Source organism: Spermophilus citellus (assembly GCF_964194105.1).
Source record: "Spermophilus citellus genome assembly, chromosome: 18".
NCBI lineage: Eukaryota > Metazoa > Chordata > Mammalia > Rodentia > Sciuridae > Spermophilus > Spermophilus citellus.
The window spans coordinates 19,018,247-19,089,333 of record NC_138200.1 but is presented as its reverse complement, the minus strand read 5'-3'; the positions used below and the strand labels follow the sequence as shown (position 1 = coordinate 19,089,333).

Genomic DNA, 71,087 nt, shown 5'->3' with positions numbered 1-71,087 from the left:
GAAGCTCTCATGTCCTGCAGTTGGAGGACAGAGACCGCAGGAGACCTCCCAACAGCTGAGTTCTAAAGGAAGTTAAACTCTCCACTTAAGTAGATCTGCTGTGCCAAGGTCATGCTCTGTTTGGGAACGAATGGCACTCTGACATTGGGGAGGAGGCATAGGAGTTGATAAGCCCCCAAACAAGTCTTCCAATTGCCTTGATTCTTCTGAGTCTGCAGAAGTGTCTCATTCTTTTCTATTAAGGATTAATGTTCTTTTTTCCCCAGAAATGCAGAGATCTCTGTCCTTCAAAATGCTATATACACCCCCTTTAGGATCTGGCCCCACTTTTCCTCTGGCTAGCAGGACAATAATTAGGGGTTCAGTCTCAACCTAACTGGGCTGGCCAGAGGCTGGGCTTAATAAAGGGAGGAAGGAACCATAGCCCAAAGGAGCTTCAGGACCTGCAGCTCACGCTTGCAAGGAGCCAGGAGAGCCCATGGGGACTGGATTCTAAAGGTGCTCAGTCCGTGGGAGATGGGGCACATAAGGTTGGGATATGTTGGAGATTTTATCAATATGGGACGCTTTCCTGAGACGCAGGATTCAATATCTGGCAAGGGCCAAGGGAGGTGATGCAAAAACACTGACAAGACGGTTTCTAAGGATATGGAAGAAGAAAGGGCCCCTAAGGCAGAAGGAACTAAATGTGGTCCTGACCCAGGTCTGCCTCCTAGAGCCATGGATTCACTCAGTGGTCATTTCCCTAGTGTGTAATTGGAATTGACATATTGGTGGTTGTCATAATGCCCACACAGACTCCCTGGATGGCACGGTGAGACATTTGTAGAAGAGTAGGCAAAGGAGTAGTCTCTGAAATGACCATCTGACCCCTGTCAAGATAGTAAATAGAAAACATTATTGAATTATTGAGGGGATGGCAGATATCGGTGCTACCCATTAAGGCATAAAGGACACAAGGGTGGGGTCCTTGTGGTATCTCCATTGAATTGACCAGTTCGGCCCCTGTTAAAACCAGTCAGAACCTGGAGAAGGATGGTGAATTGCTGCAGACAGCTAAATGGTCAAAAGTACAGCTGCTGAGCCAAACGTGGCATCCTGGCCTGCACACTTTATGATCAGAGCGCAAGATATTTGGCCGTCCTCATCCGAGAACAGCTTGTATTCTATTGGAAAAGATAAGAGTATACATTTATAGTCTTTGCCCAGCAATATGTTAACTTTCCAGCCCTCTGCCTAATTATAGTCCCCCAAAAGTCAGGATTGACATTAACTGTGTCCTGCAAAACACTGAATTCATCTGCCATATCAATGACACATGCTAATCAGAAGGGATGAGCAGGGAGTGGCTAGTACATGGGAGGCCTTGCCAAGACCCATGCACACGTGAAGTGTCAGGGCCTGGTACATCAGGAAAAAATTTAAGAGCTCTATCAGTTTGGGATATGCCCAGACATCCAAAATGAAGAATAAATAATAGCATGCTCCACCTCCCAACTCAAAGAGGAAGCACAATGATTGTAGGTTCTGAAGGCATCATCCACAGGCAGGAATAATGCAAACCACACTCCAGGAAACAGAAAGAGCAGCCACTTTGGGCCAGTCCAGAGTAGGGCCGGAATGCCAGAGGTCCTGGCCCTAGGACCCAGAGGACCCTATGGTCTTAGAGGTACCAGTATCGGTAAAGATATCCCCGAAGGGAGATTTGCAACACAGCCTCTTAAAGTTCTGTCACAAGGCTATTTTATGTGGAAAAGTACAAACCTTCTGAAAAGCCACTCCTGGCATGCTCTGGGCCTGGTATCAATCTGACCAGAGGACCCCAAGTGAAATGAAGTCATAACTACCCCCCCACCACCAAAGATCTGAGTCCCATCAGACTTACCATATCTGATGGTCAAGTGGGCACCGCAGCATCCATCATAAGATAGAAGTGACACAGGAGCCGGAGCCTGGACTCCCCTGCCTGACACTGTTGCCCTAAGGCCTCTGCCTCCACCCAGCGTGATGGCCACATGATGGGGAGTGTGACTGTCTAGTGGAAGAGGAAAACCAGAGCTGGTTCACCCCACCAAAACCCACTGCTTGTGGCCGCCATACCTGGGCTCACTTACACCACAGCTAGGTGTCTGAGGACCAGTGCACTGGAGTCAAAGTCCTCAGGTGGCACAGGCCAGTGGTTACTAAGGCCCTGTGGCACCTCTTTGGAATCCCCACCTTCAAGGTCCTCGCTTGCCTCAAAGGTCGCTAACATGCCTTCAGGGGCATTCTCCTGGGGTCCTGCATGCCTTCTGTTCAGATTGATCTCTTTGGCCAAGGGTCCCTAGCCACACCCTTAGCAGAGTCCCCCTCACTTGCTGTTTCGTTCTCTCCAAGGCCAGGCTAAAAGTCTCCCAAGTCAATCCATTTCAATTCCCCTTTAATTGATTTCATCTTTAAATCATTTCTTTCGCTCATGTCCCATAAGCCACCACAAGCTTGAACACGTGGCTGCTTAACTATTTCTCCGGCCGGATATTCTAGTTTATTGTCCTTCCACAAAGTCTCAGGACATGGACACAATCCCATTAAGTTTGCTGCCCTTGGATTTCAAGGATACAGCGTAGCCACCGGTTTCCTACACCCTGTGTCCCATTTTCTCCTGAGACCTCATCAGAATGGCTTTGCACGGGTCATAACCATTCAAGTAATTTCTAAGAAGATTCAGGTGATTCCTACATGTCTCCTCTCCTTCTGATTCTCTCTCCAGAATGGACCTTAACACTGTTCATGGCAATCTAGATTTTTCTTAGCTTGATCCTCCAAATTCTTCTGGTCTCTACCCAGGACCTAGTTTCAAAGACATTTCCACATTTTCAGGTATTTATGACAGCAACAGCCTCATTTCTGGGGACCAGTTTTCTGTCATGGTCTATTTTGTGTTCTGTAACAAAGCAGCTGAGGCTGGAAAAAGTCTCATAGACTTATAAACAACAGGTATTTCTTAAGGTTTGGGAAGATAAAAGTTTTGGAAGCTAGAAGTTCAAGATATGCCATCCACATTGTTATAGTCAACTTGTGCACAGCTATGACCAGAACAATTGTAGAGGAGGAAAACTTTATCTGAGGCTCACAGTTTCAGAGGTTTTAGTCCATAGAAGGCCAGCTCCGTTCCTCAGGGCTTGCAGTGAGGCTGAACATCATGGCAGGAGAGGGTGGTGGACACAGAAGGATCAGGAAGCAGAGACAGACTCCACCTTCTAGATACAAAATATATACCTCATAGCCACGTCCCCCAATGAACCACTTCCTCCATCCACACGCCACCTGCCTCCAGTGACCACTCAGTTAATCCCATTGGGTTAAGGCTATAACCTGAACATTTCTCCCCTGAATCTCTTGCATTGTCTCACATGTGAGCTTTTGGGGGACTCTTCACATCCAAACCATGACACACGTCATGTAAAAGCCTTCTTATTGGGTCATCCTATCGTAGAAGGCAAAAAATAGAAGAGCAAGAGAGGGAAAGAGGGAGTGTAGGGACTGGAAGAATATTAATCCATGAATGTAGAATGAAGGTAGAGCCCTCCTGACTTAATCAACTCTCTCTCCCCTCTCTCTCTCTCTCTCTCTCTCTCTCTCTCTCTCTCTCTCTCTCTCTCTCTCTCTCTCTTTTAATACCAGAGATTAAATTCAGCGGTGCTTAACCACTGAGCCACACCCCCAGCCCTTCTTTATTTTTATTTTTTGAGATAGGGTCTTGCTAAGTTGCTGAAGCTGGCCTCGAACTTGCAATGCTCCTACCTCAGCCTCCCAAGGGCCACCATGCCCCAGCCCTAATCAACTCTAGAAGCCCCACCTCTCAACCCTGTCACATTGGGGATTGGGTTTCCAACACATGAACTTTGAGGAACACATTGAAACCATAGCAATCCCTTTCATTCTGGAAGGAGCAGTGTTTCAATTTTGTCAGGAATAAACACATATTCTAGGTATGGGATTGCCTTCCTTGCCCACAGGGCCTGAGCTACACTGCTGGCCAAGGGTTTTATAGAGCATTTGGTCCAATGGCACAGGATCCCACAGAACATTGGGTCAGATGAATGGACTTATTTTACAGCAAAGGAGGAGTGTGGATGGGCATATAGCCATAAGTCACATTGGTCATGTTGTGTACTATTTCCTCCTGAATCTGCCAGTCTGATAAAGGAATGCAAGGACCTGTTTAAAGCACTGCTAAAGTATCGATTCAGAGGTGATATTTTGCAACGAGAGGGTACCATTTCCCAGAGCAAAAGGTACATGTTAAATGAACAATAGTTTGGATATGGCTCTATCCATGTATGATCGGCAGAATAATGAACCTCTTCCTCAAAGTTGCCCACATCCTATTTCTCAGAACCTGTGAATAGGTTACTTTACATGGCAAAAGAGACCCTCTCCGCAAGATGCGATGAAGTTTAGGATTTTGAGATGGGGAGACTATCCTGAATTATCTAAGTAGACCCAATGTGATCACAAGGGTCCTAAGCACCAGAGTCGGGGTCAGAGTGAGTGGTGCAGTGGGAGAAACGTTCAGACCTGGTTGACTTTGAAAATGGAGAAATCCAGCAGCCAGCCTATAAAAGCTGGAAAAGGCAAGGAAATGGATTCTCCAAAGGAATGCAGCCCTGCCTGCACCTTAATTTTAGTCCAGTAAGACTCATTTTTGACTTGGGATCTCCTGAACTTCAGTAGATGTATGTTGTATTAATTCACTAAGCTGGTGCAGTTTGTTACAGCAGCATTAGGAAACTAATACACTATGTCATGGATGAGTGGGGTCTGGGAACTAAGGAATAGAAGCATGAGTTTCCTGTTCACCATCACTTCTACTACCTGTGAATTCATGCTTCCCACATACACAACTCTGGGCTCTAAGGACTTAGAGCTCCTGGTTCCCTTGTGAGGAATGCTCTGCTGAGGCACACAGAGAGGGTCCCATTGAGCTGAAAACTTTGCTTGCTGCCTGGGCACTTCATGCTCCTCTTGCTAAGGATCCAGAAAGTAGGAAGAGTCACCCTCTTAGCAGGAAGAATGGACTCGCATCAGCAGGACAAGATAGCATTTTTGTTACATAGGAAAGCAGGGAGAAATCTATTTGGCACCTGTTTAATCCACACTCTGGTGTTTCTTGGCACTCCCTCACCTATTTTTTAAAATACTTTTTGTTTCTTATATTTAGCATGACAGAAGAATTCATTTTGACACATCATACATAAATGGAGTATAACTTCTCATTCATCTGGTTGTACGTGATGTAGAGTCACACAGGTCATGCAATCATATATACACATAAGGTAATAATGTCCAATTCATTCTGCTATCATTCCTACCCCAATACCCCCTCCCCTCTCTTCACTCTTCTCTGACTAGTCCAAATTACCTCTATTCTCCCCCACATCCCTTATTGTGAATTAGCATCCACATGTCAGAGAAAACATTTGGCCTTTGGTTCTTAGGGATTGGCTTATTTTGCTTAGCATAATATTCTCCAGTTCCATTCATTTATCAGCCAATGCCATAATTTCATTCTTCTTTAAGGCTGAGTAATATTCCCTTGTGTATATATATACCACAGTTTCTTTATCCATTCATCTGTTGAAGGGCACCTAGGTTGGTTCCATAGTTTAGCTATTGTCCCCCACCCATTTTTGACAGTGAACAGATAAGTGCAATACAGTAACTTTGGCCTAAGAAGGTCATGTTGACCAGGATCTCAGGCCTCTTGGGCATAAGTACTTGGTTACTGTACCAGGTAAGTCACTGAGATCAGGAGAGCTGTTAGCCACGAGTAGATGGGATCCAGAATCCATAACACAGGAGAAAGAAGTTGAGTATCAGTTGCAGCCTCAAGGTCAATAGCAGCAGTGGGGGTCGTAGTGAACCTATTAACCTTCCTCTTCCAAATTCCCCCAGAGAGAGGGACACCAGAATTCTAGGAGAGCTGCACAGTCAACCCTCTGCAATCTGTCACTTTTGTGTCCATGGATTCAAAGAATTGCAGATCAAAAATACTTAAAAAAGAAGTCAGGCATGGTGGCACACACCTGTAATTACAGCAACTCAGGAAGTTGAGACAGGAGAACTGCAAGTTCAAGGACAGTCTTACAATTTAGCAAGGCCCTAAGCAATTTGGTGAGACGCTGTCTCAAAATAAAAAATGAAAAGGGCTGGAGGTGTAGCTCAGTTGTTAAGCACCCCTGGGTTGAAGTTCCAGTATCAAAAAAAAAAAAAAAAGAGAAAAAATTTATGTCCATCCTGAAAATATATAAATTTTCTTCCTTGTTATTGCCTAAATAATACAGTAGGACAATTGTATTGTATTTGTTATTATAAATAATCTACAGATGATTTATTAGATTATATAATTATATATATTATACATAACATTTGCATTGTATCAGGTATTATATGTAATCTAGAGATGATGTAAAGTATTCAGGAGGATGTGCATAGGTTATATGCAATTACTATGACATTTTATTTGAGGAACCTGAGCATCTGTGGATTTTGTATCCACAGAGGGTCCTGGCACCAATCTTCCATGGTTACTTAAGAGATAACTGGTTTTTGTTTTATTTTGTTGTTTGGGGGTAGGGGGTTGTTTGTTTGTTTGTTATTATACTGAGGATTAAACCCAACGGTGCTTTTACCACTGAGCTACATCTCTAGCCCTTTTTATTTTATTTTATTTTATTTTGAGACAGTGTCCCACTAAGTTGCTTAGACCCTCATCAAATTGCCAAGGCTTGCCTCAAACTTGCAATCCTCCTGCCTCAGCCTCCCAAGACAACTGATTCTGAAATGGATCCTACTCATGCAAAAGGTGAGCTGTGCTGGACCCCTGATACAGCAGCCAAGTCCCTCTTTAGTGAGGAAGAGCAAATTCCCCAGCTTTGGGGATTATTGCCTGCAAAAAGCCTTAGCCAGCATCTTGCTTCAGAAAAAGCCCCCAGGAAAGAGAGATGCCTTGCCCAAGGTCAAACCCCATCTCCAATGACACTTGCAACAATCAAGGGGGGGGGCATACAAGACCCTGCTCACTCACCCTAAATGGGGGGTAACTCCTTGCAAAGTTGGCCTCTGCTGATGTTGGGAAAGACCTCAACTCTTTCCGCCTCTCCTTCCTTGCCCTCCCTTTCATATGGATACAAAAAGCACAGCTTTCTAGCCCTTCAGGGATTGAGGCAGCAGACCAGAGAGGTGGGCCGGCCAGTGCGCACATCCCACTTAGGATAATGTTATTTTTATCATGGGAACAAGAGAAGCCTTTGCAAGGTTTTAAGAGCAAGCAGCTCCATAATCTTTTGAAAAGATCCCTCTGGCTGTCATGGGGAAAACAGATTGTAAGGATGAGACTGAAAAGCAGCAAGACCAGAAAGAGTTGCTTCCCGTACCCAGAAGAGGGACGACGACCGCCGGACCAGCATGAAAGTGATGGTGGAGAATCGTGGGCCGGTCAGAGGAATAACTTGCCGGACTTTGGTGATGGACTGGAGATGGGAGATGTGGGAAGGAGGAAGGGCAACTCTCAGTTTCTAGCAGGCACAACTGAGTGGTGGGTGACAGGGGGACACTGGGGGGAGACCAGGTTGGGAAGCAGGCAGGATCAGGATTCTCAGCTGTGACCTGCTGAGTCTGGGAGCCTCAGATATTCCAGGATATGGGCGATAGGCTCTGCAGGTGGGAGGAGATGAGCATGAGATTCTGAAGGGAGAAAGTGGAAGGAGAAGAGAGGAGACAGGGAAAGGGAGAGAAGGGAAAGAAAAGGAAGGGGAGGGAGCCTGAGAATGACCAGGCTGCAATGATAAGGACTGCAAAGGGGATTGAAAGCAGGGGGCTTAGCTGAGAGGCAAAGAAACTGTGAGTCCTCTGTGGATGCCAAGTGCAATAGTCAGTATAGGCCAGGTTGTGCTGTGGGGAAAAAAAATCCCTAAAGTTTCAAACGCCTAAAATGACAAAAGTTTCTTTCTCCCTCACTCTCTACATTGAGTTTAGATTAGCAGAGAGTCTGCTTGTCAGGGTCTCTTTGGAACCTAGGTTGATGGAGGCTCCATCTTGAGCTAGCTTCTTAATAGCCCTGAAAGAGAAGGGAACCTGAGAATGGAAGGTTTCTGCCTCCTGTTTTGCTGGCAAAGTGATTTACTGGGCCTCATCTAATTTCAAAGGAGGCAGGGAAAACAATGTTGCCACAGAGCCCCTGAGGAAGAGAAAGGAGAGTTCTTGGGCTGCACTAATCACTAACACCCTGAGGAAAGAGCACCAAGAGGAGGGAGTGGCCGTTTGAGCTCTATGCTGCCCAGAAGCTAGTCATCTGAGGGCTGAGAAATGTCCTTTGACTTGAATGATAGAAAGGTCCTTAATGACCTGAGAAAGAGGTGTGGGGGTGGGGGGAGTGCGGGTGCAGGGAACAAAGGTAAGACAGACTGGGATGGATTCTGGAGGGCCTGGGAGCTGGATAGGAGACCTGAAGTGGACACCACTGTTTCCACTCTGTCAGCTGGGGGTGCAGCGGGAGTCAGGGAGGAGGCTGGATACCAGGGAAGGTCAGAGTTAGGTGTGTGTTCTTTCCTGGGAGGTAACTTCAAGGTGCATAAGGGCCAATAGAAAGGGCCCTTGAAAGGGAGAGGTTGAGGATGAGAGGAAGAAGGGACGGTCTCAGTGTGAGAGGAAAGTCTGCATGTGCTCATGTACCTGGGATGTTGTCATTTCCTGCCTAACTGCCCAAATCATACTACCACGGCCTTCGTGGGCCTCTTCTTCCTTAGGGCAGCGTCCACCAGCATGGTGGCCTCGGGTAGGTTCGTGGGCCGCGGGGAAAGAGCCTGGGTGCGCAGGCTGGAGTGAGTACCAGAACACATCAGGCTCCATGTGGGGCAAGGAGCCAGGTGTGGGGACAGAGGGAGGCCAGAGACAGCTGTTCCCAAGCCACCACATTCCAGCACACCACTGGAAGGAATCCACAAATTCCAGGCTGAACTGGGCCTTCCAGGTCATTAGGAAGGTGTATTTGTTAAGGTGTGGTGGTGGTTGGGGGGGGGGGCGGGTAACTGATTGTGATATAATGGAGTTAGCTCCATTTATACTTTTTCAATATTTAGACCTCTGAGATATGGATCTCCATTTATCCTCTTTTTCTGGACCCCCAAAAACGTTAGTGCTGGGCTGAGATATGAAATAAATTCACACTTAATTTTATGATATTTATAGTATACTCGGTTACATAGACTTTGTTATATAATTATAAGTCATAGAAGAATATGTATAACATCCCAGTCTGATTGGTGTATGTATGTGTATTCACACACACACACACACACACACACACACACAATACAGTTTATATTTTTTCGGCTGTTGCCCTGTGATACAGAAACAAAATTTCAGTGGCATACAAGAAAGAGGCATTTATTTCTCCTGCACCTGCAGGTGGCTCTCCTAGTCCCACCCCACAGGTCTCATTCTGAGGCTCTGCCTGGGGGGGCCTGCAGCTGCTGCCTGGGGCATGTTTTCTGGGGCAGCAGAAGACAGGCAGACTCAGTGCTGGCACGAACTCAAGTCGGCTGGAGCCATGATCTGCTAAGTTCCCTTCGGTGAAGCCCAATATCAGGGTGGGAAGCTCGCTCTGCCCACCCGAAAGCCAAGCTGTGGCAAGAGTGGAGATGTCTCTAGGTACGACAGGGCAGGGAAATCAATAATTTACCCTCTCACATGTACCAAACTGAGGTTCCCTAGGAAGAGGAAATGAGATTGCCAGAGAGTGGTGGGATTCATTTGTAATTAGTTCTAATTACTAAAAGGATCAATGTTTTAATTTTTTACAACTTATTTGTATTCTGATATTCCTTCCGTAACAAAGCAAAAAGAAAAGGCTCTCGATTTTCCCCCACTGCCAGTGAAAATCCTCCATGCAAAATTTTTACTAGTTGGTTTCATCTGGAAGCCTGGCTAGCCATTTGAAAAAATAGATTCATTTTCAGATCCAGACCTTTTTAGATGCAAAAGTTAATTCTAAAAGGCTAAGAAGGGCTCTAAATGTAAAATTAGAACCGTCACAATTTGCAGGGAGATAATATTCTGAAATGTATCAAGATGCGTTTTCTTTTTGTACTTCCTTCAGTGACCTTCCAGTTTTTCAGCCAGAGGCTTGCATCACCTAGAGGTGGAGGAGGAGGGAGGCAGCCAGGGAGGATAGCAGGAGAGGAGGGAGGAGGGGAGAAAGCAGGGGAGGGAGGAGGAGAGGTGGGGGGAGGGAGGAGAGAGAGGACAGGGAAGAGGAGGGGGAGGAGAGGCAGAGAGAGTCTGGAAGGGAGGAAGACTGGATGGGGGAGGGGGGGCTGGCTGAGGGAGGGGACTTAGGGCAGGAGCTAGAGGCCCCCCTGTGGATCAAAGGAGTGACACAAGAGGGTGTCTACCCTGCCTGGTGATGTGCAAAAAGCAAGTGACAATCACAGGATTCCAGAAGAGACACACTTCCGTGCCATTTATGTCCAAGTTCCAAACAGACACAGCTGTTGTCATTGTTCATGACATTCCCGTTGCCAAAAGTAGACAAAAGTGCGTAGAAGTGATACAACTTAAACTGGGGAAGGAGAGAGGGGTTTAAACTGCTCTGTATCATTTTGTTTGTTTTTTAAAGAGAGAGATGAAGCAGGCTTTTCAAATGGTGAGGTTTGTTACATCGGGATGTCTTAGATTATTTTCTATAGTTTGAAATGCAGAATGGGGGAAAGAGAGGCTATGGATAGGTATGAATAGTTTGATCTCATATTTTAAATGTGTGAATGTGAGTGCACTCAGGGTGCCTTTGGGACTGTGCTTCTGTGTGTCTGTGATTATCTGTGGATGGCTGGATGCAGTGGGGCATGCTTGTAACTGCAGTGATTGGGAGGCTGAGGCAGGAGGATCGCAGGTTTGAGGTCAGCCTCAACAACTCAGTGAGACCCTGTCTCAAAATAAAAAATAAAAAGTAGCTCAGGGTAGAGCACCCCTGACTTCAATCCCTCAGTCACACACACACACACACACACACACACACACACACACACAATCTGTATTGTGTAGCACTCTTTTGTGTATACATTTGCAGGTGAGCAGGTGGGCATCTGCTGTGCCTCTGTCTCTGTTACTATGTGTATCTGTGTCTATCTATAGTTGTGATTGTGTCTTTGAGCATGTGCATTCATGTGTGTGTATCTGTCTGAGTCTGCAATTGTGTGGGTGCACACTTGTGTGGACATGAATAGGAAAATGGCTGGTGATTACATCAAATCACTGGGACCGTTCCCTTTGGGAGGGGCGAAACAGGAATTTTTCCCTTCATTTTATTGAGGTTTATTACTTTTTTGCAATGACCTTGTATTCTTTATTTTTTATTAACTTGCATTAATTGTACATATTAACAGTGTTCCGCTTGCTATTTCAATCCATGCATACAGTGTATACGGATCAAATCCCTCCTCCCTTTAGCCTCCCCCTCTCCTTCCAATATTTTAAAAGACCGTAAAGTGTTTCTAGGCATGAAAAATAAAAAGAATTTCCCAGCTGACCCTCTGGGCTCTCTGGGCTCCTCCCTTGAGCTGAATTGCCCTTTGCCTCTGGGGGCCCTGAGGGCAGAGGAGCCTGGGGACACTTCCCAGGTTTGCCCAGGGGCACAGCCCAAAGGAAACAGGACATTTTTCAAAAGTCTTATATTTTATCTTTAAATGTTAGGCAAATTTTACGCCTTCCCCCTTAAGGTATACAAGTTCATCTGAATTATACAGTCACGAGGTATTAAGCCCGGACTCTTGGAGTCAAGGAGCAGTTCCTGAGTTCCCCTGTGTGTCTCCTGTGGGTGGGCTCCAGGCCAGCAGCACCCGGGGAGGGAGAGGGTACAACCTAGGCCTATCCAGAACTCTTTGAAGGGTCAGTTGAAAGAGGAGACTAGCCAACAAAAAGAGAAAGAGGAAGTTTCCACCATCATTTTCAAAATAATTCACACTTGCTGAGCGATTACCCTGGGCCTCGCTGCATCCCTTGCATATGTCCACACACAATTCCCCGGGCATTCCCACCAGCTAGGTCCTCTCACTGTTCCCACATCACACAGCAGGACACTGAGATTCTGAGCCAGAAAGGCCAAGACCACCTAGTTGGACTCACACTCCCAAGTTCATGCCCCATTTTCAGACAGTCTCCTAGTGGACGGGCCCAAGGGGAAGGAACTGCCTGGGACAAGAAAGAGGGTCAGTGTGCCAGGCTTTGGTCCCAGGAAGGCGCCCAGGGGCAGGGCTGACTCATCAAAGGCTACTTTCCTTACTGTATAAACTCTTTTCATGAGAAAAACTCTTGGACTCTCGCAAAAGCAATCTGCTGAGCCCTGTGACCTGTGAGCCCTGGTGGTCACTTAGAGCCACAGTGGTAGCCTCGCGATATTTAGAGGCAAGACTCAAGTGTTTAAGGCTGCTCCCGCAGGAGTCTGGACAGGGCCTATATTGACTGAGAAAACTTGAGGAGCCCAAAGAGGGCCTCACTGGCCTCTCTCCACTGCAACAGCCTCATCTGACCAGCAATCTCAGTAAATGCTACTGTCCCTGGGCTGCTCTGGGGCTTCTTCCCAATGTCAGGCACTGCCTGCGTGGCCACCATTTCCCTGTTTCCCCGTAGTTGCTGTTGACAAGGAACAGCCTCATTCCCCCATGCCCCAAGGGGCTGCTGGAGGATCTCAGTTCTGTGCTGAAGCAGCTCAGGAGAGTGGAATGAACCCTGAGGAGGAACCCAGGTGGAGGGCCTGGGGGCAGTGGCCTGGCTTGGCTTCCTGGAAGTAGCCACCCTCTGCCAGACCACCCCCATATTTGGGCCTTGCATCTCCTGAGGGTTTGGGTGAAAGACAGTTGAGGACATAGCTACCTTAAATTTTCCTGGAGGTACCTGTTAAGAGTTTGGGGGGCCTCTCTCCACTGTTCTTCTTTCCTTCTAGCTCAGGGTCAACAGCTTATAAAATTTTGGGGTGCGTCTTGAACACAAAAATCTGCCTCTCTGAAGCAGAGCTCCACTTGGCTCGGTATCCATTTCTCTTCCAAGGTGTGGGGCAGTAACCCCAGACTCCCCACCCCACCCCTAACCACAGGGAACCTGATTGGCTGAAGCCAATCCCTTTCCTAGCGGTAGGATTGCTAGGTGGCAGGTTGACTCGGTTTGGGCTAATAGGAGGCACTCAGGAGGGTTGTGGGAGCCGTTGGGGTGACTTCCTTGTTTTCCACCGGTGTTTAGGAAGGTCTGAAGCTTTGAGTTCCATTAATCTGGAGACCAGGGAAGAGCTGACATGAGGATAGCCCAATGTGCTGGAGATGGCAAGTGGAGAGACCCAGGTCCTTGATAACACTGCAGAGCCACCCAGTCAATTCCAGGCTCCCTCCACCCACTTGCTGTTGTAGGAGAGAATCAAGTGCTCATCAGGGAAGCTACTCTGATACAGCTTTTGCTATTTGCTTCTAAATTCACATAGACCCTTTTGAGGATTAGGTAAAAAAAAAAATGCTGAAATATATCTTGTAAAGTGGCTTAAGCTCAGAGCAATTGGGGGTGGGGATATTTGTGGCTCCTCAGAGGCCCATCCACAAACCACCAAAGCACTAAGATTCCTGGGCAGGAGGTCTCAGGCTGGTCTCATGGTTCTTACTCTGAGCTGGTTCCCAGGGAGGGCAAAGTTAGTTTGGTTCTGAGCAGCATGCCTGGGCTGCAGGCAGAGGAAAGGAGGGAGGGGTGGCCTGCAGCACCTGGAGATGGCCCCTGCCTTCCGATCCATTAGAAACGATAAAGCCTGTGCCTGAGCATGGTGTCTGCAACTGGGCAGAGCCCAGAGAGTCCTGGGGGGTCTTGCATTATTCTCTTCAATGACAGGCAGAGGAAATCTGGTTTGGGGAGGCACTAGTGTCTTACATTCCCTCTTTGAGGGCTCAACCAGGTGGGAAGGGTGAGGGGGATTCCCGAGAGGCCAAGTGAACATCAGATTCTGAGCTCTGGGCTGGCCTGGCTCAATTCTAACCTGGACATGGGCCATCTCTGAGTCATGGGCACAGACCCAGGAGGGTCTGGCTTTCACCCCAGGAAGCCTGAGGGGAGTAGAGAGAAGACAGCCTTGCCTAGTACCCCAGCTCTTCCCTCCTTGCAAGACCCAGCTGCCGGGTCCCTCTGCCTATTACTCCATTGGTCTGGTCACAGCCTTCCTGAGATTAGGTTAGACAGACTATGATCTCACTTGGGATTCATTTTACCTGCCTCATTAAGGTCCTAATTTTTAAACAGTCTGCAAACAACAATAACAAAACACAAAATCACACTGGAAACCAACCTGAAACATCTGGAAACCCGAGGTCCTGCTCTGGGTTCTGTGTGCCACACATGGTTTTATACCTGGCAGACGACTTGCCTGACCTGTGATGTACAGAGGAATGTCAAAGTGGGCACAGGTTTGAGTCTGCTTTTTGCACTATAAACTTCAATGGCTTAAGTGCTAGTTAAATCTTAATGATAAAGCAAGTTCTGATTGGACTCACATCCAATTTTGTTTCCTGGACCGCAGTAATCAAAGTAGATGTATTCCACAAGATGTGCAATATGTTTTCAGTCCTAATTATACATTTTCAATTAAAAAATGCATCACCATTGTATTATATACCACAGACCATTAAGTGCCTATCACAGGGCCATGTCCACATATCAATGTAAGGGATGGTTGACATTTAGCCGGGAACTTTTAAAACACTTGAGAATAAATTATGACCCAAACTTACTCTTCTTAACGACATGTATAAAGTTCAGCTCTTTAATAAAAGGGCTCAGGAATATAAAAACAAAGTCCCCAGCAGTATTAAAGAAAGAAAGGTCCTTCAAAATGGTCAGTTTTTGTTTCGATTAAATTGTGCATTTTTAATATAGTTGGTATAAAGTGAAACTCTTTAAAAAAACATGTAGGAATTTAAAATAAAGTGGAACATCCTATTTTCAGGGTCAGCAGTACAACAGTGAGATCTGTCTCTTAAACAATGACACTTAGTATCTCTGTACTTCTATGAATACTTTTGAAGTGTCATATTAAAACCAATCTCGTGGCCTTGAGGCAAAGGGAAGCAATTAGTCTTGGAGTTGTGAATAAATAAAAATCCATTTATACACCCGTCCTTGACATGTACCTTGCAAATCTTAGAAACTTCATCTAGTGGGAAAAGAAATGTTAAATCATGAATACCAATACTAATCACATTGCCATGTGGCTTCCTAAAACAGTTGAGTTTATACCAATCTTTTAAGTATTAATTTATATGTATATATTCATCCACATTGAACACAAAACAAAGGCATACCAGCAACGACCTAGAAGAGAAAAGAGGACTGAGGGGTCCTGGGGGCCACGGGGGCCATCACAAGCAGGTTTTCAGTGGGTCCTGGTTCCTCAAGCGAGCCCGGTGCATTTTTCGTCATTCTTCTCTCCTCAACGGAATAGGAAGTTTCTGTCCTTGAAGCTGGGAGCATCCCCACAGGATCTCCTCCATTGAGGAGTGACCCCACCTGGGGTTTGGGGAGAACCTCAGGAAGTCACAGTACTTGTAACTTCCTATTTGGGTCCGTTCCTTCAATGCGAGGTGGAGGTTGCTTTGCTGTTCTTAGGTTCTGTACAGCGTTGGACAGATCGGAGCAGTGGGCCACAGAGCTGAGCGGACCACTCAGGGTGGGCCAGGCCTGGCCAGGCTACCCAGCGCCAAGAGTGGTGTTGTTTAGCCAAAGATGGGAATTAGAAGCCCAGGGGCTCCAGAGCATGGGGAGCAGAGTGGGCAGCCCTGGGCCGCATTGCACGGATCCCTGACCTACTTCCAGGGCCCCTTTCTGTTCTCCGAGCAGCTTAAAATCCATAAATTAAGGAAATTAACTGATGGGGCCTGCGGCATCTTTGTAAGCTATTTAAATCTATAAATTTACAACATCTTCTGCATATATCAAGTAATTGAACTAACTGCAGGGATGTAACTTTAATGAGAAAATTTCCCCCTTCTCCAGTAGTTCGAGATCTAAAATAAATAAATAAATAAAACAAACCCTCCCTTAGGAGGAAAGTTTCTGCTTATTCCCGCGTGGAGAAGTTACAGAAACGCGGTCCGGACGCTCCTTCTGCACGCAAGGTCCCTTAGTCTGGCGAGGCAGGCCCCCAGTTCATCATCCTCCCACAGCTCTCCCCGCGACCCCCGGGACTGCAGCCGCTAGAGGGCGCCGAGGTCCGGCCGGAGCTCGTGGAGGGGCCCCCGGCGCTCTCCCGACCGGAGCGCACCCGCCCTCCAGCCTGAGCCCGGTTCCGGCCCGGACGTCCCGGGAGCCAGGCGGGGGCGCAGTATGGGTCGGGCACAACGGCAGCGCTCGGTTTCCTAAGAGCTAGGAAATGGTCGTAGAGGAAGGACGGGAGGGGCGCAAGGGGAAGAAGAAGAGGAGGCGGTGGGAGAGAAGGCGAAGGAAGGGGCAGTGGACACCAGGACCCGATAGTGGGGTCATGGGCGCAGGCCCTGGCGCCGCAGGGAGCATTGGCCGTCACCGTCTCCATCGCGCCGCGCGCGTAAAGGAAATGGCGCGTCTAGCCGGCGGCTGCCGGCCGGGTGCCCCCCGCGCGCCCCTCCCCCGCGGTGGCCGCCCGCGTGTCCGCAAACGTCACTGGCGGCGCTGCTCCCCGGGAGAGGGGCAGCAGGGGCAGAGACCCGGGGAAGGAGGCCGGGAAGGGGGAGGGGCGGCCCTGGCCCCCGGCTCCGTTCCAGCCCCGGCCGACTCGCAGCCCAGTTTCTTCCCAAGTCCCGCCCCTAGCCCCGGGCGCCGCGGCGGCGGCTGCTCTCCTCTTTGTAACCGAGGAGTCAAGAAATGTGAGAAACGTGCCCTGTGTTACTTATTTGGGAGCCGAAAATTTATGCCCAGCTGAAAGCGCCCGGGGAAATATTACATCAGATGAAATGACAATGATTAAAATCAGCTTCTCCCCCGCCCCCTCCCCAAGCCCGGAGGAGGCCCGGGCGCCGCGTGGCCGGCCGGCGGGGGGCGGGGGGCTGGGCCGCGGAGGGCGCGGGGGCCTGGGCGCACCGCTCCCGGGAGGGTCCTGGCGGAGGCCCCGGCGGAAAGGCAACGGCTCGGGGAGAGGCGGGTGGGGATCGCTGGGCGAAAGGAGGGGAAACAGCGCATTTTTGTCGCCGAGCGCGGCAGGCGCGGGCGCGCGGAGCTAATTGCGACTCTAATCCTCTGCCCCGAGGCGCAACCGAGCCCCGAGCCAGGAGTCGCCGCGCGCGCCCGCTCGCGCTCGCCGCTCAGGGTAATTTGGAGCCAGATCGCTGCCCTCTGCGTCCCGGCTGGGCCGCGACAAGGCGCGGGCTACGGGCTGGGGTGGGGGGCTGATTTTCTCTCCAGCAATCGGGGGAGGCCGCTGGAGAGAGAGGAGGGAGGAGAGGAGGTGGGAGCGGCGGGAGGGCAGCCGGAGAGCGGCGCGAAGAGGAGGCGGCGGCGGCCGCGAAGAGGGGAGGAGGCGAGGGGAGGGCGGGGAGGGGAGGCCCCGGCGCGGCGCGCCGCGAGGGGCCGCGCGAAGCGGGGGCCGGGGCGGGAGGGGTGGGTGGGGGGAGGGTTGGGGGCGAGAGAGAAAGTAACTCCAGGACGAGACCGGAGCGACCCGCGCAGCGAGCATAGGCGGCGAGGCTGCGCCGGGCGCCCGAAACCGGCGGCTGCGGGGGGCGGGGGCTGCGTCCGAGCCCAATCCGCCGCTCCGGCTCTGAGGTAAGCCCAGCGCGGGAGGCCACCGCCTCAGCGCCGTGCACCCCTGTCCCCAAAGTGGGTGCGATACCGAGAAAGTCTCCCGGGCAGGGTCCGGACGTGGGCGGGGGTAGCTGCTTTGTCCCTCTGCTGGGCGGCGGGGGCTGGCGGCGCGGGGGCGCCCAGCACAAAGGCCTGGCGCGAGGGGGGGTTGCCCACGTGGGCTGGTCCTGGCCGCGGGTGGACCCTCCCCACGCGGGCGGGATCCGAGCTTCCTGCCGCACGGTGTGTATGTGTGTGTGTGTGTGTGTGCGTGTGCGTGCGCGCGTGTGCGCGCTTGCAGGTCCTCACACTCTGGTCCCAGAGCAGGGCCGAATGCCCTGCAGAACCGGCGACTTTCCGGGGTCAGAAACCGGCTCTTGCAGCTGGGGCTTCGAGAGGCACAGGCCCTAGCTTGGCGCTCAAATCAGAGAAAGAAAAAGTCTCTAACGGGACGTATGTGCGTCCTCTGACGCCCACCCCGGGAGTCCGAAACCAGGCGGGAGGGGTTAGTGCGCTGGTGGTCGTTCCAGGCGCGCGGGGTGTGGGACCCGGCCAGGGCCGCGCTGAGACCCGACCGCTACCTCCAGGTCCTTTCTGCCCACCAGCACCTTCCTGACCTGGACGCGCAGGCTGGGCACACACCCGCAAACATCCCCACACTCCCGCCTCCGTAGCAGCGCCTTTCTGTCTTCCCGAAGACCCCGACTGCAGAAAGATAAAGCTTCAAGTTTTCACTCCATGTCTCAAATGTGCATGAAGGAATTTAACTGCACGAGTGAATAACAGCATTAGTTTCAATTAATTTTTTTTAATCCCAGCAACAATAAACTTTGAGAACAAAAGCGCTTTTACGTCCTTAATTAGGCGAGCTTCCCATCTGTGGTCTCGAAGTGTCTGCCTCTTGATTTAACTTTGTCCCCGCCCCCGCTGCACACCCCTCCCTTCCCAGCTTAGCCCTTCGGGTGCCGAGGCCACCCCGCCCCGTGGCGCCGGGAGCTTTAGCCCAGCCGGCTCCCGTCGCCCCGAAGTTCATACTGGCCGGTTGGGCGGCTGGGCTGGCGAGCACCAGGTGGTCCGCCAGCCTTCCATCCGGTCTACCCACTGGACAATTCTGTAGGCCACTGGCACTAGCGCCCGGGGCCAGCGCCCAGGGCGTGGAGCTGAAGGGAGCTTGCGAGGCGCCTTCTGTTTACCTTTTATGGTTAAAATAACAGCTTAGCAAAGAAGCGACTTCACGAAGAAGCGATTTAGTGAAATCGTCTCAAGCTGCCGCAGCTCAGCCAGTTTAATCACCCCCAGAGAGCTGAACAACTGCGAGCACAATGGGACACAAAATCATTTTGTGTGTAAATGAGCGTGGCATTCTGCTCACTTCCCTCTGCTCGGGCGGGCGGGGCTCAGCTGCGGGCGGGCGGGCGCGGGACCCGGGTCTCCCACCGCAGCTTGGAGAAGGGGGCCCATACTGGGCCAGTTTGCAAACCTGCGGGCCCTCTCGTGCATTGCTGCTGAGCTCCCTGCAACAGGCTGTTCGGCCTTGAGTCTTAGGACAGCGGGTAGAACTGGGACTGAGTCGTGGTTTTGATGCTGGTGTTGGTGGAGTGAACTTGTGTCTCTTAACTGCAACCACTTTTATGCTTCTAACCTCAGCAGTGGTCTCGGGAAAAGGGTCGTTGTCCAGCACAGATGCGTTTGTCCGAGGGAGCACTGGAGATTCCGGTCAAGGCGTAACGCCTGGGGCTTCCAATGGTGAGTTTCTCATTTGCCCTGAACATCAGATTGTGCTTTTGATGGGAAAAAGGCTGCGTGAGAACAGGATGGAGCAGTTCAGGTGATGGGTGCTTAGTGTTACCTGTCACTTTTGAGTTGTGTCTTGGTGGTAGGGAAATGTTGTGCAGTCCGCTTGGATAGAATTTCAGTTGGAATTCCTTCCCCTTCAGTTTATCCTCAGCGTGTCTTCCCTTCTGACTCCTCCCCCAGCAGAGCCTCCTAGGGCAGGATAATTCATTCCTGAGGTCTGTTTTGGTTTCTCAGAACTTCCTTGAGATAAGTGACCTGGTTTTCTTTTTTAAGCTTTCAGGAACTCAGGAATGCCAAAAGTAGCAGATGGGGCAGCCAGCTTCCCAGTGAGGGTATAACCCTCTACCCCCACCCCAAACAGTTTCAGGTCAGGGAATTTGCCAGGGCACTCAGGGCAGAACTAATCACAGGAGAGCAACCTTACTTAAATTTGCAGAATGTGATTCTCATTGGACCTTGGTCCATGTTTTAAAATTCAGTGTTGAGTTTCAAGGCACACATTTAGAAGCCAGAGTTTAACAGGGAAAAACAGCCCCTTGGGTCCCCAGGATTTCATTTGGTTTCTCTCTAAGGGTTAAACCTGTGAAAGAGAAGTGCAGGTTAGGTGTGTGGAAGCTCTGTGTGTGTGTGTGTGTGTGTGTGTGTGTGTATTTTGTGTGTGTGTGTGTGTCTGTCTGTTCACCATGCAAAGCTCCCTTCTCCCCCTTTGAGACAGCCCCAAGTCAGTGGAAGGAGCTGCAGAAACCTGCCCTTCTCCACCTCTCCTGCATGGAGCCTGCAAAGAGCCCTGGGGGTGGCTTCTTGGGACTGAGGGACAATCTTATTTCAGGTGGCTATGGCACAGAGAAAAGTGGCTTAGTAGCTCTGGGGAGGAGGCAGAAAAAGGGTCCATTTGCTGATTGCTGTCTGGCCAGTTCTCTAATGCCTCAGGGGCATGTGATCCTGAGGGGGTCTGGAATACATTAGGCATAGACAACACCATAGTGGGGGGCTGCTGAGAAACTGGGAGGTGCAGATTAGCAAACAAAGACAGGTTTTCTCTGCTATTGGGAGCCATAGGGGAGAGGTGGCTTCCCAAGCGACTTTCCCTTATCCTTGTATCCTGGCTTCGGTTAAAAGAGGCTTCCCTGGGTCCAGCCAGTTGCAAACTGTATCTTAACACAGTGGAGAGAGCTCCTGGGCACTCTGGCCCACGGAGGGTGGGGGATCCTTCCTGTGCTGCCGTCCACAAGGTTCCCTGCGGATGCAAGAGGAGACACGCTTGGTAACATGGCTCTAAACCAAAATACCAGGAAAATCAGATTTGTTCTGAAACATTTCGGGGCAATAATGGTGAGCATATGTTTCAGTACTGTCATTAGCTGAATTAGCAGACATGAAGCTGCCCAGAAAACACATGTGTAAGTGTGTGTGAGTGTGTGTGTGTGCGTGTGTGTGTGTGTAATCTGCTATGCCCAGAAGGCCTGCTTATGGGTGTGAAGAGAGGATAGTGGCAGGTGGAATATGGGGGGCCGCCTGGCATGTGTGGGGTCCCAGAGAGCATGCAGAAAGGATGACGCTAAGCATCTCTGACTCCAGGGGAGATTGGGTGCCCATGACTCTGGTTTTGTCGCCGCTTCCCACAGATACTCTGGGCAGCCATGGAAGCCTAGATGCCTCACCGGAAGGAGCGGCCGAGTGGGTCCTCGCAGCACGCACACGGCAGTACTGGCACCGCGGTGAGCCTGTAGGGAAGGCTGGGTCCATTCTGGTGGCCCCCACTTTGCCTTTTTTCCAGGGTGCCTGCTCACTGACTGCCCTTCCCCGGGGCCCTGGCACTCCAGAGATGGCTGTTGACTGGCTGTACAATTATTTATTTTTTGAAACAAAAATGCTCTTAATTTGATGTGAAATTTACTACATGTATAAAACTCAACGCCTTAGGTGCTGAGGAAGTCACTAATTTAGAGGTGTCTCGTTACTGAGACAAACTTGCAAAAACCCCTGAATCCCAATTCACAAATTGGTGATTCGTTTGTCAAGGGATATTTCACATCTAACACATAAGCCCGCGACCTTTAATTAGAATTTTGCAGTTTGTTTTATGCCCCTGGAGGCTGACACCTTGAAAAATTTTTTTTTTCTTGATTTCTTATTGCTAATAAGCATCTTTTCCCTCTGGTACTTTGAAGAAAATGATGCAAATACACTTAATTACAGTGGTGGCCGTAATTTGTCAGCGGAATATGTGATCAGGCACAAGCAGAAGTGATCTGATTAGATCTGTGATCACACTTGCAATAAAGGGAGTACATGGCTGTGTCATTTAGAAACTCTTGGTTTTCACCTTATTTCTGTCTCTAGGAGGGAGGAAATATGTCCCGGCTGTCTCTCACCCGGTCGCCTGTGTCTCCCCTGGCTGCCCAGGGGATCCCACTGCCAGCTCAGCTTACCAAGTCCAACGCACCTGTGCACATCGATGTGGGCGGCCATATGTACACCAGCAGCCTGGCCACACTGACCAAGTACCCTGACTCCAGGTAAGAGAGAACCCCTCAAAATGCCAGGCAAGTAGTGATAAGAGGTGGCATTTGTAGCTTGTAATGGCAAAGCCCTGTCTACCCTGCCGGCCCCCTACAGGGCTCTTCAGGGTGCACTGCCTCGTGCAGACACGGGGAGGAGGGTTCGGAAGACATAGTCTGCTTGTCGAAGACTGCTTTGAACTGGAGTTTGTGACCCTGTACTGGTAGCATTGGTTGTGTGAGGTTGCCTGACCTAGTAACAGAGACTTGACTTATTCAGAGCCTACCTCAGCTGAGCCTGACCAGCAGCTGGCTGGGGAGTCTTATGCACCTTCAGGATCCTCTTGAGTGGGACTGAGGTCTCCCTCATTTGTGAGCAAGGGATGCTAAGTACATCTTGGGGTCCTGTGTGCGTGGAGGTATTTGATCCGATTTCTCATTTTGGCCTTTGGGAAAGTGCATAAGGAGGAAGAGCTGCAGCCACTGTTGGACCCTGAGGGCTAGTAGCTAGCATCAGGCTTCCCTTGGAGCTGGATGTCACAGTGACTGACTAGGAATTCTAGGACATTCAGGAATATTTAAGGCAATGACTGATCATGGACCTCACAGCCCCATGGTGGATAAAGTGACCAGGCCTCTGGGTGCGGGGGTGGGGGGGCTTGCAGTCTCCTCCCATACTGCTTTGGTACAGCCTCCTATGCTGCTGACGCTCGGGTTGTCCTGACTCTACCTAAGGGAGGCACAGGGTATCTCTGACTCCCCTGCTCTTGCCTCTTGGGTGTTTCCCTCCCTGGGTGGACCTGGTTTCCCCATTGGCACAGCAGCCGGGCCCACCAGAGGTGGGCTGCATCTCTGTGAACATCCCCTGGAGGTGACATGTCATGCTGCTTGCTGTTTGCTCCTGGAACGGTGGCAGCCACAGTTCTCTGGGGCTGCCGAGGGCTGAGCAGTGGGAGGGCCACGGCTTCGGGGCATCACCCTGATTTTATACATTTAAAATAAGAAGAAGAGTTAATTAATTCCCTAGATATCGAGGGATCATCTCTGGGGAGCTGGGGTGTCAGGCTGCCTCATCACGGGTGTGGTTGCTTAGAGCAGGGAGGATTACAGGGTGTGGAGTGGCTGCTTTGGGAGCTTATTGAGGGCCAGGTGGAATAGCCCCTTAAGGAGGGCAGAAATGCCCCCTTGAGGGAACACTGGAGATGAATGCTGTGTCCAGTTCAGAATTTGGGGAGTATGGGGAACAGATGGTGGTTGGGGCTTCATGCCCTCAGCCTGGCAGAGACTAGGCATGGGGCCCTTATGGACTTGGGGCTTTGGGAGACCAGGAGCCATGAGGCCAGGTCAGTGGCACAGGCCTACGTGCTGACTTGCAGAGCCCTGTCTTGGGTAGGAGATGGATTCTGCTTATTTAATTTGAGTTTTGCCTTCTGCGGCATTCCCGAGTTGTATGAAATAGATCATTCCTTAATCAGCTGACGATGTTTGTGAGTGAAATTCATAAAATCTTTGCCTATAACCCTCTCGGAAGAGTGTTTCCAGAAGTCAGATGTTTGCCTTTCTGGAGCAATCATAGTCCAGACCTTGGGGAGAGGTCTCTCCACTGCTGCCTGGGAACAGGGAGGGCAGGGGTGGTCTTCCCTTCCCACATGCACAGTGTGGTTCATCCTTCCTCTCTGACTGGGGAGCCGAGGCTCCTGTGGCCCCATGATCTGGCCTGTGCGACTCTTGATTGGCAGGATGTGCCCAGAGGGGGTAGCAGTCAGCGTTCTTTCCCAGGACTGGGGTCAAGATGAGTGTGTTGTCCTGCCCGGATGGCTTCTGGTTTGAAGTAGAGCTGATCCCCAGGACTGAAGCTTTGGCCTAGAGGCCAGGGGCTTTTGAGACCTGCAGGATAGCCAGGGAACTGGCGTGAGGCCTCTGTCTGGCGAGGATATGTGTACCAGCTCTGTAAATTTAATTTTACAACTTAAAACTTGTTTTTCAACAATTTTGGAATGAAGATCTATCCCTTCTCCAGTATCATTGATGGTTACCTGCACCTGGAGAATTAAAAGTGCTAATTCTTAATGGGAGTTTCTGGATATCAGAAATGTCATGCCCTGGGCAGAGCTGTGAGAACGAGGGTTCCCTGTGCCCACAGCACTGTGCTCAGGATTCTGGTTCTGATGGGTCAGGGTGGCCTGGGTGTCGGAGGGCCTGGTGTTGGGTGTCTCCCCTGGTCCTCCCAGGAGCAGTCATTGGTCCTTACCCAGAGACACAGCTGCCTGGGGCTGGGTAGACTTCCTAGGTCTGCTTCTCCCCTGTGTCCTGTCTGCTGGTGTCCATCTGACTGTGGAGAACTACAAATGGAGTTGGCCAGGAGCTTTGGGACAAATGAAACCTTGTGCTGAAACGTCCAGGAACTTGGAGCCAAAGCTTTTTTAAAAAGGGAATAAAAAAGCAAATGAAGATAGTATGATGCTTTCCTCTGTGCACTAGGGGCGGGGGGTGGGACAGTCTTCTTTTCTGCCCCAGAGGGTCCCAGCTGCCGCCGTGTGAACTTACCAGCTTTCTCCGTGGAAGACTTCGCAAGTTGGCTCCCACACCCTGCAGCCTCCCTCAGGGTGGCCTGGGGCTGGTTTCCATAGGGACACATGGAGCCACCAACAGAACCAGGAGCTCATGGTGGGAGCTCACTCTTAAGACCCTGCGAGTGGCAGAGGGTTCTTTCATGGTGATGGTCCTGACCCTCCCTCAGCCTGTGTGCATCCTTGGTAGGCTCGGATGCCCAGGGCATGAAAGGTCTTTGTGCTATGAGATGCGCTGCTGCCGGTTGGTCCCGGAATAGACGCTGAAGTGTGGAAAGATCTAGAACCAGCCAGCCCTCAAATAAGGCAGGTTGAGAACTTCCCAGCCTTGGATCAATACACCAACATAGAACCTAGCCAGCCCCGGAACATGGGTGGATTAGGAGTCCTCTAGACCAACAGGACGATCTACAGCCTCAGCCAGCCCTGATGTCAGAGGGATTTGGATCTCAGCCAGGCCCAGCACATTGCTTGCTGTATCCAGCAGCTGAGCTCAGCCGTGAGGGTGTGGAACATTCCCAGGGAGACCGAGGCTTTGGATTTGCTGACTCACCTGTAGATGTGGCTCTTACCTCTTCCTGCTCATGCCTTTTGTGGACCTTCAGCTGTCTGCAGACCACTGTCCATGCACCTGGCAGCCTGGCTGAGCCACAAGTCTCCAGGGATGCTAGTGGCCCTCAACTCTGACAACTCAATGTCCAAGCTCCAGGCCACTGGGCACTTTGAATGCTGCAATGAGTTGTGAAACTCACAAGGTTTTCCAGCATGGGCTGTGCCCCCCAGGACCACTATCACAGGTTTTGGGCTTGGTAGCCTTTGCAGCCCTGAGAAGAGTATTATCTGGGTGGCTGAAGCTCTGGTTCCACAGGCTCAGCCCTCCATAGCCCTCTCTGTGGCCTCTGACCCACTCACGCCCATCCATGAGGTGGTCTTGCTCTTTTATGCTTCCCCACTGGGGCAGAGGCTGACCATATACCTACAATGAGAGCAGGAAACTGCATAGCTATCCTGTATGTGTATGGAACCTCTTGGCTGACACCAGGCCACTACAGCATACTGTGGTATGGATGGGAGGCCCTGAGAGGTGCTTGAGGGCTCCAAGCTGCTCAGCTTTTGTCTAGCTAGTATTCCTGGCAGTGATAGGCAGGGCCTTGGGAGAGGTTGTGAATGGACAGCGAAGTGGGCTGTTGTGGGGACAGAGGAACATCCCTGGAGAAGTATAGGCTGGCACAGGTCCCAGCTGTACAAGCGAGGCTGGTAGTCGCAGGTTGAGCCACCCTTCTCCAGACTTGCAGACAAGCTGATGCTGCGGCAGGATCTAGAGGGGCCTGACTATGTGGCCTCATTGCGGGGAGATGCTGCTAGCCTCCCTTCTCTTCCTGAGCCAAGTTCTTGGCTGCCCCAATCATCCTTGGGCTCCCGAGTTTCCATAGCTGGGGTCTGCTGGGTAGTCAGCCAGAGCAGAACCTGTTGCCCTGGGCACTGGGGAGGCACCAGCTCTAGCTCTGAGACTGGTTCTTCCTCCCTGGAGTGGACAGGGACAGTCATCAGGGGTTCCCCAAAGCCTATTACATGTCCTGTTTGTTAGAGCCACCACTGTTACAAGGACAGGGTGCCAGCACCTGGTGGATCTCACCCCTGCCAGGTGTGCACACGCTCTGGCGTATATGAATGCCCATGCTGTGTCATGGACACATGCTTACATGCTATGGTATATGTGGGGGCCGGGGTACACGTGCACACACGCTGTCCCTTCCACCTGCTTCTGTTTCCTCCGTGGCTTCCTAAGCAAGAAGCTATGGGGCATTTGTGATTTTGTGTTTCAGAGTGACTTGTGTTGGTTGGTGTATGTCTTGGCCTGTGTGTTGGGTCAGCCTGAGATTTGTGTGTTGCAAGGGGAGCGACTGTGTGAGCCCATGCCCGTTGCCTGAGTGTGCTGTGTCTGATGCTCATTGATCTGTGTTGGATGAGGAGGGTATGGATCCCTAGTGACTGTGTTGGCTGGCTTCCATGTGTTCACCAGGTTTGTGGCTGTTGGCTGGGGTATCAGGTGGTCAGTGTGCATTCTCTGGGTGGGTCTGTCTGGCGAGTACAGAGAGTACCAGCTCTGTGACCACTTGATTGGTGTCTCTTGCTGTAGTTTTCCAAGTCTGTAACGTGTGTCAGAGGGCTAATGTGTACAGATGGGTGTTTCCTTTTCGGGCTGTGGCTTATGGGTGTAGGTGAAACTTGTGGCATGTTTCTGTAGCTGTCCCATTGTCCTGTATGATGGTGGCCTGGATGCTCCAGGTATGTGCAGATGGCTGTCAGGCCTGGCATGGCCCCATATGGTCCCTCACCCCTCCCAACAGGGTGGGCCCTGAGGAGTGGGGGCAGGGTAGGGGGATTTAGCCCCTTCCTTCCCACATCCCGCTTCATCTCTTGCTTCCAGAATAAGCCGCCTCTTCAATGGCACTGAACCCATTGTTCTGGACAGTTTGAAGCAACATTATTTCATCGACCGGGATGGGGAGATTTTCCGCTATGTCCTGAGCTTCCTGAGGACATCAAAACTGCTGCTCCCGGATGACTTCAAGGTAAGTCCACAGCCAGTGGTTCCCCTTGTGTGGCCTGTGCTGTGGCATTACACAGGGGACGCTGTGACTTAATAAATGGACCCCATGGTTGTCATGACAACCATAAAAAGTTAAACGATGAAGCCAAGGGCTAAATCAGTTTTTCTAAACTAATTTTGTTTTCTCACATTTTTAGCTTATTTATCGGGGTGTAACAACAATTAAGCTGTGGCACTTACCCCAGTTTAATGTTTGTTGCATTTAAGGACTGCTACGTGCTGGAGTTACAGGAGTTAGAGGTTCATAAATCTATACCTTGTTGGCAGTTCCCAGAGGGAAAACCCTAATGAGCCAAACAGACAACTGTTGCCACCAAGTCTCAGGATGAACCTGTCCAGGTTCACCGTATCCTCCCCGAGCCCTTCCAAAGCACCAGGAATCATGGGAGGAAGGAAACTCAGACGTGATCCACCCCAGCTCATGTTAGCAAAAATCCTTCTTTCCTTTATTTCCTTCCTTTATCTACCCAGAGAATGCTTAGCCTTGGGTCTCTTTTGTCCTTTACCCATTTCAGTTACTGAATGACAGTGACTGAACTTGAACTGAAAATATGGTGACACATAAGGAATCCACAAGCCCTACCCATGAGCTTCCAGTCCAGTGGAAAGATAGACATTGAACTTGAATCTCATAGAGCAAAATGCCTCAGAGAACAGTATTGTGCAAGCAAATGGGGAACCTGACCCAGGTGGGTTTCATGGGTGGTGAAGGAGGAACCAGGTAGCCAGATGTGAGGGCCTTGGTGAGGGGCTGGAAGAGGCAAAGGGCTTGATACATTCCAGCAGTGGAGGCAGGGGTCAAGCCTGGAGCCTTGTGAACTAGGAAAGGAAGGGCAGGAAGGGCTGTCTGATGGCAGGGTCTTGGTGAGTGGCTTAGCATTTGGCACTTCCCCTGCATACAGTGGAGGGGTTGTGAGTAGGAAAAGGGCAAGCAGTTCACCAGCTGGAAAGATCACACTGGTTCTCGAGTAAAGTTCAGGGAGGGAGTGGGGTGGGAACAGGAGGCCACTTATGGATGAGGCCACTTCCCCAGAGAGATTTGCTGAAGGCCTGGGACCAGGGTAGAGGTAGGATAAGGTAGAGCAAGGGGGAGACTAACATGTAGGAAAAGGCTGACATAGACCTGGGGTTGCGTTGGCTTAGCGCTGAGCACCTCCAACACTGTGCTGGGTGTCTCCCAGCTTGTGGCTCGAGTCCTGAGTTGATGAATACAAACTCAAGCATTGAACAGGTTGAGGACAGGTATTGCCTCGTTCCTTTGGGAAGAGCTGGTAGAGGTTCAGCTGGAGACATTTCGGGCTATGAGGAAAGGTGAGGTCTTTTAACCTACGGATGTCACATTTAACTCCAAGAGAGCAGAGGCCCAGGATGGAGCCCTGAGGAGTCTTTGTGAAGAGGCCGGAAGGGCCCCTAACCCATGGCAGGCTCAAAGGAAGGGTGAAGACTTGGGATTCCCTTGGGGCAGTTCCAAAGGCCATGGGATGGGCCCTGTTTTTCGGGTTGGGCTTCCTTGCCTTTCCCCCAGGGGTCCTCAAGCTTGCCAGTCACCTGTACCCTGAACCCAACGAGTAGTGTGAATCCTGGGCCCAGGCCACTCGGGGCTGGGGTTGATATGGGTGCACAGGGACAATATCAGAGAAGTAATTTGTGTGAGTTCGCCCAGCCGGGGAGCTAGTGGCCTGGTGGCGGCTGGGCTTCGCCTTTCCAGCCACCTCATCGTACTCTGTGCCTGCTTGGGCAGGGGCAGAGCCAGGCACTTGTTAAAGACTTTTCCTCCTTTAATTCTCACTTGCCTTCTCTTAGCTGGGTGTTTATACCCATTTTAATGATGGGGAAACTGAAGCTCAGAGAAGGTCAGTAACGGAGACGGATAGGTCTTGGGGCTGCAGGCGATGAAGCTGAAAATCCAACCCATACAGGTCTTCCTGGAAATGACCTTTTGACCTCCCTACTGGAAGGTGGTTTCCTCCAGAGTGGGTTGAGGGAGGGGTACCCTGTGTCTAGCCTGATGTCTTCTCTGGATGGGATTCTAAGAAGGCAGCAGGTCTTCAGGCAAAGACATAGGCTCCTACTCTTGAGTGTGAGTGTAGTCTCCAGGTCTTTTCATGAGGCTTCTCTGCCCTACGGGGATGAAGTTGCCCACTGCTAAGGCCAGAAGTTGCCCAGGGGGGGTCTGGCACAGGTGCCCACTAGTCCGCAGCTAGAGTCCCTGTGCCTATGCAGAGCATCTGACCCTCATTTGCCCTTCTGTACGATAAGGACGACCATCCCAATCCACACTGAGCTATTGAGTCACAGTTCCTGCAGAGCTGTAAGAGGAAGACCCCTGGGTTTGGAAAGGACTGACCGCCTCCCCCTACCCTGTGTGCACCTGTCCGACCCCTGTGCGCATGTCCACAGGACTTCAGCCTGCTGTATGAAGAGGCCCGGTACTACCAGCTGCAGCCCATGGTGCGTGAGCTGGAGCGCTGGCAGCAGGAACAAGAGCAGCGTCGCCGGAGCCGGGCCTGCGACTGCCTGGTGGTGCGTGTCACGCCTGACCTGGGGGAGCGCATCGCGCTCAGCGGAGAGAAGGCTCTCATCGAAGAGGTCTTCCCTGAGACTGGGGACGTCATGTGCAACTCGGTCAACGCCGGCTGGAACCAGGACCCCACGCATGTCATCCGCTTCCCGCTCAACGGCTACTGCCGGCTCAACTCCGTGCAGGTGAGGGCTGAGGCGACCCAACCCACCTCCCACTGCCTCCTGAAGCCCTGGGGCGGCAGAGCGAGACCGAGGAGGGGCGGTCCCTGAAATGGCGAAGCCCTCTGTGCCATCTTACAGAAAAGGCAACAATGTGTCGATGCATAATTTATAACCCGCTCATAATTAAATGATGGCGCCTGGGGGATGGACTTAAAAAAAAATTGATCTCTACTTTTTTTTTCCCCCAAAAAAAGATGTTCTATAAAAATGGCCCAGAGTATTTTCAACCAAGTGTGCAGTCATTTGACACCCAGAGTCTGACTTTGGATTCAAATAAAACCCAAGCACCAGGAGAGGTGGGACAGAGGTGGAGTCCCTTCCTCATCCTGCTCACCTGGGAACCACACTGGCACCCAGCAGCTGCCCAGAGCATTTCTGGACTGGCTTTTCCCAGATGGGTGTAAGGATTGAGAAACCCCAGTGGAGTGGGGGGGGTCTGTTTTCTGGATCCTAGGGCAGACTTGCATTTTGGGGTGAGGGCAGAATAGGCTCTGTGGGAAAAGATCCTCCCAGGCACACACTCTGCAAGTTGCCATCAGAACTTGATAGTTACAGGACACAGATGTCAGTGACTAAAACCCACCCTCACAGAGGCAGACACCCACGTGAACATGGAGGCCTGCAGAGAGACACACACCGAGAGGACTGCCCTCTCTTTCTTTTCACCCAGAGCTCCTTTGAGCTGATGAGCCCCCAGGCCTCAAACCATCTGGGACTCACAGCTCCAGGAAGCAGGTGGCTGCCCAGAGGCTGGGGGCAGGGGCTGTCCATTATTGGGGCAGGAGAGGGTGCCTGGGGCCATGTGCGTGTGAGGAAAGGGGCAGATTACACCCAAGAGAAGGGAAGGGTCCAAAGGATCTTTTTTTCTTCTCTAAAGCAAGGCTATACACCTCAGAGAGCAGCAGAGAGCCTGCGTAGAGCAGCCCACCCAGGTAGGATCACACAAGGGTTCCCTGGGTCCAGCTGTGTCTGTCCCTCCTGTTGTGGCACCCAGCTGATAGTACAGTTGGGACCTTGTCAGGGAGTAAGACAGATCTTAGCAGGAGAAGGTAGCCTGCTCTGGCAGATACCTGACTGCCCGCCAGCCCAGGTGAACTCTTGTAGCTGGGTACTACTGACTCCTATTTCTTCCCTGATAGGTCCTGGAGAGGCTGTTCCAGAGGGGTTTCAGCGTGGCTGCGTCCTGCGGGGGTGGTGTGGACTCTTCCCAGTTCAGCGAGTATGTGCTTTGCCGGGAGGAGCGGCGACCGCAGCCCACCCCCACTGCCGTCCGGATAAAGCAGGAGCCCCTGGACTAGGCGCTGCCTCAGTGCTCATCTGAGGCCTCTCAACCCTGGGTCACCCCCAGAGACCTGGAAACAGTTCTGGGGAGTCCTGCCTTTGTGTGCTTAGCAGTGGGCATGAGACTGGGGGTGGGGCTGGAGGGCTTCCGCCCAGGGAGCACCAGGGCCCCAGGTGTCATGGTAACAGAAATGTGGGATGCTGGAGGCGTGTCCACTGAAGGAGTGTTGGTGTGACCTAGAGATGCTGTGGCTGGAACTCCAGTGTCCACTCTCCGAGCCCCTGGGCTCCCCAGCCCGGTACAGTGTCCTCTGAGGCTCAGGGACCTGCCGACGCAGGGTTAGCAGAGGCATCCTCAGCCACTCCGGAGCAGCCGATCATCCTTCTCCACTCACGGCAGACTCTCACAGGTCTCCTGGCTTCAGAGATGGCTTATTTTTCTACAGTATTTAAAAATGGAAGTAACTGTCACTGCACAAGTCAAAGAGGCCGACAAGGACCAAGCCTTCTTTATCTGGTGCTCAGTTCTCAGTTGAACGTGCAGCAAGCCTGCATGGTGGATGAGCTGCAGGGTGCTCAGGCCCAGCTGGGGCTCTGGGGACAGATGCGGCAAGGACAGTGCTACAGAAGCAGAGCCCCCAAGGGGCAGGCTGTTGGAAGGAGGGCTATGGGGGCTGGGTGGCTCTTGACCTATCTTAGACTGTCTCCTTTGCTGCTGTACTTGGTAGGTCACCTGACCTACTCATGCCCAGGGGCTTCCCATCCCATCTGCATGTACTTACCTGGGTCCCTAGAGAAGTCTCTCACTATCCAGACCAGCCATGGGGCTGCACCTTACCTCAGGAATGGGCCTCATTACAAAGAAGCCCATCTGTCAGCAGCATCCTCTGGGTCCCCAGCTCAGGGAGCCACCCCCAGCTCCAGTTTTTCCACACTAATATGCACACTTGAGTTTTCATTAAACTCGTTATGCTAGCCTGCCTGTGAGACCTGGACACAGGTATATCTAGTGCTCTTGACCCCAGGTTCCAGTGAGGACTGGCCTTGAGAGGGCCCAACCTGCTGCCTCCCATACAGGCCCAAAGATGGACATCCCCGGCCTTGTCACACTTCCCCATGTGCTGGCTCCTCCCAAGGGGAGAAACTGCAGAGAACTGGTGGGTGGGGTGCCCCCATTGGCACTACCCTGTGTATAATGCCTGTAGACTTGTATATGACTCCTTTAATATTGTAAAGATGCTGATGTACAATTGTCGTGTTTGTGTAAACACATTACGTTCTAGTTCATGCCATAAATGATGCTATCAAGCAAAAGACTGAGGCTCCATCCTGTGCAGAAGCAGCAGCCGGGTTCCCACATTTGATGTTGTGCAGGGAGGTTTGGGGGTGGAATTCCTCCCTCAGGTCCTTTAGTTCAAATCCAGGAATAACCAGCAGCGGTAGCTGGGGGAGGGGCAGGGGCCTGAGCCGGGTGTTATTTATTGCATTTGGGTATTTCTTCGCTGCTTCTGCCTGTCCCCTCTGGGCAATACAGATTCTGAATTCCGATTCACAGCCCCTAACCAGATGGAAACACGGAAAGGCAGGCAGAAGGTTTCTGGGAGCTTTTGAACCTAGTCTTAAATGTTTCGGATTTTCTCTCTCACTGTCTTTTGGTTGGAGGTGATATTCTCTTTAGAATTCCATACAATCACATAAGAAGGTGGCAGGCCGTGGCTTAGGCCAGCCAGGGGGACAAAACCATGCAGCTAACATGAGGACTACAGATTGCCTAAGCAAACTGGATCTGAATAGCCAAGGGGAGGAGCCTGAATATGTCCCACAGGCCCCCAATTTTAATGAAGCTTTTTTGTATTTTTCTTCAAAGCCCCTATGTTCTAACCCGTGAGGACCTTTTTACATGCCTGATAAAGTCCACCAGACTTGACCTGCCTGGGAGTACAGGAGCAGAGGTCGGCAGCTTCCTGTCGGAATCCCACTGTACAATCTAATTTGCTGGACAAACTTGCTAGGCTTCTCCTCTGCTTAGCAACACGCCTACTGTTGGCACATCTGCATTTTGGCTCACATCTGAGGAGGAGAAAGTGTTGTGTTTATTAGGGAAGGAAGTCTTGTGAAAACAGCTCAATTCAGTGTGTGTTCATGGATTTTTCTGGCACAATAGCATGAGTACTGAGGGGTTGAGATTCTTTAACATTCTCAAACATTCTGTGCATTTAAAATAATAAGGGGGAGGAGAGTAACTCTCATATTAAAATGTTACTCTGTATTTCTTTACCAGTTAAGTAAAATGGAAAGGTATGAGTTTATGAAACTTTATTATTTTATATGATGCTAGGAATTTAACCCAAGGCCTCATGCAAGTACTCTACCACTGATCTGCACCCCCAGCCCATGAAGTATGATTTAACATCAACTGGGGAGTTTCTGAATTTGTAGGAAAATACTATGTTCCCAGAGTACTGCTATCATTCTAATATGCTTCCTCTCCATAAACAGTAAGTACAAATTATCCATTCTTTTAGGCATTTCTACTCTTCCTGGAATGAATAGATTAAAATTTTGAAGAAATACCAGCAGTATCAATGTTAACTTCTTCTCTTCCACAAACCTCACTCATGAATTATTCTTGAACGTAAGCAACTGGACAGGACTGTGCCAATGCTGTTTCCCACCAAGCTAATGCCAGCACAGAGAATCAGGCAAAGCCATAACAGGCAGCTTCTACCACTGTCCCCTCACGTGGGCTCAAATATAGGTCACAACACTAATAATATCTTTTTTAAAGTGTGTGTGTGTTTTTTTTTTTTAAACCTACTACTTGACTGTGTTCCTTAGACTAAATAAAGGATATTTTATAAATTACACACAGCTCTAGTGCTTTGTTTTCAGTCTACCAAGGAAGCCACAAGAAGGTATTGTAACTTGGGTGATTACTTGGAACTTGATTGGCCGCTAAACAGGGCCTTGAGTATCTATACTAAGTGCAAATCCCAAAGCTTCCTGTTCGGAGCATCCTGCTGAGGATTGGACCCTTTGCAGCTGCCTGGGCCCTCAACACCTAGCACACACCCTGCCACAGCCCTGGGAGTGAGAGCATTCAGGCAGTGACCTCCTCCACCTCTTCCAGACCCCCAGCCCTGGGCTCCAGCTTCCACCAATGCCAACCACTGGGTGTGCTGAGCCTTTTGCACTAGGTTGGTTTCATTCATGTGTATGTATGAATAGAGCCACTAATGCATTTGGAAAGATGGGAGACAGTGTGTATGTGAGAACTGGGGGAAACTGTCCACTAAGCCTCTGTCCAGGAGAAGACTTGAAGTTGACTGAGCCCAGCAGAGTCTGTCCCCTGACTAAGAGGCAGACCTTTGTTCCCTGGAGAATGCTGTCTACCAAGATGGCCCCATCCTGACAGGCCCTGTTCTCCCCCTTGACTCCACAGACAGCAAAACAGTTACACTGGACCAGGAGGATAATCTAGGACACAATATTGGAGCGTCTAAGTAGGTGACAAGGTAGAATATATAAAAATGGGAGCTGACAGAGGATTTTCAGTTGAAGGCAGGCACTTACTTCAAAACAATAAAGAGCTCTGGACAGAGCTAGAGGGACAACCAACGGCCAGAGAGGGCAGCTTGAACCTCATATCTCGGCTGATATGGTATTCTGTGAAATGTGATATGGCCATGTGATGCCATAAATTTAGTTGATTTTATTTTTTTGTACTGGGAATTAAACCCAGAGGTGCCTAACCACTGAACCATATTCTCAGCCATTTATTGATTGATTGATTGATTGATTGATTGATAGATACAGGGTCTTGCTAAGTTGCTTAGGACCTTGCTAAATTGCTGAGGCTGACTTTGAATTTACAATCTGTAACCAAGTCACTGGGATTACAAATGTGTGTCACCACTCCCAGCCCGTTTCAGTTGATTTTAAGAGACAGGCAAAGGTCACAAAGCTCAAGGCAGCCCCATAAAGTGGTCTTGTCTCATGTGTGATGAGGGCACAGATGGCCCTCTTTCTACTTCCCCAAAACCCACCCAAAAGAGGTGGCTCCTTGTAGAAAGAGCACTTGGGGCCTCTGCAGACATCTCATCTCTAGTGGAGGCTTTGATTTGAGATTATCTATCCTCAAAGACTCTGGGTTACTAGATAGGGTAAAATCTTACTGTATTCATTGCCGCAAGTTGTCAGACTATCCACAAATGGATGTCCTTAAAATTAATTAAGAATAGAGGAATGATTTTCATGCATATTTGTCAAAAGGAGCTCCTGCCTTGTTAGTGTGAGAATTCACATTAGACCAAAACAAGGTTTGTTGTCAGTATCCATGGAAACCTATAAAGGAGTCACAAAGATAAAGCTCTAATGCCCACATAAAGCCCAAGACAGTTTCCCTGCTTTTTTTTCATAACCTCACCCTGATCTGAGGAAGATGGTCAAGGGCAGTTGCTTAGAGAAAACTAACTATACAGTAACAACAGTAATTTAGATAAAACCACTCAATTCACTAACTGGGGCCCAAAGTCAGAGAAGCATTCTCTTCAGAATTTCTTTTTCGTAGGAGCTCATTCCTGGCACATTCTTGGCAGTTCTGATTATGTCTAGACCTTAGGAGGTAGCCCTGCAAGGAAGGAGACAAAGAAAAAGGTGTTGGTGGCAGCTGAGAGCAACTTCCTGCCAGGAACAAGATTTGAGCTGATATTCTCTTAAGTTCAGGGAGGGACCCCTCAGCCCCAGGGAAGCCCACACCCCCAATCTTAGGCTAATTCTTGGATCTGGCTTGGGAACTCTGAATTGCAGCTCAATTCCCACAAGCCTCAAAACTGAGCAAGTGGGGCTCCTGCCTGACCCACGGTAAGCTCTTCACACCTCAGAGTCCAGAAAGGCACTCTTGAAGGTGGGTGTCCAGGCATGGCTGATGATTGGTAGTTTCTTTTCCACCAGAAAGAAGTCGGCTGTGTTTTTATCCATGCCACACCTACCCCTAGCAGTAGAAGGATGTGTTAGATAGAATTGATGCTATTTGGGTGGTAAGTCAAACCACCATGACCGGGAAAGCGGGTAGAGGTGGCTGCTGGTTTCAGACTTTGGTTATTAAAATGGTCCCTGCTTCCCTACAAAGATCTTTATCTCCCTAACCACTGGAGGAGAAAAATCGTTTGTGTAACCAACCTATGCCAGCCACTGCAGGGGCTTGGATGATGACATATCCTATGGGCTAAGAGAAGGCATTATTTTTATCCACAAGAAATGTTTACTTTTAATTGTTTATTGGAGGATCTGTAGGTATCCAGAACAAAAACTATATATAGTTTCCCATTTTGTCATGACACCAAACACAGATTTACTCCCAAATGCCTGAATTTTCATGTAGAACCAACTACCTCTCAAACCTCGTAGTCAAAGAAGCTTCTCTAAAATTCTAATGAGAGACCCAGAAAATGAGGCAGCCACACTCCTCGGGAAAAACACATAAGGAGAAGGGCCAGAGGTCAGCTGCATTTGGATTTTTGTCTTTATTTCCATTACTCAGAACAGCCAGTCATGACAGCCATCCTTGGCTCCCAGGCAGTGAGGGACAATGCTCTTCCTTGACCCAGAGGCATGGCAGAGGAATAACAGCTGGGTCATCAGAGCCTGACTCCTGGGACCCTCCTCACACGGAAACCACAAACCAGGATAAAGTCTTTGGGAGCTGCAAGGATGAGCCAGCTGCGCTGGAGCAGCAAGTAGACCACCCTGCCCCTGGGAGGACCCAGGCGTGGGCATCCCTGGCTGGATGGGCCGGAGATGCTCCACCAGCCACAGCTGGAGCGTCTGCGGGCCAAGCGTGCGGCTCGACGCCCGTGTCTAGAATGTCACCAGAGCTTCCTCCTCTGTGTCCTGGACGGGATCCAGGGCTCCCGAAGAAGCTGCGGTTGGGTGCGCACAGACTGCCAGGGCAGGGCTGGGCTGCTGCTAGCGCGGCGGACGCGGGCCACGCCCTCTTGGACGCGACCACGCCTCCATCTCCCGGGGCCCACGGAGCCACGCCCGGCCCTGCAGCCAAACAGCAGGAAGGCAGATTTGTACGAGTAAGTACAAGGTCCTGGAATTCTCTCCCGGTTGCCACACACTATAGGGAGAATAATTGGGGGGAGATTGTGCAACTGCCCGAGAAGCCGGGGCGTACAGCGAGGGCTCTCAAGTTCTCATCCCAGGCGTCCCAGGAACCTTGGGACAGAGCCGGGCGCCACCTTCGAGTGACACCCATGCCTAGCTCCATCAGGGAAGCAGTATGGCTCTGCGGAGAGTGGGAGAGCCCGGGTCCAGGCTGGGTGGACGGGAAAGAGGGTTGAGAAGGGACCACGCCTTCAGCCCCAGGCAGCTGCAAGCAGCCGCGGTGGCAGCAGCCCCGTCTGGCAGTGCCTAATGAAGCACCCGGCAGTACCCAAAGCCCCGGGGCTGGACGCACACCAGGTCTCTCCCCCTGAGGGAGAGGGGGAACCTGGGGAAGCTCCACCCAGAGACTGACAAGCCCTACCCCACCCCGTGGGGCCGAGCCTGGGCAGCTGGGCTGCATGCTCAGCCCCAAAGAACCCCCATGGGTGAGTCCATCCCGGGGGGCCTAGTGAGTCACTTCCCCAGGCCCGGAGGCTTTCGTGGAAGGTGCCTCCCTCTTCGGCAAAGCATCCTTTGTTCTACTGCTGGCTTCACTTCACAACCTCTCCCTCCTCTGCTTTGCAAACTCAGGTCCGGAGGGGGTTAAGGGCACCAGCTGTAAGCAGCACCGAGTGGGCACATGCATACCGCCTCCAGAGTGCTCTGGCACTGCAGAGTCTGAAACTGGCTCTCTTGCTTCCTCTGTCCCCTGCCTTTCAGGGCCCTGGCTCTCCCACTTCCCCAGATGTCTGGGGGAAGCCCCACCTCCCCACACAGGTGGTGGGTGTGCACCTCCTGGGGAGTGCTGATCCTGGACGTGCACCAGGAGGGAGGGTGGTTTGGATGTGCTCACCCTGGCCGGCACCGCCTGGAGCTGCTGGACTGGCCTCAACACTAATCTTGCATCAGGGAGAAGTTTCCAGCAATCACCACTCACTCTCCCTCCCTTAGGCCTCCCCCAGTTCCCAGGCCCTGGTGGAGAAACCTTGTGAAAGCCCAGCCCAGGAAGGGAATTCATCAAGCCACCTCCAGACACAGCCTCTCCTTTGGCTTCACTCTTGGCCTTCCAGCTGTCACGTGGGCAGCTCAGCGTGGGCAAAGTCCAGGAGCTGACGTCACTTGTGTGGTGAGCACTGGCCTTGTAGACCCCTGCACTCTTGTTTTGAAGAAATAGAAGAGAAGGAAGGAAGGAAGGAAGGAAGGAAGGAAGGGAGGAAGGAAGGGAGGGAGGGAGGGAGGGAGGGAGGGAGGGAAAGAAAGAAAAACTTGTATGCATAAAGAGATTCTCAAATTTTATTTTCACTAGACCCCAAAAGGCAGGGGGCAGTGTCCCAGGAAAGATGAACTCCATTATGGAGCATCATTTGACAACATATATTTACCTTCCCATAAATATTTCTTGAATGTCTACAATCTACTGTCACTTGTAAGACCTGTGGCTCAAAAGAGGGCTTGCTGGGGACTAGGCTCTGAGCCACGTGTATCACTTATATCAAGTCATCAAGTCCTTATACTGATCTCCAGCCCCTCCCCACCCATGGGGAAAGAGCAATTAATATTCTCTTACACAGAAAAGGAAGGTGTAAATTCCCTCCCAAAGGAGGGGCAGAAGAACAGCCCCAACAGGCTCCAGAGCTTATGCTCCTGCCATTCAAAACAAAGGCCAGTGCATGGGTTTTTTATGTGGCTGTGACAAATAACCACAGACTCGGTGGCTTAAAACAATTCTAAATTTGAGACAATACATTTTTCATCTTACATGTCTGTAGGTTAGAAGTCTGAAAGGGGTCTCACAGGACCAAAATCAGAGTTAACAGAGCTGTGTGCCTTTCTGGTGACCCCAGGGGAAAACCTGTCTTCTGTTTCCACCTTTGAGAGGCTGCCTCTATTCCTTGGCTTGTGGTCCCTTCTTCCAGCCTCAAAGCCAGCAGTGTGGCATCTCTGGTTTGTCTCTTCTGGAGTCATCATTACATTGGGCTCACTTGGATCATCGGATGATCTTCCTATCATAAGGTCAACTGATTAACCTTAATTCCCCTGTGCCACATAACCTAATATGTTCACAGATTCCCAGGTTTAGGATAAAAAGGGCATAGATGGGGGAATTTTTCTGTGTGGTAGCAACTTTACTCAAAAAGTCTTGATTGAATATATTTGTGTTTCAGGCACTAGTCTAGGTACTGCTGGGGATTTAAAAAAAAAAAATCTCTGACCATGTACAGCTTATACCTTATTGAGGGAGATGGAAAATACAATAAAGAAATGAGTGAAATATCTGGCCTAGGTGGTGATAAGTGCTAAAATGAAAAATAAAGCAGGGAAGAAGGACAGGAGTACGTGTAAATTGTTATTTTGGACTGTGTGCTGGACATCTACCCTCGTGCCCAGCTCTGTGCCTGGAGCTGACTTCAGAAGCAGCATGAGGGGCTCCCTTATCCTCTGGCTTCCTGTTGGCTGATGGGAAGCACCTTTAGAAGTCTGAAGTGTAGAAGGGAAGTGAGGTTAGCCTCTTTCATCCCCTTCCCAAGGCCTCAGCCCCTCTAGGAGGCTTTTACCTGCACAGCCCACCTGGCTCTGAGAACACCTCTCTTTCTTCACCCCTTTAGGCCTCAGAATGGTAACTCTGGCTGGATGTACTAGCCCTGAGGGGCACTCATTACCCCTTCTGCCCACACCTTTGTAAATAGTATGTTATTAAAATCTCCTTGGATTGTCCAAATTGGAGGTTACCATCTTCTTACCAAGAAGGCCTCCTAGTAACAGTTAGATAAAGCCCCAAAGAAGATGAGGCAAGAGGCATGCAGGTGCCTGGAAAGAGCATTTGGGGCAGAGGTAGCAGCCCTCAGGTAAAAGGACCCATGATATGTTTGAGAGACAGCGTGAAGCAGGTTTATGTGGCTGGAGTGATCGAGGAGCGGGGGAGTGACAGAGATGAGGTCACGGGGTGGCTGGGCTAGGGGAAGTCAGATAATAGAGAGCCTTTGCAGAAGATGCAGCCAGTGCCCCACTAGTCCTTCAGTATCCCCCTTTAGACAGCCGCAGACCCCAGGGCTTCCTACTGTCCCTGCAAAACCTGGCCTGAGAGTCTTTTGAGCAGGTGTCACAGACCCCGGCACATGGGGCAGGCCAAGGAGTTAATGGCGCTGGGAGTAGCTGTCAATCAACATGGAGTTGGTGAATAGATACCCAGTGTCTTGCCTCTTGCATTTGACAATTGCAAGACATGCTCAAGTCAATCTCTCAGACATGCCCAGTGGGGCTGAGCTCCAGTTGCCCACAGGGTAACACCCTTGTGGACATGTTTCCTTCATTCCTCTGTCTCATTTCTCTGTTTCTCCCCACATACCTGCAAGAATCACCTCTTAAATGAACTTTTTTTTTTTTTTTAAACTATGTCCTGTCAGGTGACACATGATTTCTATTTGTCCTGTAACTGATTACTTTGGTTTGACTATGTTTTAATTGTGTCCTCCCAGATGTTCTTGTGGCTGAAGACTTGGTTTTCAGGATGGCAGTACTGGGGGAGATGGAATTTTTCAGAGGTAAGGCCTTAGGCCTTAGTGTAAGGACCTTGGGTCATGGGGGGCATGACCCAGGAGCGTTTAGGCAGCTCTCTGGGAACTCTTGGGTTCTCATGAGAAGGCAGGCCTGGCCCCATCCAATTCTCCCTCTTCTCCTGATTCAGGATATAATCATTTGTTCCTTCATGCAGTCTTGCCATTGCCAGATGTATCATAAAGTGATGCAGCCAAGTGGCAGTACCTGTGCTACGTCATTTGAACTTTCAGCCTCCAGAACTATAAGCTACATAAACCTCTTTTTTTGTCACAAGTAGTCTGTATAGTGACAAAAAGGTAGCTAATCTACATGTGATATTCAATTTGATCATTGGATTAAGGTGCTGTGCACCAGCCTTCTCCATAAACTTACTTCTTTCTTCTTAGTAATTAATAAGTATATGGTGGTGGTTACTTTGAAGCTATGTAAATATCCCATTCCTCATCAAATTTCCAGCTATTCACTTGTCTGTTGACATCAGTGAATCCTTATTCATTAATTTCTGTTATTTCCAATGGGTTGTAAACTGCTATTTTCATTATTTACTTTGGTACTTCAGTAACCCCAGTTGGCCAGTGGGATCCCTTTTATTCTTGGCTTTCTTCTCTTAATATGTCTCCATCTTTTTTTTTTTTTTTTTTTTTTTTTTTTGAGTATTTCCTTCCTGGCAAAAGCTGTTTCAGGCTCATTTTATTTTTCCCCCCATCCTGCCTCAAAGTCAGCCCCTCCTACAAAGAACTCTGGTTGCTCTTGCTGGAGAACAGTATTTAGAAACCAAGAGAAGGAACTAGGTGTGCTCATTGCTGTTGGGGTGTCAATTCTCCCGGATCCCCTCACTGGAAACCACTAAGGAATATACATGTGTGTATATTCACATGATTTTATGCATATTTGTTTCTATACTGCTATGCTTTTAGAAAATCATGAATTGTCACCAATACAAACCTAACACCACACATCTCAGCTCAATGTTCTCCTTTTTCCTATTTGTGTCTCTCCTAAAGTGAGAAGAAATATGGGTCTCATATCCTTAAAATAGCCTGTTGCTGCCCTCCCCTTGTCATCGAAGACTCAAACACCTTCCTCATCCTGCTCCAGCTCTGACTCATGGACTCCCTCACAGCACTATGCAGAGGCCTCCAAACCCTCATCCTGCACAGAGCTGATTTCCTGGAAAGATGTCCTCCTCACTTCTCAGCTTGCAAACCATCCTGGACCACTGTCTCTACCTCCCCTGCTCAGTCCCACCTAATAAAATCTGAATTGTTCAAGAGAGAAAGAAGAAGAACTTTGTCAAAACATCAAACACAGGGCTGGGGTTGTGGCTCAGTGGTAGAGCACTTGCCTGGCACACTCGAGGAACTGGGTTCGATCCTCAGCACCACATAAAAATGAATAAATAATGTTATTGTGTCCATCTACAATTAAAAATATATTTTAAAAAACATCAAACATAAAGAATAGGTTAACAAATCATATACATTGTATATAGCTACAGTTTGTTACAAAAAAATGTAGGGGTCAGGGGAGTAGCTCAGTGGTAGAGTACACATTTAGCATGATCGAGGCCCTGGGTTTAATCACCAGTACCAAAAGCAATTTTTTTTTAAATTTTATTTTTTAATTGACACATAGTAATTGTACATATTTGTAGGGTACAGTGTGATATTTCAATATATGTTATGTATAATGATCATATCAGGGTCATTGGCATGTCCATCAACTCAGATGTTTATCATTTCTATGTAGGGAACATTCAAAATCTTCTTGGCTCACTATTTTGAAATATACAATTTGTTAGAGTCTGTAAACAAGTCAGCTGGCAAATGTTAGAGTCTGTAAACAAGTCTGGATGGTGCCTGGCATTTTGCCAGAGGGAGTGGTTTGTGAAGTAATGCCATTAAGTGTGGAGAGTCCTTATTGGTTGACTGATGTATCTAGTTTATGCTAATTAAGACAAGCTGTGTGGAATGTATAAATCCCTCTGTTGTCCTACAATAAACGGCTCCCACTCCTGCTGTATCAATCTACACAAGTCATTCCTCACACCCCCCCCCCCCCCCCCCGGTTATTTTGCTGCAGCCGGACTGCAGCAACAATTATTGTCAACCGTAGCTCTCCTCCTGTGCTGTAGAACATTAGAAGACTCTCCTCTTACCCAGCTATTCCCCTGTACCCATTAACCATCTTCTCTCCAAATCCCCTTCTCCACACTTTTCCATTTAAAGATTTTATAAGGAAATTAAGACTGTGGGAATCATACTAAAATACTAAAATTCTAATTGCTATTCTTGTAAGTTAAAATGATGAAGTTTCTTTCCTTTTCCCCATTTTTCAAGTTATCTGTAATATAGTACTTTTCAGTTAATATACATATGTATCAAAGGGAACATAATTTAAATTGCACTTTCTAAATCATCTCAAGCTGTGTACAGGATGCTCAGGATTTATGCTGTTGGTCCAAGAAGGTGATCGTAGTTTTAACAGAGATCTGAAGAAGAGCAAGTCTATTCAAAACAAATGTGGATCAGAATGCAAAGTTCTCATGAATGTTAAAAAATAAAACCTGAGTTCTGGTTCCAGAATAAGACAGTACTTTTTCTACAACTCCCTGTGCTCTCTGGCCTGTTTTTAGCTATCTTGCACCTGGCAAAATCAGGAGGGCCTTGAATGGCCTAACTGTAAGTTCCCCTCCTCATTCTGCTCCCACTTATAAGGTTCTCTAGCCAAATAATCCTCCTCCTCCTTAAGGGGGCCAGGAGTAGCTCCTCTTTATCCCTGAGTATTGGGTTTTGCCAGTCCATGGAATCATGAAACAGGTTCAATTACTTCTTCCCTTGGGGACCCAGGAGCATCTTCTCTCTGATACTACAAAGCCTTCTCCCACAGCCCCTGCTGTTCATTTAGTTCCATGTGCAACTCCCATGGGAACCTATGTGGCACATGGTGTCCTCCTGCCCCAGGATATGAAAATATGCAACTATTTAAAATCCTGTTTATCTCATCTGTCCAGGTTCAACAATCATGTATCCACCATCCCACAACCCTTGGACAGGAATCCTTCCCTTATCAGTGGAATGAAGAAGAGGTAATTGGCCTTTGGGGCTGGGGATGTAGCCCAGTGTAGAGTGCTTGCCGAGCATGGATGAGGCCTTGAGTTCAATCTCTAGAACCACCAAAACCAATAACAGCAATACAAAATGCTGTCCTCTCTCTACAACCAGATACCCTGGAAATTGTTTAACAGACAATGATTAAAAGACTCACGTTGGAGCTCAGGATTTGAGAAATGTTGTAAGTTCTCTGAGGTTCCTTTGTTATCTCCCATGTTGCTGGACACAGTGGCACATGCCTGTAATTCTAGTGCTTCAGGAAGCTGAGATAGGAGGATTGCCAGTTCAAGTCTATCCTGAGCAACTTAGCAAGACCTTATCTCAAAATAAATTAAAAAAAAAATGGCCGGGGATATAGCTCAGAGGTAAAGTGTCCCTGGCTTCAATCTCCACACACACACACACACACACACACACTCAAAAAAGAAAAGAAAAATCTGCTCTTTCTGAGAAGTGGGCAACGGTCAAGTAAAAGCTCGGAAGAGACGTATAGAGCCCCATTCTCCCTCTACAGCAGAATCCCTGGCAGATGGGCTGATCCACATGTTGCAGCTATCAAAGAAGGAGTTGTCCACCCGCAGGGACAGCACCATTTTAGCTCTGTGCTTATCTGTCCTTCATCTAGTGACATAAAAAGACCCAGTCCAAGGAGCTTCTGAACCCGACCCTGCCACCAACACTTCATCAAGAGAAGCTGGTTCACAAACACCAGGGAAGTGCCTATTGCATCAAATAGATGTCACCAAGAGACCAAGCAGTCACCTCAGCAGTTCTATAGAATAAGCCAGTCCAGAGCCACACTAAAAATATTCTGATAACCAAACTGTCACTGGGCCTCATACCTACAAGTATATGTCAGAAACTACATAGTAAACCTATACAGAGCAACTGCTTGCTGAAACAGATTTAAATAGCATCAAAAGGGTCCTAATATGGCAATCAAAATATCCAGGAACTAATTGAAATCACTCATAATCATATCAGATAATCACAATTTCAATGAGAAAAGAAAATTGATTCCACTACTTATATGAATCCAATGTTGGATTTACCTGATAATTTTCAACAACACAAAAATGCTTCACCAGACACAAATTCTCTTGAAGCAAATAAAAAAAAAAAACAGCAAAAAAAAAAAAACCCACAGAAATTATAAAACTGAAAAATATAACTGAAATAAAAAAATTTCGTTATATGAATTCAAAAGTAGAATAGAGACAACAGAGAATGGAAGCAATTAATTTGAAGATAGAGTGATAGAATTTCCGCAGCCTGAACAACAGAAAGAATAGCCTGAAAATAGAGCTGGGTGTTCTCTTGAATGCTAACAAGAGATAACATTCAGATACTTGGAGTCTCAGAAGGGGAGAAGAAAGAGGGTGAGGCTCAAAACCAAGAAAGAAATAGGAAATACAAAAAAAGAAGAAATTTTTTAAAAACCACATCAAGATGTATCATCTGAATCAAACTTCTGAAAACTAAATACAAGGGGAAAAAAGATCTTAAAAGTAGCCAGTAAGAAACAATGTGTTACCTATAAAGACACTAATCCAAATGACAACAGATTTCTTGTCTGAAACCATGGAGGCCATGAGGAAGTGGTACAATATTTTCCAAGTGCTGAAAGAAAAGAATTGCCAACTGTGAATCCCTCAGCCTTCAAAAATGAGGGGAAATAAAGTCATTCTCAGACCCTGGAGAGCTTGTTGCTCACAGATGTATCCTTAGAGGAGGCTCTCCAAGAAGAAAGACAATGATAACAGAAGAAGGCGGTGACAGTCAGAAATGAAAGAAAAGACAATCGAACAGGCAAAACTGGAAGCAAATATGATAGACTCTCCTTTACCTCAGGAGTCTCTTTAATCATATTTTGTGATTGAAGCCGAAGTTATAATATCATCGAATGGGTTCAACGTATAGGATGTAAAACACTTAAGACAAGTATGCTTAAAACGTGAGGATAGTAAGGTGATCCAGTGTGGACACCAGTAGGCTCTGATAGGTTAGAAATGTATATGATGATACCTAGAGCCACCGCTAAGAAAACTACTCAAAGGAATACACTAGAAAGAAAGATGTCATAAGGAAATCTAAATGGAGGTCAAGGTGTTCAAATAGCCCCACAGAAAGGCAAGGAAAAAAAGAAATAGAGGGATGAGAATGAGAGTAACAAGCAGAAGACAAATAATAAAATGGTAGACTTGAGCTCTCACATAATAAAAACTTTGAAAAAAAATACTCTAGATTCACACATTACAGGCAAAGATTGTCAGAGAATGAAAAAAACATAACCCAAGTATATGGCTTTTACAAGGAACTTCAAACACAATGACATAAGTCAGGTTGGAAGTAAATGGATGGAGAAAAATACATCATGCAGGCATTGATTTTTAAAATGCAGGAGTGGTTACATTAATATCACATAAAGTGGACTTGAGAGCACAGAAAATTACTATGTACAAAGAAGGATAGTACTTTAATGGTAAAAGGATCAATACCACCCTTATCAAGAAGATCTAGCAATTCTTGTGTGCATCCGACAACAGATGCTCAAAATATAAGAAGCAAAAACTGATAAAGATGAAACGAGAAATTGACAAATCCACAACTGTGGTTGAAGATGTCAATGCTCCACCCTCAGTAACTCATTTTAGTACTAGACAAAATACCAACAAGGATATACTCTATAAGAAATTAAAAAAAAACAGGCTGGGTGTGGTATTGCATGTCTGTAATCCCAGTAACTGGGGAGGCAGAGGCAGAAGGATCACAAGTTCAAGGCCAGCTTCAGCAACTTAGAGAAGCCCTAAACAATTTAGTGGACACTGTCTCAAAATAAAAGATAAGAAAGGGCTGGGGATAGGGCTCAGGGGTAAAGCAACCCTGGGTTCAATCCCCAGTACCAAAAAGAAAAGAAAAACTTAAAACCATCACCAGTAGGATCTAATTGACATTCATAGAACATTCCACCTAACAACAGCAGAATATTTATCATTTTCAAATGCCCAAGACAGACCGCATCCTGCACTATAAACCTTAATACCATTGTTCATCTCCCAAAGTTATGAAGCTTGATCCCTAGGATACTGGTGTTAAGGTGATGGAAACTTTAAGAGGTATGGCATAGTGGAAAGTGACTAGGTCAAGGGGGCTTCACCCTCATGAATAAGTTAATGCTGTCTTATGGGAGTGGGGCACATCTCATAGGAGTGGATTAGCTCTCTCAAGAATAGGTTGTTACAAAGCCAGGTCACCCCACATGCATGACTTCTGCATGTGTGCATTCCCTCTGCTTTTTTCCCATGTTGTGAGACAGCCAGGGGGAACTCAAAAAGATGTGAGTCTGTGCTGTTTGGACCCTCCAGCCACCATATTCATGATCCAAACATGCCTCTTTACTTCATAAATTAATCAGCCTTGGGTATTTTGTTATAGTAAAAGAAAATGCATTATGCACTTAACAAACAAAAAATTATTGAAATCATGCAGATTATGTTCTCTGATCAGAATGGAATCTAACTAAAAATCAATAACAGGAAAATTTTCAAACACCCTGAAATTAATCAACATAGTTCTAAATAATTCATGGATCAAAGAGGAAGTCTCCAAGGAATTTAGAAATTGCATATACCACTGAATGAAAATGAAAACACAACATGTCAAAACTTGTGAGATACAGCTAAAGAAGAGATAGTGTCAAAATACACTTTACTGTCATGTATATCTAAAAAGATGAAATAAAATTGTTAAGAAAGAAGTGATAAGGGGGAAATTTATAGCATTAAATGCTTATGTTAGAAAAAAAATTGAAAGTTTCAAGTCATTTATCTAAGGTCTCATCTCATGAACTTAGAAGAGAAAATTATACCCAAAGAAAGTAGAATAAAAAAACATAGCAAACATAAGAGTAAAAACAACAAAACTGAAAAACAGACAAAATTAAATGAAAATTTACTTATTTGAAAAGATCAATAAAATACTAGCAAGATTGACAAAGACAGGAAAGAAGACATGCATGATCAATAGCATGAATGGGAAAGTGAATGTAACAATAGGTTCTGCAGCCATTATATGGGTACAAATGGAGTACTACAAATAATTTTATGTTTATAAATTCAACAACTCAGAAGAAATGGACAAAACTATAAAATGTAGCCAAGATGAAGTTGATAGCCTGAATAGCTTTATTACTATTAAATAAATCACATTTGTAATCATGAAGCTCCTCAAAGAGAAATCTCCAGCCCAGATGATTTCATTAGAGAATTTTACCCAACATTCAAAAACAAAGTGCTAAAAGATTTGTAAACACAATTTTTACAAAACCTCTCTCAGCAAATGCAAGTGCATTGAACACTTCCCAATTTACTTGGCTGAGCCCATAATTACCCTGATATCAAAACCTGAAGAGAACAGCACAAAAAAGAAAATTACAGACCAATATCTCCTATGAACTTAGACACAAAGGCACTCAACCAAATTTTAGCACATTGAATGTATAAAAAAAAATAATATACAATAACCCAGTAGGATTTACTCCAGGTATGCCAAGTTGGTTCACTATCCAAAAATCAATTAATCTAACCTATCATATCAGCAATCTGAAGAAGGAAAATCAAACTAGCCATGGTGGTGCACATCTGTAATCTTAGTGGTTCAGGTGGGTGGCTGAGGCAGGAGGATCATAATTTCAAAGCCAGCCTCAGAAACTTAGCAAGACCCTGTCTGTAAAATTTTAAAAAAAAATTTAAAATAGGCTGGAATATGGCTCAGTGGGTAAGTGCCCCAGGTTCAATCCCTGGAAGAAGAAAAAGAAAAAGAAGGAGGAGGAGGAGGAGGAGGAGGAGGAGGAGGAGGAGGAGGAGGAGGAAGAAGAGGTGGAAGAGGAGGAAGGGGAAGAGAGAGAAGGAGATGGGGATGGAGAAGAAGAGGAAGGAGAAAGAGGAAAGAGAGGAAGGATTAAAATCATAGGTTCATATTAAACATTTGACAAAATTCAGTACCCATTCATGATAATAATTTTTGGTACCTAGGAGTAGAAAGTTCTTCAGTCTCATAAAAAAGCATATACAAAATCCTGCAGCTTATATGATACTTTTTTTTTTTGAGATAGGATCTCACTATGTTGTTCAAACTGACCTTCAACGTGTAATCCTCTCGCCTCAGCTTCCTGAGTGACTAGGATGATAGGCATGCACCACTGTACCTTTAATACGTTACACTTGATAGTAAAACACTGAATGATTTCCCTCCGGGATCAGACATAAGAATGTCCACTTTTACTGCCCCCATTCAACATAGTATTGGAAGTTTTAACCACAGCTCTAAGGCAAATAAAAGAAAGAAAGAAAGCATACAATGGCTTAGAAGAAAAAAAAACCTTTCTCTATTTGCAGAAGGCATATTGTCTACAAGGAAATTACCAAATACCAAAAAAACTCTTAAAACTAGTAAGAAAAAAAAAAAAGGAGAAGAAGGAGGAGGAGGAGGAAGAAGAAGAAGAGGAAAAGAAAAGTTCAGTGAGTTCACTAAAGTCACAAAATTCAATTATATTTTTATGTATTGAAGAACAAATAGGATAATACTGCATGATTCCATTTATATAACATTTACCAAATAGTGTAATTATAGAGATTGAGAGTAGATTAAGTGGTTGCCATGTTTAGGTATGCAGTGGAGGAATGGGGAGAATATCTATAAAAAGAGAAATAAAAATTAAAAATACAATACCATTTGCAATTTCCCCAAAGAAAATGAAATACCTATGTGTAAATCTAACAAAACATGTAAAGGATCTATATGATGTAAATTACAAAATGCTGATGACAGAATTAAAAGAAAACCTAAATATTTGGAGAGACATACTATGTTCATGGATTAGAGACTTAACATGATAAGAATGTCAAGACTGTATAAAACAATCTGTTGTAGGCTTAATGCAATTTTAATCAAAGATTCTCAGCAAGGGCTGGGGATGTGGCTCAAGCGGTAGCGCGCTCACCTGGCATGCGTGCGGCCTGGGTTCAATCCTCAGCACCACATACCAACAAAGATGTTGTGTCCGCCGAGAACTAAAAAATAATAAATACTAAAAAATTCTCTCTCTCTCTCTCTCTCTCTCTCTCTCTCTCTCTCTCCTCTTTCACTCTCTCTCTCTCTCTCTAAAAAAAAAGATTCTCAGCAAGATTTTTTGGTTGATATAACAAGCTTATTCTAAAATTTATATGAAAAACACAGGCTTAGCTTGACCAAACTTCTTTTTTTTTTCTTCAATGCTGGGGATGCTAGGCTAGCACTACTATTCTTCAATTAAAAGGAATGATCTATTGGTACTCACAATAACTTTGATGAATGTATAGGAAATTATCTTGAGAAAAAAAGACACTCTCAATAGGATAATACTGCATGATTCCATTTATGTAACATTTACCAAATAGTGTAATTATAGAGATTGAGAATAGATTAGTGGTTCCCAGGTTTAGGTATGGGGTGGAGGAATGGGGAGAATGTGTATAAAAGAGCACACAAGGGAGTACTGTGGTGAGGCGCAGTTAAGTATCTTGATTGGGGTGATGGTTACACAAAGCTATGTGTGTGATAAGTTGCATAGAGTTACACACGTGTGCACGCACACACACCCACACATGAGTGCATAGATGTGTTAATCAGCTTTTCATCATGTCATCAAGTGCTCAGCAAAAGCAACTTCAGGAAAGAAAAGTTTATTTTGGCTCACAGTTTCAGAGGTTCAGTCCTCCATTATCAGCTGATTCCATTGCTCTGGGCCCAAGGTGAGGCAGAACATCATGGCAGAAAGGTGGGGGTGAAGAAGCACTGCTCTGCTCATGGTGGCCGAGAAGGAGAAGAAGAAGAAAAGGACAGAGGTCATATGGAAGATGAACCATTCTAGAACATGTCCCTAGTGACCCACCTCCCCCAGCCACACCTCACCTGCCTACAATGACCACCATTACTGCATTCAAACTAGGAAGGGCTGATTAGGTTGCAGCCTAATTTTACCACACATTTTACCTCTGAATATTTCAGCATTAACCCAGGAACTTTGGGAGGAACACCTCATATCCAAACCATAGCAATAATAAAATTTGTAGATGGCACCCACGTTCACTTCCTAGTGTGGATTTTTTACGATCATTATGTAAGATGTTCCCCTTGGGGGATGTAGAATGAAGCATAACAGGACACTTTGTACATTTCTTTTCCATTTCCTGTGAATCTATAAGTTTCAAAATAAACAGTTTTAAAAACTAAAACTTGAGACTTGAACCCACGTTCCCAGTCTCCGGGAAGCCCAGCTTTGCTCTAGAAGGGGCTCTGTTTTATTCTATGTCCTTTGCTCAGTGCCCCTGATACCTACGTGGTGCTCCATAAATATTTGCCCAACAATAAAATGAAGGCATAAAGACATTGGGGGTCCCTGGGACCTGTGGACATGTAACTCCCCCAGCCTGTGTTGTCTGGTGTACTGGCCTGAATGTTTGTCCACCCAGGACTCATCTAAATCAGGGCCAAGTATGGCAGAGAGCTTGAATTACTGCAGCAATGCACACAGGAGAACTATACCAAGCAGGAGTCTGTTTATTCCTTCAGCATCATCAGTGAAGGTTGGAGGTGAGAAGAGCACCCAGCTAATGTGCTAGAGATATGGAGGTTCATACCTCATTTTCCTAGAGGGTACATAGAGGAAGACTGCTGGGGAAGTGCATTAGAAATCGGTGAAGGCAAAGGCCCAAATGCATGAAAGAGAGGTGTTTGGAGTTTGGTGGGCAGGACTAGGACAGGAGAGGAGGCAGGAAGGCAGGTGTAAGGGGATCTGTCTATCACTACACAGCCAGGAAAGCCACCACCCTGGTGGGTGGGGCTGTTACCCAGCTCAGAATTCCAGCAGGTGCCAACATTCCTAAAGAGGGCTGCTTTCTGGCTTCCATTTCCCACCTTCTACACCCAGGGCTGTGCCCACTCTGCGACCTGGCAGGGGATGCCTAGTTCATAATCCCTTTCTCCTCTTTCTTCCTCAATGGAGCATCACCTTCTTCCTCTTCTTCTTCTTCTTTTTTTTTTCTCAGTTGCTTAATTCAATCTCCAAAGTATAGCAATCAATGAGAGGAGATACTGGGGAGGTGGGAGTAGAGGGTCTGAGTGGACATGTCCCATGGGCAGAGTACACTGTACCCCCTGAGCTGTAAATCAGACCTGCTCTGGGGGATACCTCTGCCCTCCTTTCAGTTCCTGGCACCTAGTGTGGGCCTGTCTTTGGCTGAGGACAGTGACCTGTTGCATGTCACTCTCTCTACCCACCACAATTGCTTCAGAGTTGGAAAAGTCACCTAAGCATCTCTAGAGGGACCTCTAGCATGTGTGTGGGACTCCCTGCCTCCACCAGAGCTGCTGGCTTCTGAAAAACTCCAGGAAGGAAACTGATCCCAGAGAGCGGGGTGTGGGGGAGGGAGGAGAGAGAGACAGAGAGAGACAGAGAGAGAGAGAGAGAGAGAGAGAGAGAGAGTGTTGAAGTCTGGGGGAGGAGACTGAGCCCTGATGAGGGTCCCTCCTGCCTCCAGCCATGTCTGCACTAGCCTGCTCCAAGGCCTCTGGGCTTTTCAGTTATGTGAGCAAATACACAGTCATGTGTCATGAATCGGTATTCCAGCCAGTGATCGACTGCATACACAACAGTGGTTCCATCAGATTATACTGAAGCTGAAATATTCCTATCACTTAGTGACACTGTAGCCATCATAAAGTTTTAGTGCAACTCAGACAACTGTTATGTTTTGGATGTGAGGTGTCCCTCAAAAGCTCACATGTGAGACAATGCAAGAAGGTTTGCAGGAGAAACGCTTGGGTCAGGGCCTTCACTTAATCAGTGAATTGACCCCTAATGGGATTAACTGTGTGGTAACCGGAAGCAGGTGGGGTGTGACTGGAGGAGGTGGGGCATTGGGGGCGTCGCTATGGGGTATATATTTTGTATCTGGTGAGTGGAATCTCCCCCCAACCCCCTCTCTGCTTCATGTGAGCCACTTCCCTCTGAAACAGTCTTCTGCCATAATGTTCAGCCTGACCTTGAACCCCAAGGAATGGAGCCTGCCATGTATGGATTGAAACCCCTGAAACTGTGAGCCCTCAAATAAATTCTTCCTCCTCTATAGTTGTTCCTTTCAGGTCCTTCAGTCACAGCAGTGAAAAAGCTGACTAAAACCACAACCGTAGTGCAACTTACTAGAAAAATCTGTGGATGGATCTGAGTCCATTTCCTAGTGTTGAGTCTTCATGATCGTGTTTGTGGTGATGCTGGTATAAACAAATCTGTTTTGATATGTTTAGATGCACAAATACTTACCATGGTGTTACAGCTGTCTACAGTATTCTGGCCAGTAACGAGCTGTACAGCTAACCTAGGAGTCATAGGTTATATCGTACAGCCTAGATGTGCACCATACAGGTTTGTGCAAACGCACTCTATGTATGATGCTCATGTCACTATGACACAGTTCCCAGAACATGTCTCTGTTATTAAGGTGCATGATTGCATTTCCTTTTTTTTTTTTTTGTCTTATGCCAATTTGAATTGGGGTTTCTTTTGCAACCTAAAAGTCCTGACTGATAAAAGAATTATCTACTCTAGCATTGTCACGGGCCCAACATGTGGATTTTGAAGATTACATCTACTGCTTAACATAATAGGAAAAACTATGAGAACTTGGGAAATGGTGTGAGACCAGCCCCTGATTCCCTGCACAGGAAAATCTCACATAAGGAGCAGATAGAGGACAGAACCCAGCAGACAAATGTTAATACCTTTCCTGGACTTCATGGCTGCAAATGAGAGTGAACTGTGGGTGAGGTTTTAAAACTTCTAAGAAGTAGAATTTACTTCTTATTTAGGCTTTAGGATGTCCCCCATAGTGATCCTACAGAGATACCTAAGAAACAGGAAAAATTGTAAAGAATCTAATTTATATTCATAATTTTGAAAGGTAATTGCATCTAAAATATGAAAGCAAAAAATCATGCAAATGGAACAGTCTGAGGACAGAAACATTCTTGGAGATTAAAAAAAAACTCATCAATAAATTTTAAAACGGCAGACCAGATAATGAAAACAGAAAACTGAATCAGTGAATGAGAATATAGGCTCAAGAAATTCTTCCAGGAAAATTCTAAAACAGATTAAAAACCATAAAATACCTATGAAGTTAGACTCAAGCCAGAAAGAGCAGGATCATTAAAGATCATCAAAGAACTAGTGGAGAGTCTTCACAGCCAGCAACCCAGTGGGCTGAGCTAACAGAACCCCTGTGCCCAGTACAAGCACACAGAAATGGTGGATGAAATAGAATAACAGCAACGAATCCTGGTAATTAATATACTTTGAATGCATAACAGAACATGTAAGAATGAGAGAAAATGAAATCCCGAGTATGGGAAATGGAGCACCAACCCAAGGTCAAAAAAGCAGGCTAATGGCAGCAGGACACGGTGGTGTGTGCCAATGGTCCAGCTACTCAGAAGGCTGAGGTGAGATTACTTTATGAAACCAGCCTGGGCAACTCTGTGAGATCACCTCTAAAAATATAAAAAGTCTATGCATAGGGCTAGGGTTGTGGCTCAGTGGTAGAGTGCTCTCCTAGCACATGCGAGGCCCTGGGTTCAGTCCTCAGCACCACATAAAAATAAATAAAAATAAAAGTATTGTGTTCAACTTCAACTAAAAAATAAATATTTTTTTAAAAAAGTCTATGCATAAAAAAAAAGTTCATCATGAAGGAGAGTTAGCAGATGTAACATATAGGAGGAGTACCACCCAGGAATTCAAGATAAAAAAGCAAGTTGAAAAGGATCATAAACAAAGGTGTAAAGAGAAAAATTTTGAATGTTTTGCAATGTATTCATGTGTCAAAGGATCAAGGGATACTCCACAAATATGGACAACTTTTGTGTTGACTTAAATTTTACTTTTAAATTTTAAAACCGAGAAAGTAAAATTAATAATGTTAAGACTAATAAAATAACAAAAAAGAATGATTTTTAAAGAACTCTAGAATTATAAGATGAAAAAGATAAAATGGCTAGGAGTGATAATAAAATAAGTAGAATCTATAAGAAAAGAACAGGATAGTTTGAAAGTCTGTGTATTCATATATACACACACAAATATATGCATATCCATTCGGTATATTTGAAGACATAGCAATATAAGATAAAGAACTGAAGCAGAAAGGAAAAAATACTTTAAACATGAACAGAGTCTCTGTGACCTGTGGGACAATATGGAGCAGACTAACATCAAAAGAGATACACAAGGAAGTGAGGAGGGATTATTTTTTCTCCCCAAGAAGTAACAGTCCAAGTCTTCCTTGAATTGATGAAAAAAAAATTCACTCATAAACCAAAGAACCCCAATAACCCCAAAGCAGGACAATCACAAATAAATCATTAAATAGCTGAAAACAGACAATAAAGAGAAAATTTTAAAACATGTGTGTGTGTGTGTGTGTGTGTGTGTGTGTGTGTGTATATCCCGACACGATGGGACACGCCTGTAATCCCAACGGCTCAGGAGGCTGAGGAAGATCATGAGTTCAAAGCCAGCCTCAGCAACTTAGCAAGGCCCTGTCTCTAAATAAAATATATAAAAAGGGCTAGGGATGTGGCTCAATGGTTAAACACCCCTAGGTACAAAAGCGGGGGAAAATAGGTCAAAGTGAAATTATTATCCAAAGAGCATAATCTAAGTGCATCCAAAACAATTTTCAAATACATTGTAAAATCCATCCTTAAATTAGTCAGAAGAGTAGGTTATTATTTTTTCCATATTTTTATTGGTGCCTTATAATTATGCATAATGGCAAAATTTGTTGTAACATATTTGTAGATGCACACAATAAAACAATATAATTTAAATAATTTAACACTGAAGAATAAGACCTCCTAAGAGGCAGCTGACTATATCATGCCACCATCATAGCCACCATATGAAGAATTTTAAAAGGCACATTATAGATAGGGATTACAAAGATAAGAGCCCCCGGCTGGGGCTGGGGCTCAGCGGTAGCATAGTTGCCTGGCTTGTGTGAGGCACTGGGTTTGATTCTCAACACTGCATATAAATAAATAAAATAAAGGTCTATGAACAACTAAAAAAAAATTTTAAAAAGTGAATGCTGACTTGTCAGAAACAATGTGATCAGGAAGAAAACATCTATAAGTGCTAAAGGAAGAAATGATTACCTTTGCTGAATATAGAACTACAAGCCAACTTGTTTGTTTTCAGCTTTTCAGGGCATATGTCCCTTTTCAGGGAATATTTTATTATCACTCCTAGCCATTCACACAGTATGTCGTGTGAAGTTAAAGCAAATCCTAGAGCAGGATTAAATCAGGGGTAGCGTGCTTACCTCAAGAAATAGCAAAGGAATTTCTTCAAGTTGAAGGGATATGAGACTGAGGACAGACTTGGATCAACACAAAGAAGAGATGAGAGATAGAAATGTAAGCAGGTGGATAAATAGAAGATCTTCCTTAAAAAAAAAATTCTCTTAAAAGATATTTGATTACTTGCAGCAAAATAGTAAAATGCATTTTGTGGCTTATAATATATGTTGAAGTAAATTATATGATTACTGGGGCTGGGGTTGTGGCTCAGCAGTAGAGCGCTCGTCTAACACATGGGAGGCCCTGGGTTCGATCCTCAGCACCACATAAAAATAAAATAAAGGTATTGTGTCCAACTACAACTAAAACAAAATATTAAAAAATTACATGATTACAATTGTACAAAGGAAAGAGGAGGGAAAGGGAATGTATTATTGTTTAGTTCTTATGTTACACATGAAGTAGTGTAACATGCGGAGTATGCTGTATGAAGTTAAAGCAAATCCTAGAGCAGGATTAAATCAGTGGTAGAGTGCTTGCCTGGGATGTGGGAGGCCAAGGTTCCATCTCCAGTACCACAAAAAAAACAAAAGGCAAGGTGAGGAACCAGGCACCATGGCATGCTCCTCTGGTTCCAGTTATGTGGGAGATTGAGGCGGAAGGATCACTTGAGCCCAGGAGCTTGAGACCCACCTGGGCAACATAGTAATACTCCACTTAAAAAAAAAGCCATATATATATATATATATATATATATATATATATATATATATATATATATATATTATATATATATATTTATATACTATGTGAAAGAACCATCAAGGCTTGCCATTGGAGAAAATGCCCATTTATTGAGGAACAGCTCTGCATATTTATAGAGCCCGGGGTGGTTTGACAGTTGGCATGGGGTGCTTTTTTATTGGTGGGTAAGGATCAGGTGAGCAGCAGGGCTAGCCTGATTGATGGGTAAGAATCATGTGGGCCAGCAGGGCTAGTCTGATTGGTGGGTAAGGGTCAGGTGAGCCAGCAGGGCTCACCTTTGGACAGCTCTTCTTGGGGGATGGGGAAGTTAGTCTTTGGAGCCCGGGTGACTCCCAACAGTATGTATGAGAAATCTGAAGTAGTTTTATTAATATGATACAATGTAGACATCAGGACAGAGTATTATGAGATAAATGAGAACATTCCATAACAATGAAAGGATCAATTCATTAAAGAGACATCAAACCCTAACATTATATATACTTAATAACAGAGTTTCAAAATTCATAACACAAAAAATAACTAAAAAGGTAAATTAATAAGTTAATAAAATTACAATCATAGTTGGTACTTCCATACTTCTCTTCAGTAATTAATAAGAATAACCAGACAAAATATCAGTAGGAATATAGAAGACTTGAACAATATTATCAAATAACTTGACATAACTGACGTTTATAGAATAACACACGTAAAAATTACAGAATTTTTTTTCAAGAGCATGTGGGTCATTCACTAAAATAGACTCCCCTATAAAACATACTGTACTATGAACAATTATCAGTAAATTAAAGGTATTGAAATCATAGTGTATGTTTTCTGAGCACAAAATAGACAGAATTAAAAATCAATACCAAGGGGTTGGGGTTGTAGCTCAGTGGCGGAGTGCTTTCCTAGCACATGTGAGGTACTGGGTTCAATCCTCAGCACCACATAAAAATGCATAAGTAAAATAAAGGTATTATGTCCACCTATAAATAAATTTTTTTTAAAAAAATCAATACCAATATCTGTTACATGCCCAAATATTTGCAAATTCATATAGTTTTGAATAATCTATGAGAGATAAAGGAAGCATATAGAATATTAGAAAACAATTGGAATTGAATAATAATGGAAATGCAACTCATTAAATCATTAGTACATAATAAAAGTGGGATTGAATACACCAAAACTTTGAGATTTTAATGCAAACATTTAGAAGAGAAGTCTAAAGCCAATGATCTAAGATTCCATCTTAAGTGGCTAGAGAAAGCAGATGAAATGAAATTAATGGTAAGGAGGAAATAATATAAGTGTGGAAATAAGTTAAATTTAAAATGGACAGAAAATAGAGAAAATCAGTGGAACCGAAACATGGCTCTTTGAAACCAGCAATAAAATTAAAAACTTCCTGTTAAATTGGTCTCTCTCACACACATAAAACTCACACCCTATCCAACATGTATGAAAGATGACTCATTTCTAAAGATATTACACACATTAAAAGAATAAAGGAAACATTGCAAACAATTTTGTGGCAACCAACTTGAAAATGTAGATGAACTGGACAAGCTCCTTGAAAGATATAAAATATAAAAACTGACTGGGGTTGGGGATAGAAAATCTGGGTAATTTGCTATTTTGGAAATTTTAATTAGTTAATAGTTTTTAACACTTCTGATAAAGAAAATCCCTGACCAAGGCAAGGTCATTGGGGACTTCTAACAAACCCTTAAAAATAATCATTTGGGGCTGGGGATGTGGCTCAAGCGGTAGCGCGCTCGCCTGGCATGCGTGCGGCCCGGGTTCGATCCTCAGCACCACATACCAACAAAGATGTTGTGTCCGCCGAGAACTAAAAAATAAATATTAAAAAAAAAATTCTCTCTCTCTCCTCTCTCTCTCCTCTCTCACTCTCTCTTTAAAAAAAAAAATAATCATTCATAAGCATGCATAAATTCTTTCAGAAAAGAGAATACTTCTCTATTATGTCAGTATAAACCTAGCAATCAAACTTGAGAAAGACATGACAGAAAAAGAAAAACTCCAGACTAATGTACTTCATTACTTTGGTGTTTAAATCTCCAATAATACTTTAGCAAATTAGGTTCAACAATATATAACCACTCCAGGAATGCAAGTTTGGCTTCATTTTTTTCAAAATCAATCAGGGCAGCTGGTGCAGCTGTAATGCCAGCCACTCAGGAGGCTGAGACAGGATGATCATTCTATTCCAGGAGTTTGAAGCCAGCATAGGCAACAGAGCAAGCCTCCCCCCATCCCGCCCCCCCCCAGCCCCCTCTCTCTCTCTCAAAAAAGGTGCATTCTAAAATAAATCAATGTGATTCACTATCTTATCAAAATAAAAAAGAAAAATCCATGTAATCACCTCAATAGATATAAAGAATATACATATGACAAAATTCATTATTCACTCATGAAAAAGAAAAAAAACCTCACCAAACTTGATCTATAAAAGAAAGTCTCAACCTAGTAAAGTTCATCTGTGGAAAATCTACAGCTAATATATCACACATAGGATGAATGTTTAAGAATTTTGGTAAAACTGTACTAATTAAGATAGTGTGGTGTCAGGATAGATGTATATTTCAGCGTATATAGAGTCTGAAATACACATCAGAATAGAAGTCCAGAAACATACCTACGTTTATACAGTTACTTGATTTTTGACAAAGGTGCTAAGGTTATTTGATGAGGAAAATAAATCTTGACAGCAAATGGCTCCGGAACATTTAAACATCCATATGGAACAAATGAATCTCAATCCTGTGTCTCACCTTGCACAAAAATTAGCTTGAATGGGTTAATAGACCTGATTATAAAGTACAAAATAATAAAATTTCTGAAAGTAAATAGGGGAGAAAGTTTCTGTGATCTTGGAGTAGGCAAACGTGTGTTACATAAGATATAAAAACATTATTTAATAATATTTTTTCTTTATCAAAATTGAGAAACTCCTGCTCTCTGAAATATGCTGTTAAAATAAAAAGTCAGGGCACAAAATGGAAAGAAATATTTTTTTTAACATTTTTTTTCTTAGTTGCAGTTGGACAGAATACCTTTATTTTATTTATTTATTTTTATGTGGTGCTGAGCATTAAACCCAGAGCCTTGCACGTGCCAGGCAAGTGCTCTACCACTGAGCCACAACCCTAGCCCGAAAGAAATATTCTTAACATACATCTTAAAAAAGATTTGTGTAATATCTTGCAAAAGCTCAAGAAGAAGATAACCCAATTTTAAAATGGACAAAAGATTTAAATAGACATTTCACAGACTAAGAAACACATGAAAGAATGTTCAACTTTATTAGTCATTAGGAAAATATAAATTCCAACAGCAGTAAGACACCACTAAATACCCACTAAAATGGGCTAAATTTTAAAAAGTTGAAAATACTGAGTTTTGGTGGAGTATTTAGAATGTTCATACACTGCTGAAGGAAGTGTAAAATGCTTTAATTTACTTTCCAAACAGTTTTTCTAATGTTAAACATTCATCTACTATGAAACCCAGAGATTGTACACCAACATATTTACCCAAGAAAAGGAAAACATATATCCCTACCAAGACTTGTATGCAAATGTTTACAGTAACTTTATTCATAATAGCTGAAAACTGGAAACGGCCCCAAACAAAAGAGAAGTGGAAAAACAAATTGTGGTATATCCATGTAACACAATGTTATTTAGTAATAAAGAGGATGAACTGTAAGTCCATGCAACAGTATGGATGAATCTTGAACATATAATACTAGGCACAAGAAGCCAGACGCAACAGAACACGTGCTGTATAATTCCATTTATGTGAAATGTAAGTAGTGACAAAAAGCAGATTGGTCATTGCCTGGGGCTGGGGGTCAAAGGGCAGAGTAGGCAGGGGCACATGGGAACATTCCTAAAGGTGGGGCTCTGGGGTAGGAATTTCTCTATCTTCTTCACAGGGTGTGGTTGCATGGTTGTATACATTTGTCAAAATGCATCAGTGTCTACTTAAAATGGGTGCATTTTATTGTGTACAAATTATGCCTCAATACATTGGGATTAAAAAGAGAAAAGGATGAAAATATTTTTCTGCCATTGGGGGTAAAGAAGGTTTTTTTTTTCTTTTTTGAATAAGATATAAAAATGACAAACCACAAAGGAAAAGGAGAATTCTGCTACATTAAAATTCAAAACTTACGCATATCAAAAGATACCAACTTCAATGTTAAAAAAAAAAAACACAGATTGGGAGAAGATATTTGCAATGCTATATAACTAAAATAAAGATTAGTATCCAGAATATCTCACAAGCTATTACAAATCAATAAGAAGGCCGCAATCTAGTGGGGGAAAAAATGGCCAGAGTCTCATTAGGCAAATTATAGGTGAAAAAAACTAAATAGCCCATAAACACATAAAAATATGTCCAAGCTCACTATCAAATATGGAAATATAAATAACAATGACAAACTCTGATGGCCTGATAACACACACTGTTGGTAATAGGGAACGGTGACAATGGGTACAATTCTGTATTTCTTCTGGGATGGCATTTTAATAAAACCGTTTGAAGAGGAATTTGGTAAGAGCTAAGGAAGTTGAAGTATGTACCAGATAGTTCCTCATTTAGCTATATACGCCCCCCCCATCCTCAAAGTCGGTGCCAGGAGTTATTAAAATGTGTTGAATACTGCATTGTTTATTAGCCCCAAATTGGGAACATCTTTCTATTAACTGAGCAATGATAAATAAAATGTAGTATAGTCATGTAATGGAAAACGATTCTATAATTAACTGAATAAACTAAATGGATACAACCAACTATGATCGAAGACTTGATGGCTTAGCAAGATCCTGTCTCAAAATTAAAAAATAAAAAGGTCCAGATATGTAGTTCAGTGGTAGTGTGCTTGCCTAGCATGTGCAAAGCCCTGGGTTTAATTCCCAGTAACACATACACACACACACACACATTTTTTTTTCAGAAAAAATTACACTTATGTTAAACATGCACGGACATTTTCTTGTCATTATTCCCTAAAGAATATAGAACAACTATTTGCATGGAGCATCTACATTGTATTAGGTATTATAAGTAATCTAGAGGTGCCAAGAGGGTACATACAAACATTATGCTATTTGATGTGAAGGACTTGAGTATCCTCAGATTTTAGTACCTATAAGTGTGTGTGTGTGTGTGTGTGTGTGTAGATACAGATATATAGATATGTCACCTACAGGGATATAGAAAGGGATAGATATAGATCTATCAATAGATAGTCTGATCTATAGATCTACATCTCTATATTCATTTCAGGGGGGATTGGTTTCAGGATCCCTGTGGATACACACATACGTGTGTGGGTGTTATAGAGAGGGAGCTATGGAAGGATATATACTGCTGAGAAGGACGGTGTGTGCCAGGACCCTAAGAAGGGGCTCCACTATCTATAGCCCCCAAGAAGAGGGCAGTGTTGGGAAGAGGAGGCTGTGGGGGAGTTTCCCAGACCCTGGACGCCTCAGCACAGACCCATCCCGACTCTCCATGAGCAAGGCAGCTCTTTTGAACGCGTGGGCTGCCGCCGCCCAGCACCTTACCCGTGGCAATGAGCTGGAACAAGCGCTCGCGAGCCCTGCGATCCCGCACCACCTGAGCGCTGCGGAATGCCAGATGAGCCAGTCCAGAGGCCTCCAGGGCCGCTCTGTATCGCAACCCGCCTGCGTTTTTCTTCTCTGCTACCATCCCACTTACTTCGGATCCACAGACTTGCTTTGAGGTTTGGCATTTTCACATTTTTAATATAAACTCGAATTCTTAAGACACCAGCATCAAATCCTAATAAAAAAAATATCTGCTTTTCTAATTTTTCCAACTGCCCTTTGTCTCCATAAAGAACAGGTGTATGGGTAGCTTGTAGATGGAAACCTTTTTCCTAAAGAGAGATCTGCTTTCTCTTTCCCCTTATTCTAACCTCAATAATCCCAAATCGGTTTAGGGTTGGAGCCTGCTGTGATTTTTACACTCCTGTCTTCTGAGGCTGCCTTCTGGGCTCGGTTGTGGGGAGGTGGGCTTTGATGTGCCTGAGGCTTGTCTCTGGCTATGGCCCTTCCTGGGTCCTGCTTTGCTTGGAGGAATTTAAAAAGCCTCAGTATCTTGAGCTGGACAGAATCTGCCCCTTTTGTACTGATCCCAGAAAACTGTGGAGAAATGGGAACCACTTCCCTGCCTTCCCAAGAGAGCCCATTGTACTCTCTGTGTTCCCTAGCCAGGGCTGCCCTTGAGACTGGCCCATGTGGACCCCATGAATGGGCTGTATGCCCCTGGCCTTTAGCTGGGTGCAGCCCTGGGGATTCTCCAGTCCAAGGTGAGAATGAGAAAGTTGTGCTCCTGCAGTGCCACCTTCATCCAAGGTCACTGCCCAGGGGGCCTATCACACAGCCTTTGTTTTCTTTCATGCTGGCCACCAGATTCTTGTGACAATATCCTAAAATTGAAATAGACATGCATTTCCTTAGCAATCTCTGTCTTCCTCTCTGCCTCCTTCTACTCATTCATCTGTAGCATCTATTTATGCTGCAGCAGCTATGTTTTAAGCCCTGAAAGATTAGGAGGAGGTGTTCAATGTGATCCCTTCCTTGGAAGAGAAGTGCAGGTATAGAACTTTGAGGGCCAATGGAGGAGGAGGAGGAGGAGGAGGAGGAGGATGGTTTCTGACCATCTGAAAGCTGGCTTCCCAGGCGTGATTGCAAATTGACTTTCCTTGGTAAGATCTGTCACTCTGCACTAAGCACTTGCCTCAGAGGAGGCCTGTGCTAAGCACCTCAGGATTGGGAACAGGTGTATAAGTTGGGGCACACCTCTTTACTGACATTTTGAAGATTCCAGATTCTTGGGAGGAGGCCAGATGACTGGGAGTTAACACTGTGACGAATCAGTTCTTGATAGATATTCAAAGTGGTAGGAAGTTACCACTTGCTGGTGGCCTGACAGTGGCCATTTTTGTTTTCCCAGAGGCCGAGGGACCCAGTCTATACCAAGAACCCATGAGTGGGCCCAGGAGTGATATTTTTTACATGACAAATATATACAAACTTTATTCATTGAATAAATCTTAATAAAGCTGGGATAGGGATTAATCGGGCATTATCTAGAAGAGTTGAACATGCGTATGCCCTTTGATCTAAGAATCATCCAGCATCTCCAGGGTTTGCTCTTGCAACCCAGGACTGACGAGTACTAGCTGCCTTTGTGATCTTGGCCAATTTTTCTCTTCTATTAAAAACAACAATAAAGCCCAGAATCACAATCCAGTTTAGCAGCACATTTTCATCAAACATTGCTGTCCTTGCCTCTGTGGCTTGAGGGTCCCTGCCCGGCTTCCTTCCAGCTGAAGTGGGCTGGAGAGAAACTTCCTAAGCAGGGGAAGTGACACAACTGGACTCTGAGACTGGGTGGAGATTGAAGAGGTGGCAGGGAAGGATGACAACCATAAAGATGATGCCCAACCAATATTAGCAGTGTCCTGCGCCCTGTGCTAAGGGTGTCACACATACAATCTCACTCTGTGCCTGCCTGAACCCTGTGGTGTAGCACGGTCAATCCTATTTTCAGGTGAGAAGACTGAGGGGAAAACAGGTAGATAACTGACCGTTGGTGGCTCTGGAATGTGTATTCTTTGCCATGTTGTCCAACTGACTTGAGAGAAAATGTTGAACAGAGGTACCCACTGGGGTGAGGGTGAGGGCAGTCTAGTGGTGCCGCAGCACAGGGCAGATTTGGGAGGGGCAGGAGGCAGTCGGGTCTAACAAGCCTGTATGTGTGTGGGAAGGTGTTGAGCACTGGGGGAGCCCTGTGGAGAGGGCTTCCTGGGCCCAGCTAAGGGGTCAGGGCTGTGGGGGAAGGGAGCAGGAGGTGGGGGAGAGCCCAGGAGGGAGGCCCAGCCGCTGTGGTGCTTCGGGCGGAAGCCACCCTCCCACCAGCCCTTTTTCATTCACATAAAGCTGGGTTTGTTTCCATTTATCTGCTTGACTTTTCAGCCAAGATGCTGTTAGAAAAACATATTGCTCTAATTTAATCCACATGTGCATTCCCGGGACAGAGTCTAAAAGGAAACTTAGGTCCTGAGTCCCAGATCTAGCATCTCAGTACCATGGATATGGCAGGGAAGGACTCCACACACCCCCCCCACCCCCGAGGATGCTGACTACCTTTCAGGGTCCTCCCTGAAGCCACTGACAACCCCCCACCCCAGCCTCTGCCATGCCCTGAACATGGAGGTAGGAGGGTGGGGGGGGGGGGAGGAAATAGGTGAGAACTGCCCCAGCCCCTACCCACAGCCAGGAGGGTGTTCAGAGGAGAAGGTCAGTGGGCACAGGGGGCGGGGGTGGGGTCAGTACACAAAGGGGGCTGACTTCTAATCAATTCCATCCTCAGAGTCAAGGTCTTAACTCTGGGGCATGCAGTGGTGACATAAGCAATTTGTCCAGTCACGTGGGGAGAGGCTGTCTGCAGGATCAAAGCCACGGATGACCCAGGGCCAGGGCTCTGAGGTGGCACAAGACCACATACAATCTCATTCCCACTCCTGGCTGTGTGTGGAAAGAAGTTTAGGAAGCTGGTCTTGCAGCATGTTTCATTGGTCAAAAGCCAGCAGGGAACAGTCGGTGTGCTCTTTCAAGACTGTCTTCTAATTTGGCTCCTGTCATGTAACTTATTTTGAATTTAATTATGTTATTTAGAGGAAGCAGTTGCTTAAAAATGAGAAAAACTGAAAGGACCTATCTCACAAGACATTTATTCGTGACTGAGCTGGAGACACACACTAAAGGACTTAACCAAAAGGTCTGATTTTGATTCAAGATCTGGGGTCCTTTTGGTGGCTTCTGAGTCATGATTCTGGTGAATTAACCCAGGCAGAAATGATGATCCTCCTTTCCCAAGTTTGCCACCTCCAGGGTTGCTCTCTCTATTCCAAAACCCCTCAGCAAATGCATGTTAGAACCCCCAGGGTATGAAGAAATTGATACTTGAGTCAGCACAGGAATTCATATAAGGCAGTTTATATCTGAGACCCTCAAGGGGGACCTACAGGGACCCCTCTGTCCCTCATGACTTTCAAGAATTGAGCCCACAGACCCCTCAGCTGGACACAGTCAGAAACAGCTTTCATAATGCTTTTAGGTGGTGTCTCAAAGGATGTTTTTGGAAAGAAGGGATCTGGGCAGTTTATAGGGCTTTTGATTTGAACTAAAATGCATTCCTAGTAGAACTGACAAATGAGAGTTAGGGGTGCAAAGTCCTGGGTTCGGTCCCCATCAAGGCACCAAAAAAAAAAAAAAAAGGGAAAAAGAAAAAGGAAATTAAAATAGTAAAAATAATATCTGAGAATAATGTTGGAGTGGGATGAATTTTCATTTGCTGCCTAAGTCAGAGAACAGTCCTTGTCACATCTGTGCCTAGGCAGTATTCTTGGTGTTGCTCTGCCAAAGACAGAGAAGAGGACTCTCTGGACTTCTCTTACATGAAGTTTTAGAATCTTCCAGGTTGCCAGGACTCCCCTGTATCTCAAGTCAGGGGCTCAGCTATGCACCAGGATGCAGCTCTCTGGAGTTTCCTCCAGACTGGGAAGAACCTGGGAGCCCTGAGGCATGGCCAGCACTCTCTGGTGCCCTCCACAGGTGGGCAAGAACAGGGAGGCCGTTCTTGCAAGGACTGGCATCCAAACAGGTTTGAGCAGTTCTGATTCTATGGGGATAGGTCAGTCAAGTTCCCTGCCAAAGTTTTGGTGAACCCCACATGGAGAAGCGAGTAGGCAATCATACATCATTTACAAAGAACCCAGGGTCAGCAAGCAGGCAGAGAATGGAGACCTGGAAAACTAGATTCACAGCTATCCATCCCTGACCTATGGATCCCCAAATAAAGGCCAAGAATGCTGCAGCTCCTGCTGCTGGAGGAAGTAATGGGAAGCCTGGGTAAGGAGGGCCCCAGCAGCAGATACCAGCTGCTACACACAGGCTCCAGAAAGGAAATCTGGCCCCGGAGTTACAGCACCTCCTTAGTTAGGCTGGGCCTACATTTGGGTTTATCAGATTGGTCATTTCAAGTTCCAGTGACCAATTACAATGAAACCGCCTTTCCACATTAACCAAGTTGATCAGGGCAGCACAAACATGTGCCAGATCCCTGGCTCACAAGCATGAAGGTTAACGACAGCTGCCTGTGTTCCTCTGATGGAAACTTTCTTCTGGTTTAACAAGAATTTGATCTGATTCTTTTTTTCCACCAAGGGGCTCGTTCTCTAGACACCGCTCTGTATAGTAACCCTGTAATCTTAGGGTTTAATCCAAACATATTCCAACAACCTATTCTGGTACTCCAAATGAATGTTTATTTTAAAACAATTTGTTATGGCTTTTTTTCCTTCTTTTTGAGGGAGAGAGAGAGAAGGGAATTTCTTGGAGCCAGATTTTTCCTAAGCAGGTCTCTCCACTCGAAAGACTTGTGTCAGATGCTCAAGTCGTAATTAACCACAGAGCTGTTTGGGAGATGGGAGAGGGCATTTGACAAAGAGTTAACAGATGTCATTTCGGTGGCTGCTGGCCCACTGCTGCTGGGTCATTTGTTGGATGGAAGCCGATTCTGCTGCTGTCGTAAACAGAGAGTAGTAATAATTACATGCAGGCTGCATTAGGCATAACAGATTGGATATATAACATTCTGTTAAAACCCAGCTCATATCCTGTTTCTCTGGAGATACAATGGAGACAACCCCTACCTCCTAGTTTTGAAGTCGCCTCCAAGGATCCTCACAGACTTTCCAGGAGGGAAATAGGTCATGTTCTTTCATGGCTCATTCTGCCGAGGACCCAGGGATGGCACAGAGCTCTGCTCAAAAGCGACTGGGGCACGCACTTCACTCAGCCAGCCCCGCACCGCACCACGGAGCTGCCTTTTTCCATTTGAAAAATGAAAGAATTAAATTCAAAACAAACAACTTCAATTTAACACCAAACTACAGGATAACCAATCTTAAAAATGTCACAGCGTAATGGATCTTAATACCCATAGAAAACACAAAAACAGCACCATTGTTCCCCAGCCATGCAGAGCAACCTCGCAGAATCTCACTGAAGGAGAAAGAAGGGAAAAACACCTTATTACTTCCAACCCCTGCGAGCCATTTTGGTCTCCAAAGGTTTTAGGCTGCCCGAGGCCGTGTGTCTGCAGTGTTTCGGGAAATGACTTGCCTTCGCACGATCGCGGCTCTGTTCTGCAGCGAGCCTGCCTGCCCTGGAGCAGCGCCGCTCCATTTCTGGTTAACTCTTCCTTCCCAGGCCTGCCGCTTGCAGGAGCAGGACCGACAGGGCCCAGGGACGCGGAGGACACTGCACACTGCATCCCGGCCTCCTGCAGGGCGGCCAGGATTGTCATCTCTAGGAGCGATCAGCTTCTCAAAGGAGGTAGCCCCTGCAGACCAGCCGGCTGGCTATCCTCACTGCTCTCTGGAGAATCTATTCTCCAAAGGAACTAACTACAAGGCAACTGTCATCAAAACATACAATGCACTGAAGCCAGGGGACACAAGTGAGGCTTTGTGGGCCAAGACGGTGCAACCCACCCTTTTGGGGTTCCCAGCAGGGGACAGCTCTTGTCTATGTCACCCCAGGCAAGGACACTCTCCTGGTCAGTAGGGTGTAAGCAGGGTCCAGCCTGCTACCAGGGCATAGCCTGCTACCAGGGTGTGACTTGGGCCTGAGGATTTTTACTTCCCCAGTGGCATTGACTGAGGGAGACCCAGCGACAGAAACGTGTTTGCACGGCACCTCGGAGCTGGGAGACGACAGAAAACCACTTAGCACTTAAGAGGTTAATACAATTCCTAAGTGTTCAGCAATCACTGCAATTTAGTGCCATTTCGATTATTACACAATAAACAGACCATGTTGTCTCGAAGCAAATTTTTATGAGTATAGCTGAAGGGGCTGCAACTTATTTAGCTGCCGAAACTCAGAGGGAAAGAGCATTTCTGAATGCTAACACCACGGATCAGAAATACAGGTAGCAGAGAGAGGTTATTCTCAGGTCACCGCTCTGGCAACTCAACACCATGACCTTTAAAATGAGTATGTCGTTAGGCGGAAATAAAGTTCACCAAAGTGTTCTTTACACAGAACCATTTTAATAACAATATTGTTGAGTTTCAGAGTGAAAGATTTGGGAATTTCCAGAAACATGTTATGCTCAGGAAAGAACATCATGTTAACATGGGCTGGGAATTCGTGAACCATTTTGGCTATCTTGAATATGCATTGAACACACACACACACACATACACACACACACACACACACACACACACACACACACACACCAGTCCCTTCTTATACATGGAGCACCAGTGTATTATACAGGTGCTTGGGTGCGATGATTGCAAACCAGATCAAATTGCTAACATAATAAGAAAAATCAAACATTTAAACTGGAGAACCAGAAGGTGAGGAGATGCTGTAACTCTCAAAACCTGTGCAGAATCTCACTGTACACTGATTTCTAAGAGGCTCTTTTTTTCCTCCAAGGCTCACACAGTTTTAGATTCAGGGATGTGAGCTTCACCCCAGTTCCACCAATAGAGGAAGAAAATCTCCGCAGATATACTTCAGGATTCAAGGTTAAAATGTGCACATGTGCATAGAACCTTTATGTCTATACATTTTAAGGCTTGCAAAGAGTTCCCCAATTTTATGAGATATCTGCAGTGACCAAGCAGACCTCTGCTAAGTAAGATAAAGAGGTTATTATTTTTATTACCATTTTACAGATCAGATAACTTTTACTCCATACCTGCTATATGCCAGGAACCCCTCCAAGAAGGCATGAAGTAGGAGAAAGTGCATCTAGGCCTCCTTCTTGGGGAAATTTGATAGTTCTGTTGCTAGCCCTCATGCACATATGCAGACTCAGGAAGATGGGGCCCTTTCCTCTCTAGGATCCCGAGGACCCACACATTTAGAAGTAGGCAGCGAGGGGGCAGAGCAATGCTACAACGGTGCTCTGTGATATCAGGACATGAGCAAGCCTGTTGAGAGAGATGGGTCGGGGACAATAGGAACACAATCTCCATCAAGTGGCAAGGCGGGCACCCCATGTAAAGGGGACAGGGATAGATCCTGGGGCTGCTCTGACTGGTACATAGAGCAGAAAGGAGGTCACAGCTACTGAGACCAGGTCGGAATTCCCACCCCACCTCCAGTAGAGCAGCCTGCCTGACTCCTGAAGTCCTACCTTTAAAGAGAAATGGTCTAATACTGTGTGACACGTGCAAATATATAACAAGGAATTCCACTATTATGTATATTTATAACACGCTACATGGGAATTCACTAGAATCTCCTGAGATGCCTAGCATAAAGGCACATTTCTGTGTGAGTAGATCTGGGATGGAACCCAGGGACCCAAATGAATGGACCACCCAGGTAGTTCTCAAAACAGATAAAGAGCACACCTTGAGAAATCCTAATTTGGGACCACATTTCTTTGTACAAAGTTTCCTTCTTAGGTTTCAAAAATGCTATGCTCCTTGGAGGGCAGCATGTTTAGTAAATGACATGAGTTTATGAAATACTTTCAACCATCCTCCAGTCCTTCTGTCTAACCATCCATCCATCTATCCATCCATCCATCCATCCACCTTTCCTTCCTTCCATCCACCCACCCTTCCATCCTTCCTGGACACCAATTCCAGGGCAAGCCATGTTCCAGGCACTGGAGTGATAGAAGGGATCCCAGCAGG

General features: G+C 46.5%; 2 protein-coding genes and 1 long non-coding RNA gene across 6 annotated transcripts; 2 read left to right on the top strand and 1 right to left on the bottom strand.

Moving 5' to 3' along the window:
* Positions 1-16,955: 16,955 nt before the first annotated feature.
* On the top strand, positions 16,956-32,639 carry KCTD15 (potassium channel tetramerization domain containing 15). The gene is made up of 7 exons (XM_081274935.1): positions 16,956-17,799; positions 19,465-19,563; positions 21,240-21,332; positions 21,958-22,133; positions 27,117-27,261; positions 29,700-30,005; positions 31,184-32,639. Exons 3-7 carry the CDS (start codon positions 21,267-21,269, stop codon positions 31,340-31,342), a joined length of 852 nt encoding a protein of 283 aa, XP_081131061.1. The 5' UTR covers positions 16,956-17,799; positions 19,465-19,563; positions 21,240-21,266; the 3' UTR covers positions 31,343-32,639.
* Positions 32,640-37,124: 4,485 nt separating this feature from the next.
* Positions 37,125-43,040, top strand: LOC308638344 (uncharacterized protein; the record flags this gene model as incomplete). 3 transcript variants are annotated; one of them, XM_081275690.1, is made up of 4 exons in its annotated part: positions 37,125-37,408; positions 38,427-38,601; positions 40,952-41,017; positions 42,038-43,040. In XM_081275690.1, 4 exons carry the CDS (start codon positions 37,125-37,127, stop codon positions 42,038-42,040), a joined length of 528 nt encoding a protein of 175 aa, XP_081131816.1. In that variant the 3' UTR covers positions 42,041-43,040. The 3 variants fall into 3 exon arrangements, 1 of the variants encoding a protein (XP_081131816.1); XR_014019822.1 differs by lacking the exon at positions 38,427-38,601 and having other exon boundaries at positions 37,348-37,408; XR_014019823.1 differs by lacking the exons at positions 37,125-37,408; positions 38,427-38,601 and adding an exon at positions 39,351-39,488.
* Positions 43,041-67,656: 24,616 nt separating this feature from the next.
* On the bottom strand, positions 67,657-68,696 carry LOC308637957. 2 transcript variants are annotated; one of them, XR_014019714.1, is made up of 3 exons: positions 68,541-68,696; positions 68,073-68,242; positions 67,657-67,942 (listed from the first exon to the last, which is right to left on the bottom strand). It is a non-coding gene; the product is annotated as an uncharacterized lncRNA (long non-coding RNA). The 2 variants fall into 2 exon arrangements; XR_014019715.1 differs by having other exon boundaries at positions 67,658-67,942; positions 68,073-68,246; positions 68,451-68,668.
* Positions 68,697-71,087: the final 2,391 nt, after the last annotated feature.

Bases quoted from the DNA above. Each gene is read 5' to 3' on its own strand.
- KCTD15 (XM_081274935.1), top strand. From the start codon at position 21,267: ATGCCTCACCGGAAGGAGCGGCCGAGTGGGTCCTCGCAGCACGCACAC. The intron at 21,333-21,957 runs GTGAGCCTGTAG...TTCTGTCTCTAG, and splicing joins ACGGCAGTACTGGCACCGCG to GAGGGAGGAAATATGTCCCG. The intron at 27,262-29,699 runs GTAAGTCCACAG...GCATGTCCACAG, and splicing joins TGCTCCCGGATGACTTCAAG to GACTTCAGCCTGCTGTATGA.